This window comes from Fistularia commersonii, chromosome 14, assembly GCF_037954325.1.
Source record: "Fistularia commersonii isolate RoL2024-O1a breed Wild chromosome 14, RoL_Fcom_v1.0, whole genome shotgun sequence".
Lineage (NCBI taxonomy): Eukaryota > Metazoa > Chordata > Actinopteri > Syngnathiformes > Fistulariidae > Fistularia > Fistularia commersonii.
This window is the reverse complement of record NC_141297.1, coordinates 1,484,376-1,536,002: the sequence shown is the minus strand read 5'-3', so window position 1 is coordinate 1,536,002 and position 51,627 is coordinate 1,484,376. Positions and strand designations below refer to the sequence as shown.

Genomic DNA, 51,627 nt, shown 5'->3' with positions numbered 1-51,627 from the left:
TGGGTTTGATGAAACGGCAATCTGTTTTCACCCGGAGCCGACGGGTCAGGGATGCTGCCGTGAAAGCCAGCTATCTAATTGCTAGCACAATAGCATGAGCATCTGAGGGGGAGTTTGTAAAAATAGTTGTATGCTAACGGCTGCAGAAATCATGCGTCCTGTGAAATCAAAAGTTTTTACCAACATTAGCTTGACGAGGAATACTTTCAGCGGATTTTGGACGACCAAATGTGCAAAAGTTGGACGCTAATTGCAGTCATTTTTAGCATTTTGTTGCTCAACTGGCCATATTCATTCGCAGAGGTGATGAAACTTTGACATTCACAGTTTCTTGAGTTAATGTAGGGGAAAATTTAGTAGCATAAATACAGTATAATTCGGTATTAAACAACAGATTCACTTTAAAAGTTGGGCTGAGTTTTGTAATGTAATCCATGTCATGTTTTATGTATATTTTTTACATTTTATTCATAAACAAGGCGAGTTTACTTTCTTAATTGCCTGAACAAAATAGCTGCTACTTAAGATTTACTTTAGGTTTTCAGAATAACTCTCAAGATGTGTTTTTTTTTTTTTTAATTTATGAGTTTTTTTGTTTTTTTTTCCCAAAAAACACTTAATATTTCATCTCATTGTACAATCACCGCAATCAGCTGTAATCCACAATACACACAAATAAATGTTAAACCTAGGAATAGCGTCGTTGACGTTACGCTTATTTTGTAAATGAATCTCAGGTTGTAAAGGACCAGTTTATTAAATATAAATAATTGCCTATACATACAAACATTTCCTACATATTACGTATAAAAAATTTGGACTTAGCATCCGATAGCCATAGCGAAAGAAGAAGGTCCGCTCAGACTGAACCAGATGTCCTCTTTATTTTTTTTTTATATTTATCCAACTCGGCGCCGGAGATACATCGTGAAAAAAAAAAAAAGAAAAACATTTTTATGAAACTCTCCCCCGCTGGGCTTTTCACAGGTGATACAGGTGTGTCGGCTTTAGCCGTCGCGAAACCCTCCCCGACCCCCCCGGAGCTCGCAAGCAATTGTGAAGCATTCAAGTTGAGTCAATACCTCCAAGGCCGTTGATGCATCTGCGGCGAGAGCGTTTGCACCTGATGCCCTCGTTCCTCCGACTCACCGCCGCTTTGAAGACTTTGAAAACCGTCTATACAAAAAAAAAAAAAAAAAAAAAGGTATTTTTCAACCGAGCCGCGGGGACAGACGCACAAACGTTGTGCAGGTTTTTTTTTTTTTTTTTTTTTTTTTTTCAATCCGCATTAAACGTCGAGTGAATTGACCGATCGGGAGATAATTCATGGGCGTCGTTGTCTTTGTTGCCGGGGGATAGCGGCCGACGTGCACTCTGTGTCGATTAAGGAAAAAAGAGAAGGTTATCGCCAAACATCAAACTCAGGTGTATTTGTCTAAATCACAGCGAAACTGAGAGACGGGATTCTTCGGCGAAACATAAGGACGTCGAGCAGAAACGCTCCATATGGCTAACGGTATTACAGCGATCCCTCGCTATAACGTGGTTTACTTTTCACGGTTTCGCTACTTCACGGATTTGCATGGTGCATTGTGTTCTGCATTCTGATTGGCTAAAAAGTCACTCCGCTTCTTCTCTACCTGTGCGTCAATAACGTTGTAGTTTAATATGTACACGTACGTAAAACAGCTTGACAAATTTACATGACGTACGTGCAAATTCTCTCGCGATTTTGAGTTTCTCTAAAACCCGTAATGTTGACAAAACGCTCTGGAGCGACAAAAGCACCTTGCAGGGTCCAAAAGGCAGCGGAAGATGCTATCTATGGCAGATAAAGTTAAACTTCTGGACATGCTAAGGGAAGCTAAAAGCTATGCGGCTGTAGGTCGGCATTACGGAATTGATGAATCTTCCGTTCCTTCCATAAAGAAGGAAGAAAAAAACATAAGGACGACAGCGGCGATAAGTTTTAATAAGGATGCAAAAAGGGTTGCAACTGTCCGCAATTTTTTTCATAAACATTTTTAATTTTCTCCCGTTTAATCCAATTCCTCGGGTCGCGGTGGGCGGAGCTAATCTCCGCAATTTGAAGCCTTCTGTTCACATTGATGATTAAAATTATTATTTGACAGTACAGTACAGAAGTTATTTATTGAAAAAAAACGTTTCTAAAGTACAGTACTTTTATTTGTGAAACAAATGATTGAGCCTGTAAAATGGTTTGTTCTTTCTTTTCAGTGTATAATAGAGTATTTAATTGTATAGAAATTGTAAAAAAAAAAAATAATAAAGGTTTCTACTTCATGGATTTTGCCTATCACGGGTTCTTTTTGGAACGCAACCCCCGCGAAAAACAAGGCTTTACTGTACTCTTATCATATTTGTATCTTCTGGTCCTCCCGGCTGCTTCCCTCAGAAGACGCCTCAGCCAATCATCTTCCTCCATCAAGCCTTCTCCTCTCACACCAACTGACTTCCCGTCTTCTTTCCATCCATCCGTAAAACTCGCCTCCGGTCTTCCTCCAGTTCTCAGCGTCCTTCTTCCCAGATCTTCGTGTCCAAACCATCTCCGTCTGACCCGAAGACGAACGGCATCTTCATCTCTTGCTTCTACAAGCAGACAACACGGCTGCTCCCACCTCTTTCTTCTAGACCTTCACCTTTCATACTCCTTTATCAGGACCTTTACTTCCAGCCAGGTCCCTCACCTTCACATGCATTCATATCATATCTGCAAATCTGGAGTTCTGACAATCCAGAGAAGGAGCTTGTTTCCTTCCCCTGCCTCTGGCAGCGCCTCCTTTCACATCGTTGTCCAGGGCGCGATTTGATTATTTTCACGGCTCTGGGAAAAGAAAAAAGTCCTCAGCAGAAAGCCAAGCCCGCTGATGAGTCTTCTTGGTGAGGTTTTGATGATCCCCCGCAGTGCCGCCGCCGCCGCCGCTGCTCGGCAACACGAGCAGCGTCGTGGCTCTCCTGAAGCCGTGGAGACGGAAGACCGCTAACGGACCCCAAAAAGAAGTTGCAGCTTGGATCCTTCTCGCCTCCAGGTATGCATTAGAAGAACAGAATGCGTCCTCTGAGTTCTTGTCCAAATCTTCTAGTCTTGGCAACTGGACCTGAATTTCTTCACTTGAAGATGTTCCCCTGGGAGGCCTCTTCGCTTCCAATGACCTGTGGGGACTTTCCCAATGTAGCTTCCGCGGTTGCGGGTCCACGTTGTGGTGACTCGTTATGTACATGGAAGAGTCGATGGGCAAGAAGTTGTTATGCTAATGAGGGTGTTGTTCGTTGGGGCAAAAGAGTAGCGTGGTGGGACTGAGGCTCATGAGGACGTTACCAGGTACTGGTTGTTGGGAGGGTGACGAAAGTCCTGGTCAATGTGTAAAAATCCTGGTATTGATCCAAGTCCCTTTGTGAAAGGTCTTCCGACAATGATGGCTTCTTCGACCCCTCCCCCGAACCATTCTTGCTAGAATACGGACATTGCTGTCTTCAAACAAATGGCCCTTGTCCTTCAGGTGTAGCTGGACCACCGAGTCCTGTCCTGAAGAGGTGGTTCTCCTGTGTCGGACCATCCGTTTGTGCAGGGCTTGTTTGGTCTCTCCAATGTAGACGTCATCACAATCCTCAGCACAAGTGACAGTGGATACCACTCTCTAGCTTGTGCCTGGGTGTTTTGTCCTTCGGGAGCACCAGTTTTTGCCTCAGGGTGTTGTGGGGTTTGAAATGTACCGCTATATGGTGTTTGGTGAACGGTACATTTGTGACAGGTTGTGTCCGAGGCCCCCTCCTTTGTTCAGAGATGTTTTTTTTCTGGACAAAGATGGCTTCTTTGACTCCTCAATTTTTTACATATTATACATCCTGTATTTGGAAACTCCCAACAGGTCATTAGATGTGAAGAGGCCTCTTGGATGAGGGCTGAAACATCCTCAAGCGAAGAAATTCACTTAAACTATTCACTTGAACTGGGAATGCGAATGGAGCATACCGCGCGGATCCAGGCGGCCATCGATGCCGACAAGCCCTTTGGCAAGAAATCCGGCTAGCGTGTTTTGAAGAAGAAGCAGAGGAGAAGGTTAAGGCTCATTTATACTAAAGATTGGACAAAAAAAGCTCCAAACACTTCAGTTGAAAGCTGAAAAAGCCTCGGGGATGAGGGCTGAAACATCTTCAAGTGAAGAAATTCAAGTCCGGTTGCCACGACAAGAACATTTTGACAAGATTTCACAATGACCCAAATGACCGAGAACCTCCACAGACGTGTCCCCTGAGATTCCCCAGAATTCACCCTCCTTGTTGTTTGTCTTGAAAACAAGGAATCTGCTACCGGTATGCTTCTTCCGGTATGCTTCTTCCGGTATGCTTCTACCGGTATGCTTCTTCCGGTATGCTTCTTCCGGTATGCCTCTTCTGGTATGCTTCTACCGGTATGCTTCTTCCGGTATGCTTCTTCCTGTATGCTTCTTTACAGTTGAAGCATACAGTGTATGCTTCTTTACAGTTCACCGAAAAGCTCCTCCAGTCACAAGCCAACCGCCGTTGGGTTTGTTTTTGTGCTAAATAGAGGATGGCAGGGGGGTTGGGGGTTGGGGGGGGAGGGGGGGATCATCAGGATGCCGAACACAGAAGAGTGGACTCACCACACAGCCTGGTGGAGCGCAAGGGCGGGCTGACTTTAATACTCTGTGGGCTGTTATTGAGGAAGTCCTTTATGGATAGTAGAAATGTATTAAATTTATGAAAGCCGGTGGATGCCGGACTTCCATAAACCTGTGTGCCGCAGATGACTGCGCCGGGAAACCAAGCCATGATCAATAAAAATATCCTCACGTGTTTTCCCCAGGCACCTGGGATTCCTCAGTGGGGGATGGAGGTGGTAGCTCCGCTGTCGTTGCTGGATCTGATCGTCAAAGATCGTTCTTCAAGGATTTCAGTTCGGTTCAGTCGGTCCAAATTTCGTTGTAACGGTTGATGGACAGTTGAGATGGTGAGATGGTAGAAGGCCTGTTTGCCTTTTGAACAAGAAAAGACATGTTTGGTTTGTCCTCCGGCGAGATATTGGTGCCGATGGACACGGCGGGGCTTCGACCCCTGCTAGATCTGCCCGCGGATCGCCAGCAATTTCTGGATCCTTCTGAACTTCCAAAGCGTTGGAGAGGTTTACAGCCCTGAGCAGGAACCAGGAGGAGGTACCTTCTGAAGGGCAGAGACCAGAGACGGCAAAGAAGGAGGCAAAATAATGAAGATGAAGACCAGAAGAGTCTTAACAGCTTCTGGCCTGGATCTGAAGCAGAACTACAAATCAGCAAGAACTGTAACTCCTGCAACCACATAACATTTACAGTGAACCCTCACTTTCACGGCAGTTCCGTTCCAAGACCCTCGACCAAAAGGGAACTTCTGCAAAATAGGGACATGATCATTTTGATGGTATTTCCAGATATTAACCCTCGACGAACCTCACTCAGCCCTTTACAAACCCCATGATCAAAGCATTTTCCATTTTTACAATTGATTTATTTCGTCTCGTCATCAAACCACTTTGCCGTTTTACCGAAACTTTAAGTGGCCGTCTTCCTGACGTTAGCTTCGTCTTTCTCCACGTAATCAACTGTAGATTTGTTCATGCTGTAATGGCGGCCAACTTTAGCAAATGTCTGCCTTCCTTTAACATTTTGAGAAGTTTGATCTTTTCAGCAATAATCAGCATGTTCCTGCAAGGCTTGGGGTCTTTTAGCAGACTTTTGTGTAGCTGCTGGGCGTTTAGGAGGCATCGTAGAATGTGGGGTATCGCAAAATAATTTAAGACACTTTCACAAACTAAATAGCACAAAGTGGACCAGGACATGTATGCTGGACACAACCTACAAGGAGATCAGCTGCTTCTCTAATGAACCAATCAGCATGAGGAACGGAACTACATGCTATCAGCCAATAGCACGCCGAGTACGGATCTTCTTAGCCAATGATATTCTGTACGAGATCTGGCGTGGGTGCAAAGGTAGGAGCGAGAGTTGCAATGCTGGGTATCTTTGTTTAGCTTTTTATAAAAAGAATTTTAGTTTAATTTTACAATATTTTTTACTGTTTTGTCCTTCTGAGGCTAGAAGATGGCTATCTCATCACGGGAAGAAAAAAAGGCAAATACTGCAAAAAAATGCGAAAGAGCGATAAATCTAAATCTAAATTTAAATCTAAATTTAAATCTAAATTACGAAAAAAATCAGCGAAATTGCCAGGGCGTGAAAACCGAACCGCGAAGCAGCGAGAGTCGACTCCGGACACCTTCGCCGCCAGCGATTCTTATTCTATATCATCAATATTTATTCAATCGTTCTTTATCGACCACACATGAGACGTTTAGAGGAATACAACCTTTGACACTCTCGTACAAGACATACAAGTACCGTCATTTCTGGACTATTGAGCACACCTGAAAATAACAAAAAAAAAATCTATGTGCACATATATAGGCCACACTTGTCTAGGTGTCCATGTTGTAACATGAGATATTTAAACGGTTCAATATTTTATGATCGCTATCTTGGTCTTCCACTGTCTTCCTCTTCGGTGTCGAGATGACTCGAAATTTCACCGTCATTTCATTGGTCGGATGTGACGAAGCTAAACGTTTTGGCGGCGTGAAGCTCGTAAGTCCTGAAAAAATCTGTCAATTAGCCGCAATGTTAAAAACATGTGAAGAAAGTAGCCTCTTATAGTCTGGAAATGACTGTATTCACCCTGTCATTGGACAATGTAAGGTTTCCAATGAACCTCCTGCATGTGTTTGGACTTTTGGAGGAACCCGGAGAACCTGAAGGAACGTCACGCAGACACGGGGAGAACATGGAGAAAAGCCTCCTGCGGGAATCCGACCGGCGACAAACTCCGCACTCATCATTAAAATGAAAACAAAAACAATGTACTCGAATGATGAAAGTTTAAAGGAATACTTTAAACTTTAAGGAGGGGACAGGAGGAAGAGAAGTGGAAGTAAATAATAGCGGCGAGCGTTAGCGGTACACTCATGTATATCTTATAAGGTGGGAAACGGCACGCAGGAACGAGCAGCTAGCGTTCCCAAACAAAGGTGAACTCATGGAGGGAAAGCCCCCCATCTTTTTTCCCAGAAGATGGATGACATCGCGGCGCAGTCACCCAGAGTTCCTCTTGGAAGGATACCTGAAAGACTTGGGTAGCAACGGCCGGCGGTCCGGCGCGATACTACATCACGGCGGCGTGAATACTGTCGTCTTACCCGTTCATCCGTGAGTGCCATTCTTCTTCGTCTCGCCCCCGTGCTGCAGCTCCTCCCGGTAATAACTCGGCTGTCTGGTTTAAAGATGCTGAAGCAATCACCGGGGAGGTACGCCTTGTTGTTCCTCGCCTCCTCCGCGAAGAGTTCGATGGGGGGGAAAAAAGGGGCGATTTTCTGATTTTACGTGACATCCGTGGTTAGGAAACCGCCGAAAGTCTCGTCTTGGGCAAACGGAGTTCTTCTCCGACCCGTCCGTTCACCCGAATCGACCGCTCGGGTTTTAGATCCTTCATATTTCCTCCGTCTGCCGCCTCGCGGACGGTTTGCCACCTGAGCGGGAAATAATTGTCGTTCATCATGAATTTTGTCACTTATCTATCGATCTCGCTTCCGTCCTGCGTATTCACGCATTGAAATGATCGCTAACAAAGAGCGAAAAGGCACTTTGTGTGAAAGTAACTTCATAGAAAACGGACTTATCGTCTTTGTTTTGGTGGCCGAGTGCTGCGGCGAGCGTCATCGTACATCTTGCACCTAGCCTAGCCTAGCCTAGCCTAGCGGAAGAAGCTACGACTCCAGGAAGGCTTCCTTGTTTCTCCAACTGTAGCATTCAGGTGACGAGATGTCGGATACAGCTTTTTCAAAATGACGGTAGCCTGCGTTTTTTTTGGAGTTTGCGCGTCGGCGCCGTCTTTTGAAAACAACATTTGACGGGTAAACAAAGGGATCAGCAGATCACGCCGTTTTCGTTTTCTTTCATATCATGTTCATTCCTCCAGCTCTTCCCATCTTATCTAGACTCAAATCCCTTCATCGGTGCACGATAGCAACCTCAGATCTTCTCCAGAGTCCCCAGGTTCCACCGCTTGATCTACTGCAGGCGTCCGTAGAGCGACTGTTGTATCCTTTGAGCTGTTAGCATGCTAGCGCTTCAGTGCCCGTCCTTCACGACCCTCTTTCTCCATTCTGTGGATCACCTCTGTCTATGAATAGACGCTAACTTGATTTAACATGTGCTTGACACGCACACAGGCAAATAGCTACACAGACGCACAAAGAAATACATAACAGTATATTTAATAATGTCTTAGGCATTACTAAATGTGTTTTCCCCACTTCAAGCACCTCTTAAAGCTCAGCGTCACGTTTGTCATGCAGCCGTCGGAGGTGATACCGCGTCCCTTCTTTCTCCAAAACGTCCAGGTGAACATTGGAAGCAGATGCCCTCCACCTTCCTTTTTTTTTTTTTTTTTTATCCATCTACGGGAAACGATGACTTTAATTACATTTTTCCGCAAAGATCGTATGTACAACTCCGTCTTTCCTTCCGACGATTCCACACAAATAAGGCATTTCAAGTATCGGAAACGATCTAATGGTATCACGTTTTTTTTTTTTGTTTTTTTTTTTTGCAGAGTAGATTCATTTTTCGGGGTTAGCGGAGGTGTCGCGAAGAACATCTGGGAAAAGAGGTGACCGGAGGCGTACGCTTACTGACAAAAAACACATGGAGGGGGTTGCACAGTATCGGAGGAGGGGTTTTTTTTCGTAAAGCCGCTCATCCCGTCATCTGTTGGCTGTGATTGTATTCCGGTAGCTCCGGTGCTAACATTTCCACGCCACAAACGACCAGAAAATAAAACCTCCTCAACACAATAAAAGACAAAATTATGTACAAACCGCCACCACCGACCTGCTGTGTGATCGTAAAAAAAAAAAAAAAAAAAAAAAAAAAAAGAATAAAATCCTGAGGGCGTCGGACTCCACGTCTCAAAATTTGAGAAAAAAAAAAAAAAAAGGTGATGAAAACGTTACAAGCTCGTGATGAAAGTCCCTCAGGCGACTCGCCTCAGGTATTCTACAACTTTTTGTTTTTCTTTACACTTGGATCCCACGAGCGTTCCTTCGCGTCTCCGAGAGTTCATTGTCTTTGCGGAACTCGGTCCTGCGACGGCGCCGAAAAACCAGGAGGACTCACGTTGAAGCGGAGAAGGCGGCCGGTGCGGAGGGGTCGGCGGCGTCCAAGGGGGGAAGGAGGTCGGTGACGCTAACGGGAAACGTCCTCAGTACGTCGATGTGGTGTATGGCTGAGTGTTCTGAGGAGAAAGCGGGACCTCGGGGTCAGTCGGACCTCGCCGGGGCCTCGGAAGGTAAATCCGAATCCAACCGGTCATCTTACCCTTGTGGTCTTGATCTTGTTCCCGGCGTAGCACATCCAGCCCGAGTTGTCGGGGAGCGTCTTGCACTCCTCCCCTTCCAGGCAGGGCTCCATCTCGCACCACCACTTCCCGATGACGATGGACGCTGCGGGCGACAACGACCAGATGTGACGGTATCCCTATCCCCATTTTAAGGTTTTAGCGTGAAAAGCGGCGCTAAAGGATGCACCGGACTTGTTTGGGTGCGAAGAGAGCGCTCTTATAGTCCTTCATTAGCCAATAGAGGCAAATGCTAAGGGAGCGTCCCAAAAACAAAAAATTACCTTTGATATAATTGTACTTAAACTAGTTATTACTATTAACTCTTAAAATGGAAAAGCTCAGAGTGAGTAATTCAAGTGTAAGGAAAAGGCTAATTAAGATTACTGCAAATGATAACACCAGTAATGATAATATTAGCAATAAATTGTAAACATAGCAGGGGGTCATGACAATAGATTATGAATTTGTGAATGTATGTGAATAATTTGGGAATAAGTGGTGAATTTATTGGTGTACTCTGTTGTAATATTTAAATTTTATCACTATGTTTTTTTAATTGTTGACAGAATAAAGGGTTTCAATATGTGTTTTTATTTCAAATGTTATTAAGCTAAGCTTGTGCATTTTAATTCCTCTTCCCTCAGCCGCAGGGAATCTTCAAATCTTTGTAGTTAACAGTTAACAGTTAAGACAATTTATATTTCATTGTATTTCTTATTCTTCCTCCTTTCTACCATTATCTATTACTGTTTTTACTTGAAACTCTGGCACAACAATTTCCTCCGGGATAAATAAGGTTGTTCTCATCGCTCTCATCTCATCTCATTATACTTATAAATCAACAATGATGATAAAAACAACACTATTCAATGATGATAAAAACAACACTATTCAACACTAGTAACACCTGTCATGGTGCCAAAGGAGGCGTGAATGTGAATAAAAGAACTTAAATACAGGGTTAGTCGACAGTAAACAGTTACAAATGTGTGACGGCGAGAAAGAATCGAAGGCCTCCAGTTCCCGCCGTCTGCTTTGAGTTTGCGCGACTGTTTGCCAGAGGATTTATGATAAAAGCTGCAGGTGAAGGATTTTTTCTTTTATCTAAAGTCAATATGTGTTTCAGTGGATTCCCCTCCTCTGAGACGTTTGACGAGAAGCGTCTAAAACCGCTCCCTCGTCACTGCTTCTCTGCGCTATTGCTAATTTCTCCCGTCGTCCCCGCGGTGAGTTGGACTCTCTATCCAAAAAACCTGCGTCTGCAGACGCTGTCAGCCGCCGAACTCCCGCGTCACGTAATCCGAGGTAATGTTAGCGTTATCCGGGGACGAGGAGCCGCTCAGGGACTCGGGTTTTATCCCGGTAAATCCGTATCTCTTGCAAAAACGCTCGTTTTTACCCGTCAGAAACCGGGAATACTCACCGTCCACGCACGAAGGCCTGTTTCTAGTGGTCCCGGCAACCTTCCCCGGCAGACAAGAGCACTTGACAGTCTGCGACCGCTCCTCGATGCGGTTCTTGTTGCAGCATCTGTGAGCGGCAATTACTTCACACGTGCCCCCCTCTGATGGAAAACAAGACGAAGAAGAAGAAGAAGAAGAAGAAGAAGAAGAAGAAGAAGAAGAAGAAGAAGAAGAAGCAGGACTTGGAGGTGAAATGCAGGAACGCAACCATTTGGTCAAATTTTTTTTTTTTAAAACTCAATTTCTATCAGAGATAAGATAAGATAAGATAAGATAAGATAAGATAAGATAAGATAACATAACATAACATAACATAACATAACATAACATAACATAACATAACATAACATAACATAACATAACAACATAACATAACTTAAGATAACATAACATTTCATTACATAACATAACATAACATAACATAACAACATAACATAACATAACTTAAGATAACATAACATTTCATAACATAACATTTCATAACAACATAACATAACATAACAACATAACACAACATAACATAACAACATAGCATAGCATAACATAACATAACATAACATAAATAACAACATAACACAACATAACACAACATAACATAACATAACATAACAACATAGCATAGCATAACATAACATAACATAACATAACATAACATAACAACATAACATAACTTAAGATAACCTAACATTTCATTACATAACATAACATAACATAACAACATAACATAACATAACTTAAGATAACATAACATTTCATAACATAACATAACAACATAACATAACATAACATAACATAACAACATAACACAACATAACACAACATAACATAACATAACATAACATAACATAACATAACATAACAACATAGCATAACATAACATAACATAACATAACATAACATAACATAACATAAATTTTACTGATCCCCAAAGGGGAAATTGTTTTGTCGCAGCAGCGCAACAATTATAGTTTCAATAAATATGAATATAAATACAAATAGAGGGACAATTAGAAGACAATTCGAAAATAGCTAAATATATCCACATTTAAATAGACAGCAGAGAACAACAACAACAACAACAAGGATAGGAATAGATAACAGAATGAAAACAAAAATCAGCAAGGGTGAAAATAGACAACCAAAACAACAACAAGGATAGGAACATGAATAGTGACAATAACAATGACAAATATAAACAAAAATAAGCAGGATGTGAATGTGCTGAGACCAACAAGGATAAAAGTAGACCACAGAGTTTGGGCATGACATGTGTGAATGAGTGAGGTAGTTTTTCTCTACTTCAAAATGAGAGGTACATGTACCAAATACATGATATGGCCAAAAGTATTGGCTCACCCGTCCAAATAATCTGCATCAGGTGTATAAAATCAAGCACCAAGGCATGCAGACTGTTTTTACAAACATTTCTGAAAGAACGGTTTGCTCTCAGGAGCTCGGTGAATTCCAGCGTGGAACGGTGTTAGGAAGCCACCTGGGCAACAAATCGTTCCTCGTTCCTAAATATTCCACAGTCGCCTGCCGGTTGCATTAGAAGAACATGGAAGTGTTTGGGAACGACGGCAACTCGGCCACGTAAACCGACGGTCAGCGGACGCTGAGGCGCATATGAAAGGAGGTGGCCGACTTTCTGCAGAGTCAATGGCTACAGACCTCCGAGCTTCATGTGGGCTTCAGCTGAGCTGAAGAACAGGGTGCAGAGAGCTTCATAGAAGGGGTTTCCATGGGCGAGCGGCTGCATCCAAGCCACGCATCACCACGTGCAATGCAAAGCGCGGGATGCGGCGGTGTAAAGCACGCCAACACTGGACTCTAGAATGGCGGAGACGCCTTCTCTGGAGTGACCAATAGCACTTCTCTAGCCGGATATCTGATGGACGAGTCCGGGTTTGGCGGTCGCCAGGGGAACGGTACTTGTATGTCCGCATTGTGCCAAGTGTGAAGTTTGGTTTGGGGGATCATAGTGTGGAACTGGGCTTGGCCCCTGAGTTCCACTGAAAGGAATTCAGCTTCAGCCTACCGAGACAATTCCATACTTCTGACTTTGTGGGAACAGTTTGGCCCCAAACCCTTCCTTTTCCAACATGACTGCGCACCTCTGCACAACGCAAGCTCCGTAAGGACATGGACGACAGAGTCCGACCGTCCTGCGGAGTCCTGACCTCAACCTGTAGAACACCTTTGGGATGAATTAGAGCGGAGACTGAGAACCAGGCCTTCTTGTCCAACATCGCCCAAGCGCTTCTTGAAGAACGGTCGAGAATTCCCACAAAACACCCTCCTGAACCTTGTGGACAGCCTTCCCTCAAAAGGGTGGACCCACGTCATATTGAACCCTATGGATTAAGAATTGGATGTCACTTAAGATTCAAGATTCAGTGTCTATGGTCATATGTAAGGCGTGGAAAAGTGTTTCCCTGCACAATGAAATGCTGACTTTGCTGTCCACAGTGTATTTGGATTTATATTGGCAATAAATAGGTATTAAAAATATGAATGGCGTTGGCAGTGCAAGTAAAACATTGAGTGCAGCTCAACCCACAGAGTGCAGGTGCAACAGTGAGTACAATTTAAATGGCAGTAGTTCCATGTGCAGTGCTGCATTTAAAGTTGTCTTTTCCTTTTCCCTTCAGGGGTCACCACAGCCAATCTCCATCTAGCCCTATTCTCTGTATCCTCCTCTCTCACACCGACTACCTTCATATCCTCTCTCACTGCATCCATCAATCTTCTCCTTGGTTGAGTTGGGTTGATTTGCTGTGGCGACACCTGAAGGGAAAAGCCCAAAGGGAAGAATTTTTCAGGGGGTGCAGGACATGTATGACCGAGACAAAACGATGACTGAGATGGTTTGGACATGAACACTCCTCTGTTCATGTCCAAACCTGGACATGCTGATGGTGGAGCTGCCAGGCGGGAGGTCTAGAGGACGACCAAAGAGAAGATTTATGGACGTAGTGAGAGAGGATATGAAGTGAGTTGGTGTGAAAGTGGAAGATACAGAGAATAGGGTTAGGTGGAGAAGGTGGATTGGCTGTGACGACACCCAAAGGGAAAAGCCCAAAGGAAAAGAAGAATTTGTCAGGGGGTGCAGGACATGTATGACCGAGACAAAACGATGACTGAGATGGTTTGGACATGAACACTCCTCTGTTCATGTCCAAACCTGGACATGCTGAAGGTGGAGCTGCCAGGCGGGAGGTCTAGAGGACGACCAAAGAGAAGATTTATGGACGTAGTGAGAGAGGATATGAAGTGAGTTGGTGTGAAAGTGGAAGATACAGAGAATAGGGTTAGGTGGAGAAGGTGGATTGGCTGTGACGACACCCAAAGGGAAAAGCCCAAAGGAAAAGAAGAATTTGTCTGGGGGTGCAGGACATGTATGACCGAGACAAAGCAATGACTGAGATGGTTTGGACATGAACACTCCTCTGTTCATGTCCAAACCTGGACCTGCTGAAGGTGGAGCTGCCAGGCGGGAGGTCTAGAGGACGACCAAAGAGAAGATTTATGGACGTAGTGAGAGAGGGTATGAAGGTAGTTGGTGTGAGAGGAGGATACAGAGAATAGGGTTAGATGGAGAAAGTGGATTGGCTGTGGCGACACCTGAAGGGAAAAGCCCAAAGGAAAAGAATAAGAAGTGTATAATGAGATGACATGATAAGGGATAAATAAGTAGGAAATAGTAACAGATAAAAAATGATAAAAATCTACTCCAGATAGGTAATCTAAAAGGATATGATGCTTATGTCTGGTGCCAGTCCAAACTCCTTGAGTCCAACCTTATTGTGTTCGTAAAGACATGACAGGTGGCCATCATTTAGTAAAAAAAGGCTCCTGAAATCTTAAAGAATATGTCATTTGCTCCATCTGATCTTTACCCCACACCTTTTGGATCCATACTGAAAGCAAAAAGAAGCCCAAGAGACGTCGAGAGCGGTCAGGAAAAAAAGGATGTCTATGAACAAGAGGGTTGCAGGGTGCAAACGCCGGCTCCGGCACGCAATTATGAGCAAACTACCGGTCGCGCCCCGAAGGATGGCGACCCGCCTGCACCGGCGGGCCTCTTCCACCCACTGCGTTCAGACTCTCCACGCAGGAGAACGTCCACGGCAAAGGACCGTCTGACAATTACACCCGTCGGCGTGACACCAGATCAAGGAGGTTGAGGAGAAGGAGCGAGCGAGGGGAAAGGAGTAGCTGGTGTGTTGCCAGCCAAGTGATTTGAAGTAATGTTTGACAATGAGCTGCTGGTTTGTGAAATGTGTCATGGCCAGATTTGCATATTGCTTCACTACATTTGAATATTTTGGGTGTGTGAGCTCTCGCTCTGATGCAGATTATTTTCTTACAGGCAAAAAAAAAAAAAAAGAAAAAAAAAAGCATCCTCGTGCACCGTCTGATCTGAACTCTGAGCTGTTTTCTTGCATTTTAGGTGTGTGTGTGTCTGTCATACTTTCACACACACACACACACCGGGCTGGTGTTTCGCATCTCTATGGAAACGGCACGTTAACAACTAGAAACAGGCCAATGGCAAAAAAATACCTTTATTTATTGTGTCAATTGTCCAAAGAAAAATGAATAAAAAACAATAATTATAATAGTAATAAGCATTTAAAAGGTTTGATTTTCAAATCAAACTTTTATTTATTATTATGTATGAAATATTTATTTATTTAAATTATTGTTTTATTTGAAATTATTTCTAAATTAGTGTGTCATTGGTGCATTTTCTCCTCATTGTCACTAGATTGATGATTGATACACCATAAACCACATTCATTCATTCATTTGATGCAACCAATTCAGTTGAAACCTTCTACAGAACATTCAAATCACACAAAATGACCCTTTGGCAAAATAGATGGCGTAAAGACACTGCTAATTCCAAATTGGACAATTTCTAGCACTGATTCGGTTATAAATGAGCCCATGAAGCCTCTAAAGGCCACCGAAAAGTTGAAATTCTGATTAGAACTTCTGGTTTTACAGCCCCCTTGTATGTAAAATAGTGTAATTTAGGCACTTTTGGGAAAAAAAAAAGGAAATGTGGTTTGAGAGCCCGCCGGTTGTCAAACCCCTGGGGTTTGAGAGAATTAGGAAATTATACAAAAGAAAAAAACTGCACAGCGGTGAAACGCTGCGGCTCAAAGTCTCACAATTACACAACTTAGCAGTAACGTGTTGAACAGCTGGAGGACGTGAAGGAAGCCGCGACCTCTCACTCTCTGCAGGACAACGACGTGACCAGCAGAGAGTGACGGATGCACGAGGAGGAGAAATACGTGATGGTAATCTGGAAGATCTACAGACACACCAAAATCACTCCATAGGGAGAAACATTGGGAAACACACTCCTTTGTGTCCACGGCAATCAGACGGTGTAAAACAAAACACGACAACCTCACTGCCTCATAAGATAAGATAAGATAAGATAAGATAAGATAAGATAAGATAAGATAAGATAAGATAAGATAAGATAAGATAAGATAAGCTAAGCTAAGCTAAGATAAGATAAGATAAGATAAGATAAGATAAGATAAGATAAGATAAGATAACATAACATAACATAACATAACATAACATAACATCACAAACAACAAGATAAGATAACAGAAGATAACAGAAGATAAGACAATATAATATAAGAAAATAAGATAGGATACGACAATATAATATGAGAAGATAATATAATATAATATAAGAAAATAACATATTATAACATAACACAAGATAAGAGAAGACAAGTAAGATTTGATAAGATAAGATTTGATAAGATAAGATAAGATAAGATAAGATAACATAACATAACATAACATAACATAACATAACAGGACAAGATAACAGAAGATAAGATAAGACAATATAATATAAAAAGATATCATATCATAACAGAAGATAAGATAAGATAAGATAAGAAAGATAACATAACATAACATAACATAACATAACATAACATAACATAACATAACATAACACAACACAAGATTAGATAAGATAAGTTGAGATAAGATAAGATAAAATAAGAAGATTAGAAGATAAGATAAGATAAGATAAGATAAGATAAGATAAGATAAGATAAGATAAGATAAGATAACATAACATAACATAACATAACGCAAGATGACATAACATATCGTAACGTAACGTAACGTAACATAACATAACATAACATAACATAACATAACATAACGCAAGAGGACATAACATAACATAACATAACATAACATAACAAAACATAACGCAAGATAACATTACATAACATAACATAACATAACATAACATAACATAACATAACATAACATAACATAACATAACATAACACAAAATAAGATAAGATAAACTCCCCATAGGGGAAATTCTTCTGTCACAGCAGCGTAACAGTTACGGTGTCATTAAATATGAGACAATTAGAAGACAATTAGAGAAATGTGAAAAGACATCCACAAATAAATAGACAGCAGAATAGAGAAAAACAACAAGGATGAGAACAGACAACAGAATGGAAGGGTGTAAGAACAGTAAGGGTGAAAATAGACTAAATGTCAACATAAACAGTGACAATAACGATGACATAAATAAAAAAAATTTAAAAAGACCAAAAATCTGCTGGATGCGAACGAGCCGAGACCATCAAGGATAAAATAGATGGCAGAGTTTTCCTTGTTGTTGTCGTTTCGGTCGTCTATCGTCACCCTTGCTTTTGTTTTCCATTCCGTTGTCTATTCCCATCCTTGTCGTTGTTCACTCTGCTCTCTAATTATTTGCGTTTGTCGTTTGTTATCTTTTAACTGTCTTTCTATTTCTATTTACAGTGGACCCTCGCTTATTCACGGCTTGGCTTTTGCACCCTTGCTTCTTTACAGATTTTTTTTGTAATTAGCTTCTCTGGATTTATTGTTCTTTCGCATTTTTTTCCAACATTTGAACATTTTGTGTGATGAAATAGCCATATACTAGCATGAGAAGAAAAGAAAAAAAATAAATTTTATAAAATAAAATTTTATAAAATATTTATAAAATTGTATAAAATAAATAAAATACGAGATCTCGTTTGCAAACAAAGATACCCAGCATCCCTAACTCTTGATTCTACTATTGAAATCCGCCGCTGTTACAGCGTCAACCAGTCTACAGTTGCTTACCTTAAGATGCTAACATTAGGAAGACGGCAACTTCAAGTGTCAGTGAAATGGCAAAACGGGTGATGACGAGACAAAATGAATTAATTGTAAAAATGGAAAATGCTTTGACCGCCTGGATCGACGATTGCAGGACCGTTAATCTAAGCTTTTACCGTATAAGAGTGTGGGAAGCTTAATACAGTTGATAACAGTTTGCGGGAGATCGCTAGGGTTTAATATATATGTAAATATCATCAAAATAGACAAAAGAATTTCCCTCATGGGGAGTTACCTTATCTTATCTTATCTTATCTTATCTTATCTTATCTTGTGTAATCTTATGTTATGTTATGTTATGTTATGTTATGTTATGTTATGTTATGTTATGTTATGTTATGTTATGTTATGTTATGTTATGTTATGTTATGTTATGTTATGGTTGTGTTGTGTTGTGTTATGTAATGTTATGTTATATTATGTTATGTTGTGTTATGTAATGTTATGTTATATTATGTTATGTTGTGTTATGTAATGTTATGTCATGTTATATTATGTTATGTCATGTCATGTTATGTTGTGTTATCTTCTTATATCATCTTGTCTTATCTTATCTTGCGTTATGTTATATTTTATCTTATCATCTTATCTTATCTTGTGTTATGTTATGTTGTGTTATGTTATGTTATGTTATGTTATGTTATGTTATGTTATGTTATGTTATGTTATGTTATGTTATGCTATGTTATCTCATCTTGTGTTGTCTTATCTTATCTTGTCTTATGTTATCTTACATTATTATCTTGTATTATCTTGTCTTATCTTATCTTGTGTTATGTTACGTTAGCTTCTTATCTTATATTATCTTGTCTTATCTTGGGTTATGTTATATGTTATCTTATCTTCTTATCTTATCTTATCTTATCTTATCTTATCTTATCTTATCTTATCTTATCTTATCCACGCCGGCAGCCTTCTGGCTCGACCATCTGGGGTAAAACGAGAGCATTATGAAGCAAAGAGGTTGTGTGTTGAAGCTCCTCTGACGCGACCAGGTTTCCGTCATGAAAAAGACTCGAGGCGACGCTTTGCAGCCGTTTTATACGAAAACAAAAAATTGCTATTTTCACATGACAAAGCGCTTCGTAACACTAGTTTTATTTTTTCCGATCAAACACGCGATCCCCGAGATGATGACGTCATCTCGTTAATGATGCTAACAAGAGAAACACGAACATTTGTACAAACGCCTCTATAATGTATCAACGTATGTCTAATTCAGCGTGAGCGTCATTGTTTATACATATCTTCAATTCCCACGGCTGTGTTTAATTCATGCGGCCCGACGACGTGGGGAGATGACTGGCTTTCAGGCCCGTATCGGGATTGAGATCGGGATTAGCCGCGGCGCAAATGGAGCTTTAACTTCACCTGCAAAGCTACAAACCACACACACAGAAAGTGCTAATTTGCTAATGCACATTATTCCAAGTAGCTGGGCGTCCGGGGTGTTGGTAAAAATAAGAAAACCGGACGTTTGCGTGTCGGCTGCCGAGTGTGCCGACTCTCCGAGAGTCGTGCGCTCCTGGCTTTGTGTTTCGGGGGTTAGAAATAAATAAAGAAAAAAGTGGAATAACAACATTAGCGGCCTTGGGTTTCACTGCAAAGCGCCCGCATCCTGCCGCCGGTCTGTAAGAATTTTGCCTGCTGTCTGATGCACTCAACAAAAGGGCATGTCTGCGCAACGCTAATCGTGATGTACCAGTGGAAGCAGTGGGGCATCATTTGAAAACAACAGCCCACAGGGGTTTGTTCTTCTTAATGCATCTCCTTAATTGCATAAGACAGCCCCAGATTCCCTCTTTGATCTATTAAAAACACACCACTCAACAGAATTAACTTGCGTCGCTCGTTGGTCGGAAACCGAGCGAAGAATCGAGACGCTCTATATTTGGAAATCGTCACCTTCCCAAGAATTTAACGGAGGAAAAACGCGGGTGTTTTCGAGCAGGTGAGCTTTCAAACCCGCGAAACAGACGAGAAGCCTTCGGGTTTTTTCGCGGTCCCCGGCGGCAACGCTCCGACGCCCCGTCTTCGCGATATAAATATTTCAGAGGCGGACGTGGAGGGGAGGGAAGCGGGATAACACGGCGGGAGCGAACGCTCTAATCAGGTGGGTGCTCAAAACCGCGCGAGGGTATAATTGTTTTCTCCATTTCAATTTCACTCCATTATCAGCCGGCGCGAGCGGTCGGCTTCCGAAACGAAAAAACGCCGTCGGATCGTCTCGTTGAAAAACGGCCGGATCGGAAGAACCGGGCAAAAAAAAGACGCTTTTTAAACCCCCTCCCCCCAAAAAAAAAACGAGGCCCTTTTGTGTTGTCGGCTTTCTCTTGTTGATTTATCGGGCGCTCTTTCTTTTTATCGGCGCGAGCATCTGTTGCGTTTAGCCGCGGCCCGTCCAGATCCGTAATGCAGCCCCCGCCGTTAATTACTCCCCGGCCCGGAGGCGGTCTTGGACTCTTCTGCCGACCGACGGAGGACAAAAAGGGTTTTTTAAAAAAAATCATCATTTCGGTTTATGTCGAAACTGGCGTCCTCTGCCGCCAGCCTGGTGCGGCATACCAAACAGTTTTAGCATGTTCGCGCCGGGCCTCTCAGCGTAGCGCTTCTTCGCCCGTGGAATTTTAATCCCAGATTTGTCCGGCGAGGCGTTTGCCCCTGGAGCCCCCGGAGGTGATGACATTAAGATTCCTTCACTGCAAACACTGTGACAGAGAGCGCTCCGTCTCGCCGCCAATCTATTTTATCCAGGCTTTCTGTCATATCTCATCCGTTTGGCAGCAGATTGCATCGACCCAGATGTCATGACGCGGATGTTCAGACTTCTGATTGTTTCTTCTGATTGTTTCCTGACCATTGTAACGCCTTCATTCATGACAGTTGCAGTGATTTCTTTTCCTTTAAGAGGTTCTACATCGCCGCTTTTGGAGATTCAGCTAAGTTCCCCTGGCCGGCGTCTCCACGTTCCTCCCAGGGTCCAAAAAAAAAAGCGGGAGCTTCGCGGAGGTTCTCGGTTTCTTCACGTCATGGCGAGTTCTTGTCGAGATCTTCTTCCTGGACTCTTCATTCGGAGATGTTTCGCCACCTCGTCCGAGAGGGTTCCTCGGTTCTTCGCCCCGCGGGGAGTTTCCCGATCCACCCGTCCGGGTTCTGGCGGATTTTGTGTGAATGAGAAGGTGAATGGTTGGGGCGGCTCCAGCTTCAGGAGAAGCAGCATAAATAACGAATGAAGGAATGTCTTCGCATGACCCTCGAATTCTGGGACACGAACCGACAGGCCGAGGATCATGTGATGTGAGTGGAAATCAGCGTCCTTATGAATATATTCTAAGGAAAGAAAAACCACTGCGGTTTGAATCACAACCCGGGATAAAGTTTGGTGGAAAAAAAAAGGCATTAATTTGGTGTAACCTACAAAACAGAGTGGAAGTTTAAGGGGGGAGTCAGGCGTCGGAGTGGTTTCCTCCTGAACGTTATCGTTTGGATCTTTGGGATCCCCAGAATCAGAAATGTTAGCGATGTCGCACATCCGAAAATGACCGCTGATGTTTTAAACAATGTTCGACACTTCTGTTTTATTTCTTCGCAGACATCATGCAAGGGCTGAATTGTTCTTTCCTGGCCTGCTTTCCCACTGTGCTTGGAAAACATCTTTATGAAACATTTAGAAATGGGGAGCCTTGACCAAAATATTCTTGCTAGCTGGCCTTCTGGTTCATCTCCCTTTTAAAATAAGCTTGTAGAAAAAGTTGCACGCGGGCAGCCGCGGGATTATCTGACGTTTCAGAAATGCACAAAGCGTAGCGCGCCGTAAAAAACGGTTTCGATTTCATTTCAAAACGGAACGGAAACGACGGGAACCGATAAAGATAAGGGCCTCGGAGAGAGCCTGCGTCGTTTCATCCAGATTCGCGGTGCTTTGTCGCCATATCAGCTGTACATTAGCGCAGTGATGGGCTGTCAGGGCCTGCAAGGCCTTCTCTGCTGGCCTACAAAATATCTGAACAACTGACTGATTTTGATCATATTTTGTCCGTGAATATTTATCAAATAATTCAGAATGGTCTGTTCGCTTCCTTTCATAGCTTTTTCCTTGGCTGTGCTGCTTCCAGACATGTATTTTCATGCTAAAGCATTTAACCAATCACATTTCAGCCATTATTTGTTGCCAGGCAGGGTCAAAGTCAAAGAATCAGATTCACAAAAAATAAGGGTCAATGAAACTGTTGCTTCAACCGATCAAATTTTGAGTTGTGAAACCAAGGCCTTCTAGAAGGCTACAGCAACATCAACATGTCACCCGCCTTTTAATTGGATAATCATAGATCGTGCCAGCCAGATGCAGACAGCATCTGTAGCGAGCGCTGATATAACAGCTCATTTGTCAACCCATGACGACTGAAGGAAGAGAAGAAATAGATGTGGTTCCAGATTTATTGTCAAGACCATTTTCAAGATGGATGTTTCAAGAAAAGCTGGACGTGGCTAAGAAAGGTCGGGCGATGGCGAAGCTAGCTGGCCTGTTGCAGTGAGGAAAAGGATTTGTCTGTCACTTTCAGTCCGCTAACTGCAAAATAAGATGGGTTTTATAGCAGTGATGGAGGCGTGGATTGATAAATGTAACTCTACTGAAGGCCTAGGTGTGAAATGCACAGCTCGCCGTAGCATTAGCGCTAGGTGTTCCTCAGGGTTCAACTTTCTTTCTGTATTTGAAAAAAGCGCCAAATAAGCGTAATCATGCACACATATCTGAACTCACAATGCAGCCGGTTGGAGAAGGTAAACTTTCCTCGGCCGGGCTAACGATACTGAAATGTTTTTTTTTTTGGGGTGGGAATGAAACGCCGAAGAAAAGCTGTTTTTCTTCATTTTGATTGTCGAACAGAACTCGCGTAACTCCGGCAAAGGCGTGTTCCTCAGGGATCCGTCCCGGGTCCTCTTCATTTCTGGGTAACAATGTTTGCAAGCGCCACATTAGCATAATCGCGCGCACAAAAACCCCTTTTCTGACTTCATAAACGTCACTTTGAGGCTGAAGAAACGAACCGTTGACTGAATGCAAACAACGGAATCCTGAGATGTTGTTTTGAGGGAATTAAAGCTCGGAGAATGGCCGTTTTGCCTAACTTTGACATCCAGAAGAGCTCGCGTACGCTCTTTAATTCCATTTGAATACTATTCTCTCAAACGCTCGCTGGCTACCTGTCACCCTCTGAATGCAGTTTTAAACTTTTCTCTTTGTACGCGGAGCGTTAGCCTGCTCGTGTCTGTCGTTAATAGCAATCATGTTGTCAGTAATTCTGGCAGATGGCTTTGGGCAAAAAAGAGGAAATCGGGTCCTTTTAAAATTAAGCGTCTCGGCGCTCTGATCTCTGTAATTGCGATCTCCTCTCTAAAAGCATTTCGTCGCGGTGGAATATTCTCTTACCTTATCAGATATTTGCGATGCCCGTTGCTGATCTGAGGCGTTTGTCGTATTCGGATTTGTAAACGTACCCTTTTTTGAACTCGCTAATTTCTGCTCTGGAACATATTTCTATTTACGTCTGCGCGTTAAAAGTGTTACTTTCTCCGCCGGTGGAACTGCGACGGCATGAAAGGATGCATCTAAAGTTTACATGTCCTCGACCCGGATACCGAACCCTTATTCTCTCTCGTGAAAAGCTAACGCCGACGTGGGCGCGCGAACATCTGGGCGACGCCGGCATGAAAGACCGTATGATCCGTCGTTGTAAAGCCTTTTGAGGGCTCTGATTTAGCTTTTAATTACGACTTCTTTTTTTTTTTTTTTTTTGGTGCTTTCAAAACGAAAAGTCAAGCGGCTAGCGCCGCTAGCGCCGTTTTCTCCACTTCCTTCAGGGGTCGTCGCAGCCAATCGTCTGCCTCCGTCAGACCTTCTTCTCTCACACCGACTGAACATCGAACATGTCTTTTTTTGTTTCTCCATTCCTGAACCCGTCCATCTTCCTCACTCCCAAAGAGGAGACTCCACATCTTCATCCCTGCTTCCTCCACCTCCATCTTCTACTTCCACTCATTCCTTGACCTTCTGGCTGTAGCTTCATCCCTCTCCTCTCCAGACCAAACTCTTCAACATCACGGTGTCATCCGCAAACAAATTATTAGCACGATCATTGCTAGCATTAGTACATGAGAATAGATGTAATAATTTGAATTTTAAAAATTATAGCAGATGTAACATTCCTATTTAGGTGAACGTTAATTCTTTTACTACATTTTTTTTTTTTTTTACATATTGTTTTTCTTGTGCTGACAGGATGTTTCTGCTTCCATGTCGAGGTGATTCATTTAGGAAGGCAAAGTCTTTGTAGCGATTAGCAGCAAAGTAACAGTTCATTCAAGAGTAAATATTTGGTGATTATCTACTCACCGCCACGCTGTGAGAAAGGGGGGGAGTTTTCTAGTTCACAAAACACTCCCAGAGTTTCACAGGAAACCAGCGCAGCAGCTTCCTGCCAAACAACCGAAGTAAGTGACGATAACCTAGATTTAAATGTGACAAAACAACACCTCCCCCCAGAAATAGCCCCATAAAATGCCACGAACCGCTCAGTTTGCGTAACCGGAGGGTCCAAGAACCCCAAACACGGGGGTTCAAAATCAAAATAACACTCCGGACGATTTTCTTTTAGCGGTTTCCACCGTATTTTTTTCTCCCGGAAGAAAATGCAAGATTTGAAGGGTATATTTTCCCCGTGTTTGTGTTTGTTTTATCTGGCTTTATTAAGCTTCGCCGCTGCCCGCAGACGTCAGAAAAGGAGCTGCGACACTTTCCTGTTTTTATTTTACAAAAAAAGCCCAGGAGTGTTTTTGTGGACTCAAAATATTCGACCTTCTCTCAGCGTGGGAAGAAGCTTTCTTTTTGGGATACGCTACGTCTGCGACACGCGTGGCGGCAGCGGCGGTGGCGGCGGCGGCTCCGGGTCGACCGTCACGGCGCCGAAATCAATTCTCGGCATGAAGGACGTCACAGTCGGACCCCGAGTCTTTTCACCTTGTGTTAAAACATTCCCCTGTTTGTCCCCGTCGACATCTACAAAGAAACAGCGGGACGGCGAACGGCGGCGTCGGCTCAAGTGGGGGAGAGCGTTTCCGAGGGAAAGTCAAAAAAAGTTAGTCCGACCCCCCGGCGTCGGCGTAATTGATTTAAACGTGCTTTAATTTTCATGGGTGTCAGCGTGCAGCCGGAGCCGACTTCCAAGTGTTGTGTTTTGGGAAATGTTTCATTTGTTTTCCGCCTCCGAGGAAACCAACGCGAGCCATTTACGGCCCTCCGAAAAAAAAAAAAAAAAGAATGAATTGGGCTTATCTCCGTCTGATATCCGATTCAGTCGTAAAGCGACGTGACGATGTGTTGGCAGTCGCTAACGGACCGAATCGCTTTCGCGCAAATAAATAAACGACGGCTCGGCACGCGCCTTCCCCCGCCGGGGGATCCGCTCCGTGCGAATTCGCCGCGCGGAAATTTTGTCAGGCCACTTCACCGTAACACCGCCGAACGCCAACACCTGGCGCCTCCGAACCGAAAGCCGACGCCGTCAAATCGATCGTGACGCTAACGCTAGCCACGGATTTGCGTTTTTTTTTATTTCCCCCGAGGCCTCGCCTGCCTAATGATCGCGAACGGTTCTTTCGGGACCGCTAAATGGTTTTTTCAAACACGATAAAGCTGCCAGCGAACAAGGAGAAGTGGCCGGTCCATCTTCGGGGACGCGCCGGCGCGCAATAAGTAGGCGATGACTCGCTGTCGAGTGTAACGACCGCCGACAGCGCCGTCGTCTCCGGGGAGAAAAGCGCGGCGAATATGGCGGCGGTTTCCAGCCGACCGCGCAGACGCTGGGAACAAGACAAATATTACTCGAGCGATCCGACGCCCTAATAAAACCAGCGGATTAAAAGAAACGGCGCCGAGGGGGGATTTAATTCGGCCAGCGACCTGCGACGAAAACGGAGTCGCGCGAAAAACCAACACCTTGGAGGTGTCGCGGAAAAAGTATTTCCGGTGAAGCAAAAAAAAAGTATTTCCCCGTCGGCTGGCTGAGAGTCCATTTCACTCGCGAGGCTATGCAAACTCGGCGGCGGCGCGACCCGTGCATTTAATTATTTTTCAGTTTGAAAGTCATTTACCGGAGACAGCAGGTCCTGATCTCCAAACCGCAGCAGTCCATGTTTTATAGCAGCATGCCTGTCACCTTTTAATGAGAAATGCATCCAAGGTGACCCATAATAGGCTCCACTTCCACTGAGCGTGCTCTCTGCAGACGCGCCAGCCAGCAGGCTACTGTGGTTGTGCCGCTGACAGGAAATGGGAATGCCAGATTAGAGAATGTCAAATTAATGCAGATGGAAGACAGTGAGAGGCACAAAACATGTGACTGCGTGGTGCCAAATTGAGTGACTATTTTATTTTTATTTTTTCCTCCCCCCCCCGTTCGCTCCTTCTCTCCGTGAAAACATCTAAAGTTCCGGTTGCATTGTTGTTATTCCAGACACAAATTCTGGGGTGAAAGTGAGTGACATATTGCTCGATAAACCGCGAGACAAATTTGTTTTTTTTTTTCCGAAACAGCCGGGGAAAATACGGGAGCGCTCCTGTGTGTGTGTGTGTGTGTGTGTGTGTGTGTGTGTGTGTTGGAGTTAGCGATTCAAAAATGCAAGAGGAAATCTGAGACGTAAATTGTTGTGGGGAATTAACGGTGCTTCAGAAACTCTTCTGATAATAAAGGTACCGGTTGTTTCTTAAAGCAACCCGCTCGTTTTCCGCACGTGCGTGCGTGCGCACGTGCACAAGAGGGGCACCCGAAACAGTTTAGAAGCAAAGACATCTTCCGATTGCCACTCTCAGAGCGACCATGACAAATAAAAAGCATAGAAATTCATGAAATATATCGGGCGGCTGTGACAGCATGTCACACGGAAAGAGGCCGTAAGATTGGTCCGGCGCTGTAGGACAAAGAAGGGTGACGCTTTATTGAAGTGCAAAATGATCACTCTCGGGGGCAGAGCTGGTGTTGGGATGCGTGAAAAAAAAATAGCGCGCAGCCCGGAGGAAACGAAAAACAAAAAAATTGTTTTTTTTTTGTTTTCATTTTTTTCCCCCCCTCCTTTATTTTGCATGTGGACTCCGAGCTTGTCATCCCCCCCCCCCCCGTTGCGATGCATAACCGGCAGATTTCATGTCCATTAAAGCAAAAGAAACAACATTTTCCCTGACGCGCTGCACGTGCAACCCTCTGGGAAAAAAAAAAAAAAAAAAATGGGGGGGGGGAAAAAGGGGAAAAATTACAATATAAAAATACATCCTCCGTCAGAGCGCCGTCATTCATCCTTAAATGTCAAGCTGCGTCCGTCCCGCTATCTGGCCCGTTCTCCGACTGGCAAACATCCAGAGCCGGTATCTCGTATTTTTAGATCTCCCGCTCTGATGAAAGAGTCGGATTCAAAAGGGGAGAAAAAGGAAACATCCATGAACAGGAAGCCTCTGGAGACGGCTGAGGCCGAAGCGTAAGACAATGTGTCGTCTTCCCGGTGTGTGAGGAAGCTGGTAAAAGCCCCGCTTGGACGTGATACGGTGTTTTTTTCGCTCACGGCTTCCGTGCTAACGTGCGTCTCCGACGGCGACGGTCCTCGTCGGCGTCCCTCGGCCCGAGGCGGGTCGCATCACACGCGTCGTGGCCCGTCTTTCTGGCGTCTATTTTATCCACGTCGGTCCCGGCCCGGTCGCATCCGGCTTATTTTGGTTTATTTTTGTCATTCCTGTTGTCGTCACTCTGGATGTCTATTTTCACCCTGACTTGTCTTTTTTTTTCTTGTTCTTGTTGTTATTGTTGTTATTCACTCATCTGTTTATCTATTTATGGACATCTTTTGCTAGGTTTTCATTGTCTATTTATATGTATATTCATATTTATTGATACTATAACTCTTACGCTGTTGTGACAAAAGAATTTCCCCAATGGTGATCAATAACGTTTATCTTATCTTATCCCAAAAATAGGCCGAAATATTTAAATGTTGATGTTACAAAGAAAGTTATTATGGTAATTTTTCTGTTTTTTAATTTAATTTATTTAATTTAATTTAATTTAATTTAATTTTATTTTATTTTATTTTATTTTATTTTATTTTATTTTATTTTATTTTATTTTATTTTGTTTTGTTTTGTTTTGTTTTATTTTATTTTATTTTATTTTATTTTATTTCATTTTCAGCATCTGATGATTTCATATTAGTCTGAATAAGAGTCTTATATTTCAGTCAATATTTTTTGGTCCAGAGTCAATATTTTAAAACTATTTTGTGCATTTTAACCCTAACAGTGGGATGAATGGAAGAAAGAAAAAAAAAAAAAGATGATTTTGCAGGATATTCTAGCGTTAAGCACAAGGTGTTCACAATTTATTTCATTCATTCATTCATTTTCTATTCTCATATCGTGCTCACATGATATGAACAAAATAATAATATAGTACCGTTGCAATAAACACTTTTTTTTCCACTTTTTGACTTATTTTCTCTTTTGACATATTTATCTATTTATTTTTCGAGATGTTTTTTTATATTTTTGGTCTCATATTTTTCTGTCTCATATCTGTAACCCAGAGATGCTGCTATTGTTGTATTGTTGTTTTGTGTCCTGCTTTTTAAAGTTGTTTGTGTCTGTTTTTGATTCCACTGAACTTGAGAGCTGCTATCTCGAAATGTCGTTGTACTCTGTGTTATGGCAATAAAAGTGTTGAATCTTGATTAATAATAATAAAAACAATAATGATAATAACAGAGTGCAAATCAGCAGTAATCTAGACTGTCGACTTGTAAACTATGATTGTAATCCGTAGCAAAAAAACAATTTCACACAAGGGATTAATAGAGTACAAAAAATAATATAATGATAATAATAATAATAATAGGTGCAAATAAACAGTAATCTAGCAGAGCTTGACAATCATAATTGTAATCCAATGCAAAAGACAAACAAATTTCAGACGAGAGATTAAGAGTACAAAAAAAATCAAATAAAATACTACTACTACTAATCCCAATACTTCTATACTACTATTACTACTACTACTAGTACCACTACCACTACTACTAATACTAATGATAATAATAATAGAGGGCAAATAAGCAGTAAGCAGTCTTCTTGACTGTACTTATAATCCTGTGTAAAAGACAAATTTTCCCCAAAGGGTTTAATAGAGTAGAAAAAATAAAATAAAATACAACTACTACGACTGATTATAATAATTATAATAATAATAATAACATCAGAGTGCAAATAAGCAGTAATTTAGCAGGTCTTGTCGACCATACTTGTAATCCGGCGCAGAGGACAAACAAAATTGCGGCAAGGGATTAATAGAGTACAAAAATATGTAATAATAATATATTTTTAAATTTCTTTTTATTTAACCTTTATGTAACCAGGAAAAAAGTCCGGTTGAGAATAAAAACCTCTTTTACAAGGAAGTCCTGGACAAAAGGCAGCAATAAGTTACAGACAGAACAATATTACAAACAGTTAAAAGAAGCAATTACATTTTGACAAGTTGACCTCTAGTGTTCTCAGTTTGGTTTTAAGTAATAATAATAATAACAATAATAATAATAATAATAAAAATAATAATAATAATAGAGTGCAAATAAGCAGTAATCCCGCAGATCTTTTCTGACCATATTTATAACCTGGTGCAAAAGACATTTTTCACGAAGGGATTGATACAAAAAATTTTCACAAAAAATTCAATAAATGACTACTATTACTGATACTTCTACTGATAATAGTATTATTATAAAAATAATAATAATTGTTGTTATTATTATGATATTATTATTATTATTATTATTATTACTATTATTATTATTATTGATTGCAAATAACTAGAATTGAAAGATATTGAAGCAAAAAAGAAACAAGACTGAAATCTTCAGTAGAGTTTGATGAAGACAATATTAATGACTTATTTCTTCTCCCTCCCTGGAACCAATTAGTAAGTCGAGACGCTTCTTTTCCCTTTAATGAGGCCTAAGTCATGATAATGAATTTCATATTCCTGTCGAGCGTCTGAAAAGGCCGCGCCGTGTTGAAAGAAGGTCTTTCAAGCGCCGTTCTGCCGGCGTTTCGTTCATCGGGCGGCGCAAGAATCGGGAAAATTGGGTTAATCTTTCGCGAGTCGGACGCAATAACTATAAAATCTGCTCCCGGTTTGAACTAGATTTCAATAAACATGTCTGGCAACTGGGTCACCGAGTCCTCAAAGCGAGGGGGGAAAAATTTCGCCGGCCGACGGCGAGAGGAAGGAGAGAGCGTCCGTCCCGGCAAAGAGCAAGGGAGGGACCGCGGAAATCCTAAAAAATAAAACATGAGGAGAAAGGAAATCTGCGCGATGTAACATTCAGAGCGGCGCCATCACTTATTCAACTGTTTTTGTCGGCGCGACGTCCGAATTGGAAGCGCGTTCGGACACATCGGGCGAGCTCCTACCAACGCCGCTCGGTCCAAAACGTTTTCAGGTCCACGAACTCCTAGAGGCCAACGTCATTGTGACCGTAAAGACATGCAGGTGCCCAGCGTTTTGGAAAAAATAGGCATCTGAAGTCTTAATTAATATATAATTTGCTCCGTCTGGCAAATGTCCCATAGTTTTTGGACCTGTATGTAGTAATGCAAGAGTAGGCCTTCCGAAATAAGGCCTACCTAACATATATATGCTAACAAAGCTAACATATATATGTGCGGTTGGCAGTATCTTCGCCCGACGAGTCGCCCACATCTTAGCTATTATTTCCGGTGTTCTGAAAAACCTAATAATTACTAATAATTACTTTCTACTTCAATTCCCTCGAGGAGTTTGCGTTGGTTGTCCGGTGTGACTCAACGCGGATCTACTCCCAGGTGTCCGCTGGTATGTCAACGTTAATTCTCGCCTCCCATCTACGTTTTATCCGTCTGGATATTCATAGATAAAAATATACCATACATCTTACCGATTCTTTTCTTTTTGCTTACCGTATTTTCACGACTTTAAGGCGCAAATAAAAGTCTTGGATTTTCTTCACATTGTGCGGCGCGCCCTGTGTGTTGTTGCTGTAAGGCGGACGTCGTAGAGAACACTTGAGGGGGAAGTGTGGGCGTTGATTGGATATAAAAGAACGTGTATGTGCGTTATGCAGAATATTGTTGTTTTAACAACCCTGAAAACGGCAAAGAGACACGCTCATCAAGCAAAGTTTAAACTGAAAGCCGTCGGCTACGCGGAGGAACATGGAAATCGAGCAGCCGCGAGAGAATTTAAGATTAATGAATCGATGTTTTGCAAGTGGAAGAAGCTGGAGAACGAGCTCCAACGAGCCAAAAAGACGCAGCTGAGTTTCCGCCGACGTAAGGCGAGTGGACGGAGTCGGAGGAAAGACTCGAGCAGTGGATCATCGAGCGAAGAACGAGTGTGAACCGTTTAGATTAAGGCTGCGAGAAGCTTGGGGGCGATGGATGACCGATGGAGACCACAGTTCCTCCACCACTGTTGTTCCAGCTTTTGCAAAAGCCGGCATCATTTCCAAGGAAAGCGACTCTGACAGTGAAGAAAGTGAACCCGGCATGTTTGATGGAGATTTAACGCAGATGTTCAAATCAGAAACAGAGGATGAGGACTTCAATGGGTTCGATTGATGATGATTACCGGTAAAAAAATGTGAATTCCCAACTCAGTTTAGCTCCCGCTCTACTTTTAAATACGCAGACTTGTATGCTTGTGTGTGTGTTGTTGTCGTAAGGCGGACGTAGTAGAGGACACCATGAGAAGGTTAAAGGGGGAAATGTGGGCGTGGATTGTATATAAAACCCGCGCCTTATAATCAGGCGCGCCTTATATGTGTGTTAAAAACATAACTGAGACTGCGCCTTTTAGTGCGGTGCACCTTATAGCCGTGAAAATACGGTTTTAGCGCTATCGGGAACCTTTTCCCACTCTTTTCAGGAAAGATCTCAACGTAGGTTTCTAAAAAAAGTCTCCGGGAGATCAAATTCAGCTTTTCAAATGTTTTAAAAATCGTCCTCCTTGATGGGGGAGTTTTGGTCCGACACTGGACACGAGCGTCATGTCCTTTTAGATGATCTTTCTGTGTGGAGGCTCCGAGTTCTCCTCAAGTCTGCCAGGGTTTCAGCCGGGTTCTCCCGGTTCCTCCCGTGGACCAAAAACCCTGGAGACACTAAATTGTCCAGACAAGTGAATGACAATAATTACTTTTACATCTCTCGATCATGACTTGTGAAAGCAAACGATGCTAATATCTAAACGACCTGTGAATGAGATGTTTCTTAATGTGTGAATGAGTGACTGAATGGTTGTATTTCTTTATATATCAATATTCCAGATTTCAAAAATAACGTGTGAATGAGAGGGTTTTAATGATTTTATGTCCATAGTACATATGAATGAGTGAATGTCTATTTATGGCAAATGAATGGTTTTATTGTGTGACCTCTGAATGAGTGACTGAATGGTTGGATTTCTTTATATATCAACATTCAAGATTTCAAAATGGCGTGTGAATGAGAGGGTGAACAAATGAATACGTATATGGTTTGCCAAATAAGAATGAATGGTTTTACCGTATGACCTGATATGAGAGGGTGAATTGTTGATTTTTCGCGATGTGATGTCAACATTCAAGATTTCAAAATGGTTGATTTTACGACGTGAATGGTTGAATCTCCACATAACATGTGAATGAGTGAATGTCTATATATGACGTGTGAATGAGAGAGTGAATGGATGAATATGTATTCACGCAAATTAAGAATGAATGGTTTTACTATTTAACATGCGAATGAGAGGGTGAATGGCTGTATGTCAACATGTCATGAATGAATGAATGAATACTCGTATGTTTATATGACCGGTGAATGAGAAGATGAATGCTCGTATGTCTCTCTATGTGTCCCTGTGATTGGTCCAGAACAGTGAGGTGCAGTTAGTAGAGGCAGGGGGAGGCCGGGCCTCACCTGTCATCATGGAAAGAAAAAATGCAAAATGAATAAACTAAATTAAATGGTTACATTTATTCAGTGATTTGTACTATAAAGTTATTTTCCACGTAGCTTCACCGTTTTAGTTTTTTTTTTTTCAAAATCACTAAAAAAAAATCACATTTACCGTTCGAATATGAAGAGACGTGTGGTGACGTGGCAACCAGCTGAGCCCACTATGGATTGCGCAATGATTCTGCTAACTGTGCTAGCATGCTATGCACTGAGACCGTATTGCTGTCTCTGTGGATTTCACTATTAAAAAAACACTTTTAATATATGAACTGAATTTCCATAGTTTAGCTGATGTGTCGAATGTTTTTCGTCAACAACTGTAACGTGTTTCTCGTAATCGTTACACGCCAGCGAAGCGACATGAAGTGAGGCAGGCAGTGACGGTGCCTCATGGTAGGAGGCGCCGCTGATCCCAGGGATCCTTCTTACTACTCGGCTACAGAATAATAGAATTAGCAATAGCGAGCTACAGTAAACAGTTAGCAAGTCAAGTGCAGCCATATAGCTCACAAACGCTGAGGGATGAACGTAAATCTCCTGGGCAGCTTCTCCACTTTTTGGCCCAGAAGGATTTCATCCAAACTGTTCCTGAGGCGACAACGTTGCTCGGGCCGGTGGTCACCGTTCCGGCTACGACAGCATCGACCAAGCGCTCGTTCTCGCCTCCGAAAAGACTCAAAATATAGAGTCGGAACAGGACAGATCGAGGACGACTGTCTTCACTGGCAGTGATTTCCATTGAGACAGAGAGACTTTTAAAACTATAGAAAGAAACAGAAGACTTCTACAAGCAAGTTTATCGAAGCTTCAGAAGGAGCGGCGCATGGATTTCATTTATAAGTAAAGGTAAGAGATAATACAATTTTTTAACATGTGCTTTTTTCTATGCTACGGTTTGTATATGTAAAAAATGCTGATATGATATTTTAAACAAAACACATCAACTGCTGCCAATAAAATGGCCAAGAAGCTACTCTGTAAGTTCATATGTTTGTAAATCTGACGTCAGTGCCTCACCAGCCGTGAACCTCAGCGCACCTCACGGGTCCAGAATATAACATATCATTCACTGAATGGGAATATTAAAAATGTCAACTCGCAAGGAAAGAGGTTCTCCGAATTAGCGTTGCGATTCCGCCCGACGCTATCGAGCGTCGTTTTTCATCAGTTCCTCTCCTAATATTCCAGCAAATTGAGCCGATGGCGGAAGCGATCGTCGTGAAAAGATAAACCCGTCGGTGTTCTGAAGCCGGTGACCCCACGCGGGGGTAAATTCACGGTAATCCAGTTTTGCTGTTGCGAAAGCACTTTGGATTAATAGTTCATTCTCTGTCCTTGTCGAATACAAATGCACAATTCACGGGAATAAAAATTTTATACTAATTAGACGGGCGTCATTACTGATGAAGCAATATGAAAAATTCATATTATAAAATTCTGTTATGAGGCGTCTAATTCTTTTTTTTTTTTTTTTTTGGCCCAACACAGTCCGAAACTCACAGCTTCCACAAAAAATGCACCATAAAAACAAAATTTTTGCAAAAAAAATTTTTTTTTTTTTTTTGCAGAACAAACAAAATGATTAAGTCTGAACTGGAAATGTTTCTGAATTTGAAGCAAACTCTCCGTGAGCCGGTTCCACATTTCCACATATACCAGGCCACATCGGCAAATGTCGCGTGCAAATTAACTAATTAAACCCGGGTATGACGGTAAATATTAACGTTTTTTTTTTTTTTCTTTTAAATCTGCATGAGGTCTTAAGATTTAACCCCTCTTCCCTCGATGAACAAGGCTTTACTTGACCGATGAAGCAAATAATTACAGCCTCGCCGGAGCTGTTCAGCCCACCGGTCACTTCCACCCACGCAATCGCGCATTAATATGAAATCAGACTCCGTTTCATTCATTTGCATGATTTCAATAAGATTTTTTTTTTTTTTTTCTTTTAACCCTTGATCCTTATAGCTCCTGTTCTCGACGGGGGTTAATTAATTACACTTGCAGCCTGCTCAATTAACCTCTTTTTTTTCTTTTTTTTTTTTTTTTTTTGAGTTAACTGAGCCTGCATCTCGCAAGGCATTTATATCAAGTAAAATATCACGAGTGGAAGTGGATGGTTCCCGGAGGCCGGACCTCATCGGTCATCTTAACCGCGACGCAGCGCCGCCGTCTCGCCGCGAAACATCCGCGATTCGTCGCTCCTCAAAACCGAACCCACTCGCACTCCACCGAGCGAGTGTCACTCCAAATCAAGTTACTCTCAGAGATTTGGAGGGCTCTTCTCCTGGAGGGGGTTGGGGAACCGACGAGGAGCCAGATCACGGGACGCCCTCGCCTCTTCGCCACCGCAAGAAAGCGGTCGTCACTATGGCGACGAGTGGATAACCGTTGTTGAAGTTGGCTGGAGCCAAGGAGAGCTTCGCCGTTCGCTCCAAGACCGGATCTTGTTCCACAAACCCGTGGAAAACCGAGTTTGAGAACCCGTTCGGAGGTTAAAATCTGCTCGTCACGACGGGATATTTCATGTCATCATTCATTCGCTCATTCAAGGTGGACAAGACAGTGGTGAGACCTTTATGGACTAAAAAAAATGGAACAAGAGAGGAGGCAGAGAAGGAGGTTGCAGAGTTTAAAATGCTGAGGTTCTCTTTGGGAGCGACCAGGATGGACAGGATCAGGAATGAGTCCATCCATGGTAGATGTTTTGGAGAGAAGCTCAGAGATGGTTGGGTCGTGTACAGAGGAGGACCAGAGAGAAGATTGATGGATACCGTGAGAGAGGATATGAAGGTAGTTGGTGTGAGAGAGGAGGATACAGAGAATAAGATTAGATGGAGAAGGTGGATTCGCTGCGGAGATCCCTGTATGGAAAAGCCCAAAGGAAAAGGAGAAATTGTCACAGGGGTGCAGGACATGTATGACCAAGACAAAGGGATGACTAAGATGGTTTGGACTTGAACACTCCTCTGTTCATGTCCAAACCATGGTGAAAATCTGAGTAGGAGGTTGCTGAAGGTGGGGCTGCCAGGCAGGAGGTCTAGAAGAAGACCGAAAAGAAGATTCATGGACATAGTGAGAGAGGAGGATCCAGAGAATGGGGTTACATGGAGTAGTTTGATTCGCTGTGGTGACCTCTGAAGGGAAAAGCCCAAAGGAAAAGAAGAAGAAGATTCCCCCTCTCCTTCACACACCACACTGAAATCTTGAATCTTGAAACCACATAGCGACAACCAACCAGTCACCCTCTCATTCCCAACGTTTCTGATGAACCTCCTGCATGTGAACCTCCTGGGAGAACCTTGAGGAACCCCACGCAGACACAAGAAGGACATGGAGACTCCACCAAGAGAAGCCCCCTGAGGGAATCCAACCAGGGACCTTCTAGCTGCGAGGATGATGCGCTAACCGCTACTCATGCAATGTCACCATGCTATCTATAAATAGCTACGTAGCAAAACGACAACTCGAGTTCTAGCCTAGCAGCTTTAAACGCTAAATTATGTTGGGTTTTTTTCCAGCTTCACATGGAAGCGGCAACGCGTTAAAAGATGGATAAACTCATCCCTGGTCCACCGGGGAAGGGAAGCGCCACAGGTTGTTTGGGTTTGAAGGGTCGGCTCATCCGGACGGGGTCCTGCGACTGACTTTCTAGTGGCCTTGTTGCCGTGACGATGCCTGCAATTTTAACAAATTGCATTCCGCCCACGATTCGCTGTCAAGAGGTTGCCGGGACTTCACATGTTTCAATGGGATGTCTTTGTTAGCGGCCCCAGCTCCACCGTTTGGAACTGAATACGTGAAGTAGCCGGGGCCATTGTTGTTAGAAAGTACGCAAGAACTGATATTAAAAGAAAAAAAAAAACAAAAAAAACAAGCATTTTGGCAGATTCAGCTCGTGTTTGCTTGATCTCCTATATTTACACCTCGCTATACACAGACACAAGAAAGGGATTTGTTTATTTTAGCGCGCCGTGGCGGTAACATGACGGTTTTGATGTGTGAGATACGCCGCAGAACAAAAAAAAAGAAAAAAAAAACACATTTGATCTCGGTAAAGTTGGGATGACAGGAATGCCGAGGAGTAAGACGTGCGAGGAGCCACTGATAATCAGGATTATCGTCACGGAAAAGCAGCCCGGAAGCAGAGCTCCACGCGATGCGGGTCCAGAAATACAGCGGTGACCTCCAGGGAGGGGCTGAAGTTGGTTCAAATGGTCCTTTCATTAGATCGCAACTTTTAAAATGATGTTAAATGTTAGCAGAGGATAATATGAACAGTAGAAGAACGGTAGGGTTCATTCAGTCATTCAGTCTTGATATGGAAACGTGCGTCTAGAGATGCTAAACCAATCAAACACCATATACATCACTTCTTCTCCTTTGGGCTTTTCCCTTCAGGGGCCTCCACAGCCAATCCACCTTCTCCATCTCACCCTGTTCTCTGGATCCTCCTCTCCACACCAACTACCTTCATATCCTCTCTCATTACGTCCATAAATCTTCTCTTTGGTCTTCCTCTAGTCCTCCTGCCTGTCAGCGCAGCCTTTAGAAACCTTCTACCCAGCTCGTCACCATGGTTTGGACAGGAACAGAAGAGTGTTCCTGTCCAAACCATCTCAGTCATCACTTTGTCTTGGTCATACATGTCCTGCACCCCTGTGACAATTTCTCCTTTTCCTTTTGGGCTTTTCCCTTCAGGGGTCTCCGCAGCGAATCAACGTTCTCCATCTAACCCTATTCTCTGTATCCTCCTCTCTTACACCACCTACCTTCATATCCTCTCTCACTACATCCCTCAATCTTCTCTTTAGTCTTCCTCTAGACCTCCTGCCTGGTACCTTGGCCTTTAGCAACCTTCTACCCAGATCTTCACCAAGACAAAGTGATGACTGAGATGGTTTGGACATGAACACACCTCTGTTCATGCCCAAACATTCTCAGTCATCACTTTGTCTCAGTCATACATGTCCTGCACCCCTGTGACAAATTCTTCTTTTCCTTTGGGCTTTTCCCTTCAGGGGTCACTGCAGTGAATCAACGTTCTCCATCTAACCCTATTCTCTGGATCCTCCTCTCTCACACCAAGTAACTTCATATCCACTCTCACTACGTCCATCAATCTTCTCTTTGGTCTTTTCTGGACCTCCAAATCCAGTATCGGTCTTCCAGTATATTCACTCTTATGACCCTACCATCTCAGTCTATGTGCAAAACATCTACCAAGTGTTGTCCTACTGCTGGACTCATTCCTGATCCAGTATCGGTCTTCCAGTATATCCACTCTTATGACCCTACCATCTCAGTCTATGTGCAAAACATCTACCAAGTGTTGTCCTACTGCTGGACTCATTCCTGATCCTATCCATCCTGGTCACTCCTCTTCACCAATTCCAACCTGCTTGAGCCCGTATCTTCACCTCTTTTCCACACTCTCCGTTGCTCTGGACTGTTGACCCCAAGTACCTGAAATCCTCCAGCTTCTTGATCTCCACTCCCTGTAGCCTCACCGTTCCACCAGAGTTCTTCTCATTCACACACATATATTCTGTCTTGCTGCGACTAACCTTCACTCCTCTCCTCTCCAGGTCATACCTCCACCTCTCTAGATGTTCCTCCACCTGTTCCCTGCTCTCACTACAGATCACAATGTCATCTGCAAACGTAACAATTATAATATATATCAATTATAATACCATTTATTTATGAGCCTTTCTTAAAACAATTAACAATTCAGAGGGATAGATAAGAACACACAGATAAAACAGCATCCTGCTTTTTTTTTGTTTATTTTTGTCATTGCTATTGTCACTGTTTATGTTCCTATTCTTGTTGTTGTTGTTTTGGTTGTCTATTTTCACCCTTACTGTTTGTTTTTGTTTTTTTTTTTAATTTGTCGCCCATTCTTATCCTTGTTGTTAACGTTGTTTTGTTGTTGTTCCCTCTGCTGTCTATTTACTTGTGGATGTCTTTTGCTATCTTCTTATTGTCTGTTTATATTCATATTTATTGACACTGTCACTGTTACGTTGCTGTGACAAAACAATTTCCCCTTTGGGGATCAATAAACTTTATATTTATTTATCTTTAGAGACATGAAACAATTCACCCTCTCATTCACATGTCGAACAGAAACAAACAAAAATTCATTCGCTCTTTCGTCCAACCGGCACGCAAACCCCGTCACTCACAGACGCCAAAAATGAACTTTGCCTTTCGACAAGACAAGACAAGAAGATCTCCACAAGAATTTGCCACGACCTGGACGACGGAGGACCTCCGCGGACCGTTCAGCCTCTCATTCACACGTCCGGGTGGGACGGTGGGAGGAACCCGCGCAGAACACGGAGACTCCAGGAGGAGGCGCTAACGCCAGCGGCGGCGGTATGTTTTAATCCCAGTGGCGTTGAAACCGCAACCATCTTGAATCATCTCACAATCCAAGGGGGGGGATTCGCTCCCAGAACGACACGCGGGTTTGTCGGACGGTATAAAAGCTCCGACGAGCGCTTAGCTTTTCATTCGCTTCAAAACAAACAAGGATTTCTTGGCTTTTTCTCCTGTAAGCCGTGCAAGAAAACACAACGGCGGCGTGAACTTTGAGCACCTTCAACATCCCGTTATATCACCGCTCCGGGAGTTCGGGGGGGCAAAGACAAACATCTGGCGAGAGAACCCGCTAATTAATTAAGCCGGCGGCCGGAGAAATTCATTTTTGAATATAAGCGTTGGAACCACAAACCATAGCCCCTGCACGGAATTGGCTGAAAGACTTCAATTAAACACACTGTTTAAACAAATATCCACGGGCTTAGAGGAGCCCTCCCTCATGCATTATTCACCGGCCCCAAAGATGAAATAAACGGAAAATATTGAAATATGCAAAACCTATTTGTAGCTGTGAGCGTACAGTAGAAATTAGGCCGCTGATTGTCCTTAGATGAATTCGCTTAAAACGTACGGTTTTCCTCCGAGGGCCCGCGGAGGGAACGTCTGGAATAATTCATCGGTAAAGTAAACGACTCGGTAGGGGAAGCGAGGGAGATGCCCGGCGACGGGCGGCGGGGGAAACGTTCCTCGTGTCTTACAGTGAGGTCGCCGGTCCTTTTTAACGTCGCGACCACGTGGAGACAAAGTGGATTTGTCGAGCTCCAGATGCGGCGAGGCCTCCGGCTGCGGCGGCGGAGACGGCGTGACAATAGAGGAGGTCTCCGGGACGGGATGGAGGAAGATGTATGTCAAAATAATGTGCCTCCAGGATGCATTATATAAAGCTATTAAATTGTCAGCGTCTAAAACAGTGCACGGAGGATACAACCTTTGTTTGTGACAGCCGAGAATCCATTTTTCATGTTCGTTTCATCGTGAGCCGCACCAGTGAGTGGTTTCTTTAGTCGGGGCGGCGGCGGCGGCGGCGGCGGAGGAGGGGGAGGAAGCTCGGATCCTCCTTTCCCTCCAGAAACCGACGAAGAGAGTTGAAACTTCACTGCGCGTCGCGTGAAAATAAAAAAAAAAAAAAGGCGGTTAGCCGAGATGGGATTCGTACTGCGGCGGATAATCGGAAAAGGCGGCCGATCATCGGGGAGATCGGCGCCAGAGAATAGGAAGCGGGAGAAATGGATATCACATGGAGTTAAAAAATGGATGATTTAAATCTAAATAAATGATAGGATACTCGTAGGCCGGTTAATTCTGCTGGCGCGTCCTGAGCGGTTATTGTTTAGTTTAGAAGTTTATTAGGACAGTGTACAAATCCATTAAGCACAGAGGCAGAGATGTTTGTACCAGATTATAGCTCATAGCTAATTTCCATCTGTAGTCCTGGACGATACAAATATAAAACTGTATAAAATAGACCAGGGGTGGGCAATTATTTTGACTGGCGGGCCACATTTCTTATTTGATTTTTATATGCGGGCCACCTGGGTGTAAATTGTAAATTGAACAAAATTAAAACTGCAATTAAAAAAAAAAATAATAATTTTTTGACACTTTATTTTAACTTTAAAATCATTGATGATCATATACATGTATATACATGTACTGATATTATTTTGTATAAAATCATCCACACAAAATTAAACGAAAGGAAAAAATCAGGTGTTTGTAAATTCAATATTGAATAAAAAATACTAAAAATATTCAAAGAAATTAGCTTGGCGGGCCGGATAAAAAAACAAAACGGGCCGCATGCGGCCCGCGGGCCGTAAAATGCCCAGGTCTGAAATAGACAATATATGTAAAATATACAGATAGGCAATAAAATAACTATACAATATATAAACAGGCAATAAAATATGTCTTTCGCAAGTCGAAAGTGCTATTGTTGTGATATTGCTACTTTGGTCATCTGTCCAAAATACACGTCTGGCATTGCTAGTGCTAGTATTCACTCGCCGACGACCTTTAAGCTACGAGCGCTTTGATCCGGCGGCGGTGGGAGGGAGATCACGCGGGATCAAGGCCGTCCCACAGCCGCCGCCGCCGCCGCCGCCGCCGCCGCCGCCGCCGCCTAACCCTGTGTCGTTCTCACACCTCCACACGATGCATCGCTTCCCCGCCGGCTGCAGAAAGACTAATATTCCCCGTCCTCGACGCAACGTTTCTGTCTTTCCTCCTTCCGAAAGCGGTTGCCAAGGAGAAGTTTGGTTCCCGGCGAGTCGGTGGAAATGATTTCGTTTTAATTCCGCCGCCGTCACAGCTGCCCGACATGTTCCGGGGTCGACGGAATCGCGACCCTTGCCGACGGCGACGTCCCTTCCCCGGCGCTCTGAGGACGCACGACAAACACAATCTGTTCCCTTTCGTGCACAACTCACGGTCTTTGCACCGCATAAACGCGGCACCTTATGAATCACGGTGAGCTGCACGCGAGGCGGGGAAACAGCCGCCGGCGCGTCCCAGAGACCGGCAGGCGGAACGGAAGCCGGGTCGGCGTGTTGGAATAATCGTACGCCGGAACGGGCCTTCCGGACGCGCGCCCGTCACAACGGGGCGGAAAAAAACGTCAACAAGGCTGCGGCGGTTGAGAGACAACCGGCGGCGAACCGCCTCGTCTATTTAGGCTACAGGTGTTTTTTTCTTTCTGTCCAATTCGAGTGGAAAATCGTGTCCGCGGAGGATACCAGGCGCCGGGGTCGCGGCTCGGACGCTCCCAAAGTCACATGCGATTGACTCCGTTCTCCAAACAACGTCTCCCCGCGGATCTAAATTTCTATCGGCAAGGGCACGTCTCCCGCCGTCGCCCCTCCCGTAATCTCGATTTCCTGCGGTAATACCGTTCGCCTTGAACCCGTGGCATTTGGCCGACTCCAATGATTGGCCCGCTGGTCTGCAACCACTGGCCTTTTTGCCACCAATTCGTGACCCGTCAACCCCAATCCCGCCACCAATCCAACAAGCGCACGACGCCGAGCGCAGAACAAATGTCTCCGTGTCAGAATCAATCCAGACAGGCATCCCGTCCGCCGCTCATAAAACCCGCATCTCATTTGCCCCGGGAAGCGAGGACTTTAACGGAACGACGGGGAATTCGCGTTTTTCACCGTCCCGGTGGGGATTCGCGTCCCTCGTTTCCGAAGATACCTGAGCGCCGACGTGAAATGCTAATTCCATCCCCCCCCTTTTTTTGTCGACATGATGCCTATTTCCTGATGCTCTATTTGTTATCGTCTCCGTTTCCTTACGTTTCCCCCTCCGGCGCGCACGTCGAGATGCGAGTAATTAAATCAGCGCATAACAGGAAGTCTCCCGACTCGCCGTATCGAGAGTATTGAAAAGACCCCCGACTGATGCGCAGGAGGCGCGGCGGCGCATCCGGGAAATAGCGGATGCGGCGAGGAAGGAAACGCCACTCCCTTTCTGAAGTTCTGACGCCGTCCTCTCCCGCCGAGCTGAAATCGGAATCGTTTACCGGCCGAGGGGGGAAAAAATAAATAAAAATCAACAGCGATGCTTCTGGTCATTTCCTATTCGGTTCAATTTGGCGAGGCCGCGCTATCGCCGCGGATCAAATCTGAGGTGGGGAAGCGGCGCCGCGGGAATATTAGCCGTAATAGCCCCGAGAAGGGAAGGGCGAAAAGCACTTCTCGCAAAAGAAATCAAACTCTATCGAGGTTAAATCTTAATTAAAACACCGGCGCCCGCGAATAATTGATTGCGAGTCTAAACCGCCGTCACGACGGATGTGACGACTCGGGGGTCGGCGGTCGAAGCCCTCGCTTCGGCTCATCGGGATTCATATCTTTGGATATCAAACAAATCTCTCCATCAAAACGCTTTCATGCGACTTCACACCTTCGCTGTCATTTAGGCTGCGATCCATTAATATTCCTCTTCGTCCGTCACTTTGACGGACAGCGCTGTTATCTATTATCTATCACAACTCATCATTTCAACTTTCACATTCAATAAAAAACGGACGTAACAAAGGTATTTAACCCCGGCAGTCTGGCTTCAAACCTTGTGCCTTGACTTGCGAGTTTGGTGACTCAATTTGCTCTTGTGCTGCATTAAATTTCTCTGTTTCAATCAATTGAAACGCCGTTAATCTGTTTTTCTGCGACAAATACAACTCATCGATACAAGTTATGCATGAAAAATCCATTATAATCAGCGACATGCGGTTAGGTTCATGGCTGGTGAGGCAGGGGAACAGCGTGCCTCACTTGGTGGCAGCCGTTTTAGCCCGAGAAACTAGTAACACACATACAGGTGTTGACAACAAAAACACCGAAGTTCATCTAGAAAAAGTGTCACATTCTAATAGCGGCATGCAGAAAGACAGCAATCCGGTCGGAGTGCAGAGCACGCCGGCAGTCAGCCGTCATTACGCAATCTACATTGAGGCTTGACAGCCGGCGGCCTCACCGCATGTTCCTTTCGTGTGAAAATCCCACCATTTTGAATAAAAAAAACAACCTTAAACCGGTGAAGTTCGATGAAAAATACATTTCGAGTGCAAGTCGCTGATAAATAAACCATTTCATTCTTTTTTTTTTTTTTCTTTCCAAGATTGCCAAGTGAGGCACGGCCTCTCCCGCCTCCCCTGACTGCACCTCCATGATAATGAAGCTGTCCCTTTTTCTAAAACCAAAACCGGCTTCGATCTGATCTTTCGATACCAACGACGGCTTCTCCGTCTCTTCGTGGACGAGTCCATGTCACGCAGTCCTTCCGGAACGTTCCGTGACAGGCTAACGAGCAGCATGCTAGTGTCTTTAACCCCACGCTCAACTCAGATCTGGGCTCCGATCGCAAAGCAACAAATCGAGGGGAACTCGACGGGTTCCGTTGTATTTGCTCTCCAACGTAGCAACGTGACATGTTCGCTCGAACGCTTACAACATCTGCTACGTGGACGACGAAGAACACGGGAAATCCGTCTTTGCAAGTGGAAGCCATAATGCTGTGAGCGTTTCACCTTAAACGGCCAACTCAATGCCGCCGTCTGAAAAACCGGCCCTTCCGGGATATATGGAATCGGGGTTTGAACGACAAAAGCATGGAAAGCGCGGCATTGTTCCTCGAGCGCGCCGACGCTGGCGAGTTAGCTCGACCCACGCGGCTATTACTTTGTCAGCCGGGGCTCATTGCTTCTCGAGCCCCTTAATGTACCGCCTTTCGCTCATAATTGAACGGAGGCGCCTTCGTGACGGACAGTCTGAAAGTCTGGCACCGAAGGGAGACAAAAGGGACCGAAAGTGGTGTTTACTTGAAGCGGGAAGGATGAGGGATCCCGGTCAAACCCCACATATTTCACGAACAAACGGAATATATCGTGACACAAATTGGTTTTAACGGAATAGCGATACCTCACCGCGGGAAGGAGCCTCCGCCTTCACGCCGGTCGTTGGAGACCCCGAAAACGCCAAGACGTGGTAATGAGAGAGCGAACACGCCACATGCGTGATGAAGAAATTAATCCTCTAACGGGCCAAAGTGACGACATGCATCGCATTTTTTTAACCTTATTGTTTTTTTTTTTCCATCCTCATCCTTCATGTTGTTGTTTTACTCTCTGCTGCCTATTTATCTGTGGATTTATTGTCATATGTCAAATGGAAGAGTGTAAACATTATTGTAAATAGGATGATAGATATGATTGTGTTTATTGTCACATGGTAATAGGAAGCGTGTAAATATTATTATTATAAATATGATTACATATATCTTATCTATCTTATTAAATTCAAGATTCTAGGCATTTATTGTCACATGTTGATAGGAAGAGTGTAAACATTATTATAAATACGATGATAGATATGATCATGTTTATTTTCACATGGTAATAGGTAAACACAATTATTATCATAAATATGATTATAGATATTTTATCTTATCTTATCTTATTTTAGTCAAGATTCAAGGCATTTATTGTCACATGTTGATAGGAAGAGTGCAAACATTATAAATATGATTATAGATATCTTATCTTATCTTATTCAGATTCAAGAGTCAAAGTGTTTATTGTCACATGGTAATAAGAAGAGATTAAACATTATAACTATCATTATTATAAATATGATTCTAGATATCTTATCTTATTCAAGATTCAAGATTCAAAGCATTTATTGTCACATGTTGATAGGGAGAGTGTTAACATTATAAATATCATTATTATTATTATAAATATGATTATATATATCTTATCTTATTTTATTCAAGATTCAAGGCATTTATTGTCACAAGTTGATAGAAAGAGTGTAAAAATTATTATAAGTATGATTATAGATACAGTATATTATAGATATCTTGTCTTATCTTATTTAGATTCAAGATTCAAAGCGTTTATTGTCACATGGTAATAGGAAGAGTGTAAACATTACAAATATAATTATTCTTAACAATCTCATCTTATCTAATCTTATCTTAACTATTCAAGATTCAAAGCATTTATTGTCACATGTTGACAGGAAGAGTGTAAACATTATTATAAATATGATAATAGATATCTTATCTTATCTTATCTTATCTTATCTTATCTTATCTTATCTTATCTTATCTTATCTTATCTAATGAAGAATGCAACACAATAAAAGACAGGAATTCAAGCATAAATTAAACACTGCAGTGATGGACGATGAGGAGTTTAAAAACCCAGCGATATTCCGATGTAACAAACGCTTGTATTGACGTGGAGGCGGGGAGTACCAGGGGTCTGAAACGACCGCGGCTTCATTTTGCTTTGCAATTCAGTCAAAATGCAAATTCCACGCGGCCCTCGGTCGTCGCACAGATCCTACCGGCGTCCGAAGCCAGAACCGCTCGCCAAATTAGCCTTTCCCCGCGCTGCTAGCGCCAGATTAGCTTTGATTAAGCGCTGTATCACGTTGACATTAACACCGACCGTGACCGCCTGATCCGCGGGCTTCCAGAAACAAAACGCTGACACTAAGTGCGGTTGTTTATAAATTCCTCTCCATTTCTTCACTAAATCTCCAACTCCTTTTAAAAGAAATACCTCACAAAGACGCAAGGAGCGACACCAGGGTTCACATTTCCCGGTTTCCAGAGATCTTTGGAGTCAGACGCGACGCGGCACGTCTAAAAAATAGAAATAAAATCCCAGGAGCCGGCGCATTGTGCGGCGGTTTTGTGACTCGCGGCACAAAGAGGTTAAAACCTCGCATTTATATAATCCTCTAAAAAGTCACTGAAAGTGCTTTGAGAACACGCCGGACAGTTAATCATCGGCGGGGAGATTTCGTGCCGCTCTGTATCGGGTTTACCGTCCGCGCACAAATACCAACGCCGAACCGGGATCTCAAATTCAAACCGGGCTCTTTTAATTATCACGGTTCCAGCAGTTTAATACTTTTCAGGCGTTTGAATATATGTCGATATTATCGACTCCGGACGATCACTTTTGAGAAAAATATCATTGGCGGTAAAGGCTGCGAAGGCACGCAGATAAAACGGGAAAATCCTGTTTTAGAACGCGTCGATTTATCGAGAAAAAGGAACGCGACGGCTATTGGCGCCGTTAGCGACGTCGCTAACCTCCGAAACGCAAAAATAAACAGAGAAATAAAACGGTGAGAACGCTGAGGTTTCGTCCCCGTTTGGGACGAAGTTCGACGCCGCCGGGCCAGGATTGCATTTTGTTCCCAAATCATTCAGGAAGAAAACCCGAAAGCGTTGATCAGAGCTGAAATACGTCGACAGCGGATTCAACACGAAGTAGGTTTTAAGCACAGATAAATGGAGGCCACGACTTTGCACCTGAAATATATGAAACAGTTTCCCAATGCTCATATATGTATATAATACCCTTTTTTGGCAACAATATCATGTTTATAAATCTTTTTTTTTTTTGCAATTGTATAAATGTTTTAGACTGAAAATATAAAAGTTTATATTTTTTATTTCTTGAAATGCAACTGTTTTAGCTTGATAATAAGAAATTATCATCATTTATTATAGTATATATATAAATTGGAGTATGTAATATTGAGTAATTAACAGCATCTCTGTGTCTTTATATATATCTGTAAATACATTAAAAAAAAAAGTATATTTATATATCAAACGTTCCGGTGGAAATCCACGCAGTGACAAAAAAAAAGCCTTTGCACCGATTACTCTTACACCTCAAATCTTAAATTAACGACTTTCATTTTCATCGTTATCATTCTTTGTTTAAAATTAATTACCAGCAAGGAAATAAAAAATAAATAAATAAATAAAATAAAATAAAATAAAATAAAATAAAATAAAATAAAATAAAATAAAAAGCCGCTCTTAATCTCCGAGCTCGTCGTGTTTCAAACGGCAAACACACAATCTGACTTCCACAGTTAAAATAAAAAAAAAAATAAATAAAAAAAATAATAATAATAAAATAAAATAAAAAGCCGCTCTTAATCTCCGAGCTCATCGTGTTTCTGACTTCCACAGTTAAAATAAAAAAATAAATAAATAAATAAAATAATAATAATAGAATAAAATAAAAAGCCGCTCTTAATCTCCGAGCTCGTCGTGTTTCAAACGGCAAACACACAATCTGACGTCCCCAGTTAAAAAAAAAAATTTTTTTTTAAAAAAAAAAGAATAAAATAAAATAAAATCGGGAAAACCCGAGGCGGCTGCTAATTTATTTTATTTTTTTTCTGTTTTTTCCTGGAAATGAGCAGAGCGGAGGGAGAGGCACTCACCGATCATGTGGATGGTGGTCCGGCCGGGCCTGGTCCCGTGATGCTGCTGGATGGTGTCATAGAAAGTGGCCTGACACAGCTGGACGGCGGTCACGCTGACCCAGAGGCACAAGCAGAGCAGCCAGGACATGACAGGACACATCTGCCGACGACCGGCGGAGGCGGAGTCAAAGCGAAGCGCGGCGTCGACCCCCCGTGACCTTGACCCCGCCGAAAAAACAAATACGCGAAGGAGTGACACGCTCCGGCGCTCCGACTTTTAGTCATGGGAGTTCGTCATTAGCGTGATTATATAAGGATGACTCCCCCACCCCTTTTCCCGCCGCTGCAAATGTGGCGCCGTCCCGGAGGGGGAAGTCCCGGCCCTTCCTGACCCCCCGAAAAAAAAACGCAACCCTTCGCTGATGCTTCAAAATCCCAAAAAAAAATCAAACTCAAGGGGTTTTAATGGAGGTGGAAGGCTGTTTTTTTTTTTTTTTTTGTTTGTTTTTTTGTTATTTATTTCCTTTTTTTTTTTCCACGGCTGTCAGAATAACCCGACAGAAGCACTGCGGTGTTTAAAGACTAAGTTTAGAAAATAAAATAAAAATAAATAAGCTACATCATCTACAGGTGAGACGGTTACATGTTTTTTTTTTTTAAGAATATCGTCTTCCCTATGCAAACTTTCATCACGACTTTTTACGAGACAGCGAAGACGCCGGAAAATAGAAAAAAAAAAAAAAGAAAAATAAAAGAAGATTCCTGCGTGATATTGCGATTCGTCATCATCCTGGCTGGATTTGGAGAAAAAAAGTTGAATCCAAAGTGACCGGAAGGCGTCTTACCTGAGCGACGCGACGAGACGGCGGGGTTGAAAAATCTCAACTGAACGGCGCCGATCCATCCATCGCCTTCCCTTCCCTCCCCCGGACCCTCCTCGACTCCCGGACACTCCTGGATCCACCAACGAACCGCAGGTTTGCAGAAAAAAAAAATAAAGGATATATATATTTTGCGTAATATCACTGCGTCCCCCGGAGGAGCGGCCGGCGCAGGACGCGTTCGCCGCCTTCGCGTCTGCAGACGGAGAGCTTCTTCCCAACAAACTGGAGCGGGATCTCTCCTCCCGCCGTCCGCATCCTTCCAGTGAGCGGCGGCTTTCTGAGCCTCCCTCCCTCCTCCAGCAACCACTAAGAAGCCGATGTTTCCGTGAGAGGAACCGGAATGGCGCGTCTTAAAGCCGGACCGCCCCTGGATCCGCGGCGCGTCCTCTCACGTGATGGATTTCAATTATTTACCCCTCCTGGATGACGTTAATTCTCTCTCTCTCTCTCTCTCTTTTTTTTTTTTTACATTCTTCTCTTTCCCTCTTCCACTTGTTCTACATGTGGAGAACAAAAGGTGTGCAGAAGAAGCGGGTTTGACCGGGAGAGGAAGAAGAAAAAACGCACCGTTAGATGGTGCGTAAAAGGAGATTAGTGTGTTTTCACACGCTGAGAATATTGGGAATGTTGAAAAAGGAGGGAAGAATCAACCAAAAATTGGGGGGGGGGGGTCAGTGTGTGTGTGTTTGTGTGTGTGTGTGTGTGTGTGTGTGTGGATGCTTTAGGAAAAGCTTGACTTTCTCAGAGTCTGTTTCTGTTTGTTTGCTTGTTTTGCCGTGTTTATTTTTATTTTCCTGCCCCGAGGCTCACGGAAGAAGACTTCACTCAAGAAGGCAGGGTGCACTGCCGGTTCAGGAGGTAGGGAAGGATACCTAGAGCGAGGCGACACACACACACACACACACACACACACACACTCACACACACAAGTTGTGAGCAGAGAATTAAAGATAGGAGCAGCCATAAATCGTGCAGACAGATTTCCGTGTGTCTTTGTTGACACATTTCAGGGCCATTTGTTTTCAGGAAGGCTTTGTGAAGGTTTTACCGAACACACACACACACACACACACACACACACACACACACACACACACGTTACCGAATCAGTTACAGCTTAGAATTACTCGCTTTCTTGAATCCCTGACTTGAGCAGGTAGAAGGTAAGCTTCCTACTTATGTGGAAGTCAATACGTTTGCTATTTCAAAAAAAATCCTTATAAAACCCTTTATGTTGTTACTTATGTGACACTGTTTTATCTTTTAATGCCCCAAAAATGAGGTGAATTCGGATCTATTCACTCGCTCATTTAAGATAAGATAAACTTTATTGATCCCCACGGGGGAAATTCTTTGATCACGGCACGGAAACAGTTACAAAATCGATAAATATGAATAGAAATATAAGTAGATAATAAGAAGAAAGCAAAATTCCTCGTCTCTGTTGTGTTTTTGTTTCACCTCGGTGTGGATATTTGTGGATAAAGCGGAGAATACAAGAACCGGAACCGGAAACCTTCTCGCCGTGACGCGGAAGCGCTAACCGCCGCCGCGCCCGATTCCAAAACCCGCTAAACGTCCGTCATCTCGGCGGCGCCACAAATCACGGAGCCGGTCCTGACCTGCCGACCGGCGGCCTCTGTCTGGAAGAGGTTCACGCACTGCTGCTTCCGCCGCCGTCACCCTGAGTCCTTCTGACGGCTGGGAAAACCAGAAAAAAAAAGAAAAAAGATTTTAGCGACCATGTTTGGGGAAAGTCGTCCCTCCTCGGAGAAAAAAAAAAAAGCGGCGGCGATTTCGTGTCTGACGCGAGGCGACTCTTAACGCTTGTCCGGTTTCGTGTCGCGTTTCCCCTCCGAATGGCGGATAAGGTGGCGGACGCCGTAGCGCGCCGGGAGGCGGCTGAGCGGAGAGGAAAAATGTCAATAAATCGTTGCGTTTGGCTCGAGGCGGCGAGAACGGGAAATATCTTCTTTTTTTGACGACTCCGCTTCCTTCGTTGCCATTTAAAGAACGGCCCGAAAGGTGGTCGTCTCGGAAAAAAACGTGACATTTTAAAGACGACACCCTCCCCCCCCCCCGTTAGCGGTGACGCCGCGCCGCGTCACTCCACGGCGCGACGGAGGGATCTCGGCGTGGAAAAGTCATACATCTCCCAGGGCGACTTCTGACTTCATCATCCTCGCGATCGGCGTCCGGTCGAACGGGGAGCCGAAGGGATCGCCCGATAACCCGTTCCGATATCGCGTCTTCCAGATCGATAAATCACCTGGCGATGATGGGGTTAGCGGCGGAGGCGTGGCGGGATGGCGAGCGACGATTTGCATTTTCATCGAGTGTTTTTTGTTTTTCCGCCGCTCCTCTTTTTAAAAAGGTCAACGGGAAGCAGCCGGCGTCTCCTTTATCTGC

The 51,627-nt window shown here is 43.5% G+C and overlaps 1 protein-coding gene across 3 annotated transcripts; it reads right to left on the bottom strand.

The window, feature by feature from the left end:
• Positions 1-8,325: 8,325 nt before the first annotated feature.
• On the bottom strand, positions 8,326-50,989 carry LOC147226842 (chemokine-like protein TAFA-1). Of its 3 annotated transcripts, XM_086159517.1 has the most exons (6): positions 50,841-50,989; positions 49,180-49,288; positions 48,353-48,552; positions 10,889-11,029; positions 9,444-9,568; positions 8,326-9,360 (listed from the first exon to the last, which is right to left on the bottom strand). In XM_086159517.1, exons 2-6 carry the CDS (start codon positions 49,236-49,238, stop codon positions 9,328-9,330), a joined length of 558 nt encoding a protein of 185 aa, XP_086015643.1. In that variant the 5' UTR covers positions 49,239-49,288; positions 50,841-50,989; the 3' UTR covers positions 8,326-9,327. The 3 variants fall into 3 exon arrangements, with proteins under 3 accessions (XP_086015643.1, XP_086015642.1, XP_086015644.1); XM_086159516.1 differs by lacking the exon at positions 50,841-50,989 and having other exon boundaries at positions 49,180-49,466; XM_086159518.1 differs by lacking the exon at positions 50,841-50,989 and having other exon boundaries at positions 48,353-48,494; positions 49,180-49,466.
• Positions 50,990-51,627: the final 638 nt, after the last annotated feature.

What these genes read in the sequence shown, in the direction of transcription:
- LOC147226842 (XM_086159517.1), bottom strand. Translation starts at nt 49,238, where the DNA reads ATGGATCGGCGCCGTTCAGTTGAGATTTTTCAACCCCGCCGTCTCGTC. An exon ending in CAGGCCTTCGTGCGTGGACG is followed by an intron (nt 9,569 to 10,888) that starts GTGAGTATTCCC and finishes TGTCGCCCGCAG; the next exon opens with CGTCCATCGTCATCGGGAAG. An exon ending in ACAAGATCAAGACCACAAGG is followed by an intron (nt 9,361 to 9,443) that starts GTAAGATGACCG and finishes CTTTCTCCTCAG; the next exon opens with AACACTCAGCCATACACCAC.